The following is a 70,449-nucleotide window of genomic DNA, read 5'->3' as shown; positions in this document are numbered from 1 at the left end:
GCCGAACGTGAGCTCCATTAGCTTAGCTAACGCAAACGATTAGCAGACTAGCACTAACAACGATAACAAACATATTCCTAAACTCTCTCACTCACTTGAGCTAGACGCACTTTATACCAGATCACAGTTGGAACAGATAGAGGTGTATAAGTCCTTAATGTCCAGGAGAGTCTGCTGATGCACGTTGGACTTCAGACTGCTTCAGGAGAAAGAGGGCGAATCTGGGTGTAGTTCTGATTGGCCCAAAGTCTGAACAGTGAAAAAGCCCATCACAATTTCCCAAAGCCCAGGGTGACAAATCTTCAAATGTTTGTTTTTTTTGTTTTTTTTTTCACCAACAGTCTAAAGCTCAAAGATGCTCAGTTTACATATGATATAAAACAGAGAAAAGCAGCAAAGATTCATATTAGAGGCTGAAAGCCCAACATTTTTTTCATTTTGCTTGAAAAATTAAGATTAAGCAATTATCACAGCCTGGTGATACATTTTCTACCAATTGACTGAATAGTTTCAGCTCTGCCAGAAATATAACAAATTATAAGACCAGGAAAACCTGAAAATATTCACATTTCAGATGCTAGAAACAGAATTTTGGCATTTCTTTTCTTGAAATGTGACTCAAAACCATTAATCAATCATCAAAATACTTGTCGATTAATTTTCTTTTGATCAATTGATTGATTAATCAACTAATTATTGCAGCTTTATGGCCTTCTCATACATTTCTGCTTTAACAGTGCCAAGAAAAATGCATCATTGTATAAAATATGTGCCCCTACTTAGAAAGTTTGTATTGAGATAACAGTATCTTTCATAAGTGACTTTGTTGTATATTGAGAGCTGCAAGCCTCCATATTTCCCATAACATACTCTACTACCATTTTTTATGAAAGAAAACAAAAACAAAGTAGAGAAAATGACTTTTCACTGCCAGATATTAGTTCTGTGTTCTTTGCTGAAGCATTTCTCTTCCTCTCTTGCAGATTTTCTATGATCTGGTGCGACAGATCAACAGAAAAACGCCGATGGAAAAGAAGAAGACAAAAAAGAAGTCAAGTTGCACACTGCTCTAAAAAGTCCTCCCACAGTAGCTCCAGGCCAGGTGAGTGGGTGTTGAAACAAAATTTATTCCAGACACGTGCAGGGCTCCTGCTGCTCACTGAGCTCTGGATTGTCACTGAACATTTAGAGGTTTATTGCAAGAATTATTAAAGTAATTTCATTAATTCTGATAGCACGCAAGCATCACTGATGTCTTTGAAACAAAGATGACTCATAAAGCATCTCTGTAGGTTTAAGAATAAATCTTTTTTAGGGGGGGCGCTGACTAAATTAAACGCCTCTCTGGTCCTTTTTTGCCTTGTACTGCCATCAGTTATACCACCGTCTGTTTTCATACAGTACGTACTGAGAATATTGTTGTTGCTTTTAGGGAAACCTGGAACCAAGTTACTGAAACCTAAATGTGTAAAAATCCGTGTTAGGGTTTCACCTTTTTAATTTGATCAAAGATGATTTGGTCATTTAAGTTTTATTCATTTTAACATATTAACTGTATACAAAAATACAGATGATACAGATGCGATATAAGAGGATTCACAGTCAGTTAGGGAAGAAACGGAAAAACTTAAAAGTCAGCCACAGGAAACCACCTCGGCACCCCAATAATTCTTACATGTATGCATGCGTGCATACATACATATATATACATACAAACACATATATACTGTCCACTAGTACCCTGTACCCTCTCTAAGATGTTGCACCTGTAATGTAAGCCAGACAGATTTGCCATATTTGGATATTTTTGCTTGGGGCGTTATTTACCCTGGCAATCATATTTTCAAAGGCAGCAGTCTCTGTCATGAGTTTAAGCCACTCTGTAAACTCTGGCCTATGTGGGTTCCTCCAGTTGCGTAGAATAAGCCTAGCTGCCACAATAAAACCTGTTGCCGTCAGTCCAAACTCTGCTTTAGTAAGGCCCGGTGGCAGAGATTTGTCCCCTAGCAGACATAATTGTGGGGATTCTGATAGAGGTTGTTTGAGCCACCCTTCGAGGGTTTTCAGTACCACCTTCCAAAAAGGTAGTACCATGGGACAGTCCCATAGACCATGGAGAAATGTGCCTGCTTCTTTGTTACATTTCCAGCATTTATTGTCCTGGGTTAAGCCCATTTTAAACAGTTTCCAGGGTGTAAAATAATATCTATGTACAATTTTATTAATGAATATCTACTACTACCTTATAGCCCAGCCTACATTTGAGATCACCTCCTGCCATACATCTTCCCTAATCTCACTGCCAAGATCCTTTTTCCATGTTAGTCTCAAGCTTTCACACATTCTAGTTTGAATATTTGACATTTTCCTATAAAATATTGAGGTAGAGTATGAGGAGAATTTAGAAACTCTTTAACCTTATTCTCTTCTTCCTCTTAACATTTCAGTCCAAAGACAGGAGACACTGCTCCTCAGCTGTAAATACTTCCAGAAATCACCTTTTATCTGTTAGATTAAATTGTTCTTTAAGGTCCACAAATAAACAAGCGATCTCTGTAGAGATCATTGACAACATGTATCCCCTTTGCCAACCATGTATCCCATAAAAATACCTTTTCCCTATACAGATTGAGGGGTTGTTTCCATATGAAGGAGTAGCATAATTTGTATTGAGAAACCCCCCAAATCTTGTGTGCCCATTCCCACTGTGAATGTTGTAAAATTAGGTTTCCTTGTTCCATCTTTTTTGCTGTGTTCTTCTGTGATAACAGTTCCACAACCCCCTCCATCTTTACCCACTCAGGGTTAGACTCATAAATTGCCCAATGTCTTAGTAGCTTATTCATTTCAAATGCTATGTTATATAATTCGTATTTGAGGGAGCCAATCCACCACTATCTCTTGAGGCAAACAGTTTTTTCAGACCAATTCTGGGCTTTTTTCCATTCCATAAAAACTCCTTAATCAGACGGTTATATTGTTTTGAAGATGCGAAGATGCTGTCAGAGATGGTTACTGGTATCATCATAGAGATGTAATTGAATTGTGGAGCAACCGCCATCTTTATAATAATAATCTTAATAATAATATTTTCCCCATCAGTTGAGATTTATCCATTTCCATTTCTTCAAATTTGCTTTTTTTTTTTTAAATATTTTTATTAAAGGAACCATATTAATGGACAAAGATGGTTTAAAATGTTTTATGTAATTGTGTCAAGTTGTAGGCCTTTCATGAATGTTGTGGCTCCACCTGCTGTTGGAGCATTGTAACTGTACTTTAATATACTGCATGTTATGTACACTTTAAATCACCAGCCACTGTTTCCCAAAGCATACTATATTGTTTTTGTGTGTGTGTGTGTGTCTCTCTGTTCGTGGGTGTAAATCATTGGTTTACACTCCTCTCACTCTGATATTAAAATCAACCTCTGGAGACTTAAAGCTTGGTGGAGATATGTAATCCATCACAGTGAATATCATGCCGTGCTGACTTTTCAAATGAAACTCCACTGCCACGGTAATATAACTTTGACATCAATAAAAGCAGACATGATGTTCCCTGTGATGGATTACCAAGTTTCAAATCTCAGAAGGTAGAAAAAACAAATTTTAAAAAATCTGCTTTGTTTAAGGATAGGTTCACTATTTTTCAAACAGTAGTCGTGTGCCTGTATGAACACCGAAACAGGTTTTACTTGCTGTAATCATTCCTCCTGTTCATACTGGCCATTAAGAAAGCTCTTCATAATGCACTTGTGCATGCATATGCATACTAATGTAAGTGATGGGGGGATGAAATCCACTCATGGGGATCTTCCAAAGTTAGTCTTTTTAGTACAAACACCTCGTCTGTGTTACCAATCCCTCTTTGTGTTACCATCCCTCCACAAAGAGGGATTTTTGTACTAAAACGACTATTGTTTTTAATTGTGACCCTATCCTTTTAAGGGTATGATTTGTATTAAGAGGCTAAAATGTGCAAAAAATACTGGTATGTTTATTGACAGATCTGGCTCTGAGACAGATATGACTTGTCCACTCTTGGACATCTATCGTCTCTGTAAGTGCTTGATGACCTGAGAGGATGTTCAGTGCAGTTGTCCAAACTACTGTAGCCACTGATGGTTTATTCTGGCTATTCACTGTGAAGTAAATTAATGTCTTGGTAATAGCTGTCTTTATCTCACTGGGATAAACTCCCAAAACAGATTCAGTCTCTAGAGCAGAGGTCTCAAACTACCAGTTGAGTATATTTTGTTAATCCATTTTGGGTTTTTTTCTCCCTAGCCTTTTATTTTAGAGTAATCACTTAATTTTCTAGCAAGGCTGCAAACTTGGAGCATAAAAATTGGCTTTTTATTTTACATTTAACATTTGGCAAGCTGTAACAAAAACGCTCTGCACTCTGATTTACTGCGGCACACCAGCCACCAAAACTTCTCTTTATAACCATGAAAGAATGGGTTTACCTAGAGCACAGACATTTTCAAGAGAGGCAGACAACTGAGATTTAGTGCGACTACTTTCGGTCTCATCTGCAAGGAGAAAGTTGATGTTCTCTAAGGAAACAATGTCAGAGGCATTACTTTACTGAACGTGCAGAGCAGTGCGACAGGCACAAGGGAGAGGAGAGGGAACGATTGCTCAGTTTCAGAGTGTATATAGTTAAAATGTATTGATGGAAAACAAACACTGGAGTTTTGTTCAAGTGGCACCCGAGCAGAGAACAGCCTGGCCAGTTGCTCTCAGGTTGTTTGACTTTAAGACCTCTGCTCTTAACTGAGCCTCCTCTTTTCCCTGCAAACAGCTCATGTCCTACACAATGTTTAATATGTACTGACGTTATTTTTTTCTTACTTGCAGAAACTTGTAATGATTAACTGCTTCCCAGTGGATCATGCCAGCATTCCAAGTCCTCTCCAGAGCATTTTGAAAAAGGCTGACAGAGATACTTCACCACTTGTAAAATGGCAGGAGACGGCACATACTCAAGATACTCTTCTCTGCTTTTAAATGGCAAAGGAATCCACCTCTTTTTTTTTTTTTTTGTTGTTGTTGTTTATTGTCAGCCTGATGACAGCTCTGTTTATGTTTTTTGTTTTACTTCTCCAAGGTGTCTTTCTTCTGGAAATATCAGTGTAAAAGACGAGACCATGGGTTTAAATCCCTATATGGGAACTAAAATGTTTTATTAAAAGTAACATTAGTCTGGCATATTGTGACAATACGCTTGCAAAACAAACCATGTGAAATGTTGGCCTTCTCATACATTTCTGCACTAACAGTGTCAACAAAGATGCATCATTGTTCATAGGTTTCTCGCTCCTACTTACAAGGATGTGTATTGATGAGATAACATCTTTCCTAAGTGACTTTGTTTTATATTGAAAGCTGCAAGCCTTCCATATTTCCCATAATATATTCTACTTCCATTTTTGCATAATAAAGCTAAGGAAATTAGTATTTTATAGACTGATGGGGGGGGGAATGGTGCGTTCTGATTTTGTCTTGAGGCTGAAAATATATTGTACTAAACCAACTCTAATATTGCTGTCACAGATGATTTTCCAGCTTTTATGAATGATTAAATTTTAGTACATTTTCATTATTTTTGGTCTTTTTTCCTTATTGAAACAGTTTTTAAATGTCTTAAACATCTGCAATTTTTGATTGCTCAAAGTATGTGGGCTAAAGCTGCAGGGTATGAACAAACTCACTTTTAATGGTTTTGTCAATTGTGTGTTTTCTCTACAGCAGACAAAAGCCGAAGTTGGCAATGTATTTGTAAAGTTCTGGTTTAGGTGCTCTAGGGACACAGTAGTGAGAGGATCAATACCTCCAAGAGAGCCTCCACAAGCTAAAAGTGTTTCCTGTTGGCAGAAGTGACAGCCTAAGCCCAAGTCACCAGAGTTTTAGCAGAAGAGTTGGCTCAGCAGACCTGCAGCGGAGGTTGGAGCCAAGAGAGGAAGGAGCGAGGAAAGAGGAACCCCGACTGCAGAGGCCCTAGAAAGCAAAAGCAGAATAGAAACTGCGATCAGATGGTGAACTTGGTCAAGTGGAGGCAGAAGAGGCTCACCAAGCTGCTCCACCTCAGACTGATGGTGAGACACAAAGGTCTCTTTAAGGTGTCGTAACACTTAACTGCAAATATAACTTCATGATTACATGACTGGCAGCATAAGATATAAATAATAATGTTTTAATTGCATTATTTGCCTTTGAACTTGAACTAAGCAGTGGTGGAAAGTACGTACATTTACTCAAGTACTGTAATAAAGTAAAATGTTGAGGTACTGGTATTTAAGTAAGTAAAGTTAATTTATATAGGAACTCTATAGATCAAATGTCAAGTTTATTTATAAGCACGTTTAAAAACAACAGATGTTGACCAAAGTGCTGCACAAATTAAAAGAAACAGGCTGGGACAAAATATATGATGCAATAAAATATATTTTAAAAAATAAAATAATGGAGAATATAAACAACACAAATAGAATCCAAGATGTCAAAACTCAATCTGATTTTTTTCAAAAGAATAAAAAGTTTTCAAACCAGTTTTAAAAGTGTCCACTGTAGGTGAGGTCCAGATGTGGAGCGGTAGGCTGTTCCATAATTTAGGAGCAGCGACAGCAAAGGCCCGACCTCCCCTGTGCTTTAATCTGGACCTGCATCTGGTCAGCAGACCAGAGTGATCTCGAGGGAGATAAAAGATCGGCGAGGTAAGGAGGCGCCGACGCATTGACTTAAAAACAAAACAATAAGATCTTAAAATCAATTCTAAAACGAGACGGAGAGGCGCAGAGAGGCCAAAATGGGCGTGATGTGGTCACACGTGTGCCTGTTGAGAGCCGGGCAGCTGGAGGCGAGAAAGCAGAGACTGGCTGAGTCAAGGCTGCTGCAATAGTCAAAGCGAGATAAAGGCGTGAATCACCTCCTCAAGGTCATTGAAGGAAAGAAAGTATTTCCATTTTGTCCTTCTGTATACTTCTATTCTACTGATAGCTGTAGTTACTTTACAGATTACAATTTTACATAAAAAAAAATCTATGATAAGTTAATGCGACACAGTGTGTTGTTAAAGATGAAAGCAGCAGTTCCCAACAGTGTCTAGTTGTCATGTTTCAGATGTGTTTGAGTTGTTTGCAGTTCCACCAAAGAGACGTTTCCCCTCTGAACTTCTCAGATGGTTTCATTTAAATAATTGTTTAAGGCCCAAAGAGGTAAAATTATCCAATATCTCACTAAAGATTTGAAAAAAAGTCTCGAAAAATTCATGAAAATGTGTGTATCACAGTTTATTTTTCCTTCGTTTCTACCCGACTAACCATCTTACGACGAGGTTGGGAACCACGTGACTGAACCAGATAATTTTATAAAGTATTTAAAAGTAGCTCCAGCTACAACAGCAAAATGCTTCTTACACATTCACATTGATGCAGCAGTAATAATGTAATATATATTAATATATCAGTCACATCGGCCATTTTTCTGCAGGAGTACTTTTGCTTTTGATACTTTGAGGACTTTGCTGATAATACTTATGTACTTTTACTTAAGTGGGATTTTGAATGCAGGACTTTTCCTTGCAGTATTTTTAGAATGATGTGCTGGTACTTTTACTAAAGTAAAGGATCTGAGCACTTGTTCCACCACTGGCTACAAGCAAGATGGTTTCTGATTTACTAAAGGGACGCATGTCACAATCCTCCTGGTCCAGCTGTGTAAGTGGAGCTCGTGCTACCTGTGCAGGAATATGAACGATAATAACCTCCAAACAATTCAAGCCCCGTTTCATGCAGAGAAGTCTTCTGTCTAAAGGCATCGGACCGGACCTGCAGCTTTTATGTGGTCGCGATTAAAATCCTCCTCCTGTATATTATCACCGCTGATTGATGAGCATCGGTGACTCCCCATCTCTCTGGCCCTCCTCCCAGCCTCCTTTCCCCTCCCTCTCTCTCCCACACGCATGCATACAGACCGACAGGCTACGCGACCCCCCTCCCCCCCTTCCATCATTTTCCCATCTCTTACTCACTCTCTTCTCTACAACAAACATGGCCGCGAAATCTGATGGTGCACCCGTCTCTCTACGAAACGAAATCCCACCCGAGTGTCCTTCCAGGTCGGACCCGCGGCCTCCCCAGCGCCCTCCCGCCGAGCAGCGCTACTCCCTCCCGGACTGCTGCTGGACGCTGTGCGCCCTTTTGGTCTTCTTCTCGGACGGGGCCTCAGACCTGTGGCTGGCCGCGGACTACTACCTAAGGAGGGACTATTGGTGCTTTGCACTGACTCTGGTCTTTGTGATAGTCCCGTCCGTGGTCGTGCAAGTGTTGAGCCTCCGATGGTTCGCTTACGATTTCTCGGAAACCGTCGAGAGCTGCACGGCTGCGGCCGCCGTGGTGGCGGCGTCGGGAGCGGAGGAGAGCGACTTCAGCACCAAGGACAGCGGCGAGCGGGGCGCTGGCCGCACTGCCGCGGCCGGGGTGCTGCCAGGGCCGGGCACCGGGGGAGGAGCCCGGGGCTGCTGCAGAGTCTTCATGTGGCTCTTCCAGGTCATCATTCACATATTTCAGCTGGCACAAGTCTGGAGGTAAGTCTGAACACTCATGACGTGATATGAGAGGAGGGGAAAACTACACATTCTGCCTCTGCCTTTGTGTGTGTGTGTGTGTGTGTGTGTTCATCTGTGAGCACATGCATTCTCCAAACCCCAGCATCACCCCCTTTAGCTAAACGCTTATGAAACATAATCATTCAGGGAGGTCTGTGCCCAAAATGCCACAATGTCTTTTTGTATTGTTTGACGTTTCTCCCCAGCTTGCAAAGGGGGAGTCAGACTCCACCCATCCACCCCGCAACCCCCCGACGCGCTTTTAGGTCAATCATCTCCTGGGGAAATCATCAACTCATCCACCAATCGCCTTATATAGAAAAATAAAAATCCCTTTGTCTTTTGCAAGGAAAGGAACTGCTGAAGAAAATGAATATAGTCATGAATGTCATGAGAGTTGCTTCCTATTTGCAGTGATGTGTGTACCCGCCTCCTTATCACTGTTTAGTCTATTTTCAGCTCTTAGCCTGAGGCTCCTTCTCTTATATTTGTAAAATCCATATTCTCAAATCTCCCAGCAGTTTTCAGATTGCAAGTCTGTTTCTCTCAGCTGGGCCAAAACATGTTTAAGTACCAGGTATGCTCTGCGACTAAAAACAAACCGGTGTACACTTTGGCATTACTCTTACATCAATGGTAGTAGGTCTGTAGGTCAGCTACTCAGTCAGTGATGGTGAGGCAGTGCTCAAGCCTCCGGTGCTCTGATGAGTTTTGACAGGCTTGAACTGCTGCCAGTCAGAGGGAGGCATTCAGCTGAACTGTGGTGGGAGGAGGGTTAGACAAAAACGGGATGATATTCAAAGACAAGTTGTATTTTATAGACACACTGGGGATGTTACAGAAAGACAAATTATGTGTAATGATGAAATCAGATGCAAATCAATTGTTTGATTTATCTGTAGGCCACTGTCTGTGCCTATCTTGGTTGTCTCTCTCTTCCTGCCTCCTTAGACAGCCCTATGGGTAATATATATTGATTCCTCATTTCCTCCTGGAGACTTCTGTGTGTGTGTGTGAGTGTGTCCAGGAGCACATTAAAACATTGTGGCAGCGCAGAATTACTGGTAATGCCATTAAAGCTGTTGTGTGTGTGTGTGTGTGTGTGTGTGTGTCAGTGTGTGCTCCATTCATTGCTGCTGCTCTCAGACCAGCGTGTCTGCACATTAAGAGGATTACCGCTGTGTGTTTTACCCTCAGCTGTTAACTCAGGAATGATCTGTCACTGATACACAGTTAGTCAGGTGAACCGGGGATCAATTTGGGCCGGCTACCAGAATTAAATGTCAGCGCACAAGAGATGGGATATGGGGTTGTGTTACGGACACCGTGTACGTGGTGTGTGTGTGAGTGTGTGTGTGTGTGTGTGTGTGTGTGTGTGTGTGTGGTGTGTGTGTGTGTGTGGCGGAGTCTTTGACCCTCATTACTGCTCTATTTTCTGTGTGTTATATCCCAAGGCACACTTAGCAAGGCAGGAACCCGAACAAAAAAGGGTTACACAAACTCCCTTGTGGTTCACTGGGCTTGTTGACAATAGGGCTCTCCTGACCCGTCTCCCTGAGGCAATCACCGAGACATTTATAGCTTCAGTCCTCCGTGGCAACCAACCTTTTTCAAACACTTATGATAAAGGTAATGATTTACACGTTGCGTTGCATATTTGTATGGTACAAAAAGATATCACGTGACAACATATTTTTGCAGAAATATGTTTGCACAGTGCGTGAACCTGTGCGTCTACAAAATGATGTGTGTTATACAAGGTCATTATAGAACAAGTTGAGGGGGAGGGGGCCTACATGACAGCAAAGCTCAGGAGTTCAACAAGGGATTTACAGTGAGCGCCCCCCCCCCACACACACACACACACTCTAACCTTCAATCTGAAGACTGGATTGAGAGCATTTATTTGGATTTCTTTTCTCTCCGCAGCCCCTCATATTTAGCTTTTTCTGCAGCTCTCTGACTGATTTTATTTAAAGAGAGATTGCAGACAAGCTCTACATTCACCCCCTCCAATGCCTGTACTAAAATTAAAACCACAGAGCTGCTTAGTTCAGTTTCAGTCTAATCTAAATCCTAGAGGAGCAAGCTACCAGCTTTTTTGGCAAGAACTACTGACAGCTCCCAGAGTTTGGAATAATGAGTTATGACTTCTGAGAGTCTGTGTTTGATGTCCAAAGGTTTTTGAAGCACAGTATTAAGACCTCAAATTCTGTTCAATCTCACGTAATGCGCTCACGAATGTGTCTGACTTGTGTCTGCCTCTGATACACAGGTATGTCCATGCCCTGTATTTGGGCGTGCAGAGCCGCTGGCACAGAGACCCCGAGCGCCGTCACTACTACTGGCGCATGATGTTTGAGAGCGCTGATATCAGCATGCTGCGTCTGCTCGAGTCCTTCCTGAAGAGCGCCCCTCAGCTGGTGCTGCAACTCAGCATCATGATCCAGGCCAGTCAGGTGCTGCCCCTTCAGGGTGAGTGCCCCCAAAATGACCAATCACCACATCAGCCAATCACGCGTCTGCAGCCCACGCTGTGCATGATGAGTCACTTGTGCTCACTTCAATCCTGCCCCCACAGAGCAGGGAAATGTACTATATTCTTGCTGTGCTAAATGCTAAGACAGCTACCCCAGAGCCATTTCCAGCCTATTGCTCAATCTCTCTCTTCCCACCTCCCCTTTCCTCTGTCTCCCCAGGGCTTTCAGCTTCTGCCTCACTGATATCCCTCTCCTGGATGATCGCTTCCTATCAGAAAGTCCTGAGGGACTCCCGAGACGATAAGCTACCCATGACCTACAAGGCCGTCATAGTTCAGATTCTGTGGCACCTGTTCACCATCGGGGCCCGCACTCTGGCCTTCGCCCTGTTTGCTTCTGTGTTCCAGCTTTACTTTGGCATCTTTATCGTGGCCCACTGGTGCATCATGACGTTTTGGATAATTCAAGGCGAAACGGACTTCTGCATGTCCAAATGGGAGGAGATCATCTATAACATGATGGTGGGCATCATGTATGTTTTCTGCTGGTTCAGTGTGAGAGAGGGGCGCACTCGCTGCAGGATGCTCATCTACAGCCTGACTGTGTTCATTGAGAATGTGGCGCTCACCACTGCCTGGTACCTGTACCGCGGCCCTCGTACCTCAGACTTCTACGCCGTCATCATGGTGTGCGTGGTGGCCAGCAGCTACGCTCTGGGCACCTTCTTTATGTTTGTGTATTACTGTCTGCTGCACCCTGACGGCCCAGTCTCAGGGTGGGGTTATATTGTGGAGAAGGAGGTGCCTGTGGAGTCGCTGGCCTCCCCAGTTTCCAGCCTCCCCCCTGACCTGGTGAGCAGCCCCCCCAGGACCCTTCAGAGAACTAAAGGGTCCGACAGAGAGCAGGGGCCTGGGGTAGATGGAGACGTGTTTCAGGTACGACCACCTCGGGGAGCTCAGGCTCCAGTGCCCAACCTCACACCCAGGACAGAGGGGCCTGTCATCCGAATAGACCTGCCCAGGAAGAAGTACCCCGCCTGGGACGCTCACTTCATCGACCGTCGGCTGCGTAAAACCATCCTGGTGCTGGAAAGCGCTGCCCCAGTCACGCCAAGGATTCAGTACCGCTGTCTGAGCACACCCAAAGAAGTGATGGAGTATGAGACCACCGTGTGATGCGCTGAAGGTGCTGTGACTCAGCTCGCTGCCGTGTGGACACCCTGCCTTAAAAAAAATGGCAGGTGGATGACTCTCACTGAGCAGTCTGTTTCAGCTCCACGCCTACTTGATTGCTCTCTGTACTGTCAGGCAGTGGAGACAAACAGAAAGGGATGGAGTGTGGTGTCTATTTTTTACAAAGACAAAGTGCTGTGATGTTGTCTAATGATGGTGCATATTTCGGTTTCTGTATCATTTCTCAGGTCAGGGTGTGGTACAGGAAGAGGTCGACGTTAGCGGGAAAGCTCGCTGTCCAGTGAACTTGGAGCGAAGCACAGGTAGGCGGAGAAGTGGAGCTTATCAATCAGAGGCAGAAAGTCCTCCTCAGTGAAGGTGCTTCAGCACATCCTCTCAAGGCGGTCGACAACAGAGACGAGCCTTCAACATGCATGATTGGCAGCCAGAACTGAAACATCACTGAACAAGATGTAGAAGAGTGAGTAGGAGAGGAGGTGGTAACCTCACATTGTAATTTTAAACACAATCTACAATAAAAACAACACAGGTACTGATAAACATAATCATAATTTTCCATAGCTACTCACTCATGTTGAAGGAGTCTCTGAGAATGCTGCTTCACATCTGAAGGGCAGTTCAAAAGCAACATTTGAGTTGAATGTAAAAACAGTTGAAAATGTGATTATTTACGAAAAGGCTTTGAGCATTTTCATGCTGTTAGTGGGATTTACAACATTCCTGTGGTACTATATTTGTTTTTTGAGGTAAGCCAGAACATAAAAAAGAGATTTGTGTGTGTTTACAAGCAATCTGTTGGTTTTGGGACATGCCATCACTGTTATTCTAATAAGATCCACCTTCATTCAGATTGTGTATGTACTGAATAGCTACGTTATGATTTACATTTACATTTGCAGGATGTCTCCTACGGATAGGACTCTCAACAGTTGTATTTTCATACTGCATCCATCTTACACTGGAAAGGAAACAGGACAGACATTCATTTCCATGTAAATTAAACTGTAAAATGAAGAGGAAGTTATAGAGGGACAGCACTGTCTGTAATTGTACTGTATCAATACTTTGTTGTCTGAAAAATGTAAAAAAAAAAAAAAAAAATTAGCTACAGACTCCAGACCACTAACAGAATAGCTTTGATATTACTGATGGTACAGGCATGTGGTACTTTTGGTAACACTTTATTTTACAGGTCCGTTATTTCCTCATAATTTGCTCAAAACTTTCCTAGAAAGAAATATTTAATTTGGTACAAATTTTAGGGAAAATAGAGACAAAGTTCGACACTGTTGTGTTCAAAGCAGTTGTTGATTTCCAGAGGAATTTCCTTGAAATAACTGCTCTATTTATTCATCATCCACTAATTATTGGAAATGTTATTCTTCTTATGTGTGACTGAAAGAGTCGAGGTTACCCTATCTTAGCATTTAATTGGAATTAATTATTTGGCATTTGACCAATTAAACATTGTCTGTATTTTAACTATAATTAGTGCTAAATTACAAAGTTCTTTCCAGGAACCTTCTAAGGAAATTATAAAGACTTTATGGACCTGTAAAATAAAGCGTTACCATACTTTCTTTTATCAGGGTTGTTTTTCTGTAGAATAGTCACAAGAGGGAAATTTCGGAACCGTGTGTGTGTGTGTTTGCGTGTATTTGTGTGTGAGCTCACATACCAGCATGTACATGGGTGTATGTGATGGAGGAAAAGTCCTGACATGTGCATTTAAGTTAATTTGAAATTGTGTCACTGAGATATGACAGTTTTGTTGTAAACACTGTCCAGTCAGCTCAGTTTTCCCAGATGACATTGAAATACATAAATAGCCCACAGAGCATCTTTACCACCCTTGTTGCAGTAACAAAGCCAGAGAGGCTTCAGTTATGGTGCTAAGTGTTTAAATCCATCACGTAACAACCACACAGTGTACCATAAAATGGGCTTGTTGTGACAGGAGTTGGGCAGGGCTGTACCTCAAACACAAACACAAAGCTAGAGTTAAAAAGCCTTAAACTGGTCTTGCCAGACCGTTGCTGTTCAGAGCAAGATTAAAAAAATAAGATTAACAAGAAGGTGAAGACAATTTCATTATGTTGTTGTTGCTAAAATAAAGAGCAATGTGTTTACCTGACTTTTGCTGTTAGTGCCTTTTTACGCAGAAACAAGACACTTTAAAACAGAGCCACTGATAAATGCAGTAGACAGACAGATAGACGGACAGACAGATAGACGGACAGACAGATAGATGATAGATCGATTGATGGATACTTCTAAGGAGGCAGATTGTTCTGATTGGATTGAGACTAAATCCCATCTCTTTGTTGCAGTGGATCAGCGGATTAGTGGCAGTGAACTTGTCACCGCTACCTACTGTATATCCTCACAGGTCAGTGACCTCTCAACAGTTGAACCAATTCTCAAACACACTCTTTGCCATACTGTTAACGTTGTAATTCTCCTAAACTGTGAAGGAAGGAAGCTTCGGGATTTCCATGAGTCTATTCTATTGATCACCTCCGCTCAGGAGATGGAAAAGCTTTCACGCTTCACTTTCTGTCTCAGAGAAAATGGACACAAGCTTCATTATTTGAAAGTCAATTGAATGGGAAATCCAAAATCAAAATCCTGTGCAAACTGCCCCATTAACTCCTATTTCTGTAGCCCGTCTTTGATCTCACAATCACAGTTTCACATTCCACTGACTTGTTCACAAATGCTAAATAGATAGCTGGTGCCATTTTCTCAAAAGGAAAACACTCTGATGCGAAAACACTCTTGGATACCACAGACCTGCCTGGGTCTTTCTTAAATCCATCAGAAAGACACCCCAGATGGGCTGTTAGACCACTTACCTAATGGGAAAAATGTGGCGTGCATCTGGACCAAAATCTATTTATTAACAACTTATTATCGTTTACAACAGTAGACTGGATGGATTATTGTAAAAACTATTTACTGACTTTATTAGAATGTGAGAAACCCATGAGCATTTATCAATAGATTACCAAAATGTATAACTGCATTATTACTATTATTCTGTTTTTATTATATAGAAAGCATCAACACCAGCCAAAGGAGTTGTTCACAACCTGGCAACCCAAAACGTGTTTTCGCTAACTGATCTATAAAGCATCAGTAAATGATTCATTAACCATCAATAAAACCATTAGTTACTGCTCATATCAGAATCAGAATCAGAATCAGAAATACTTTATTGATCCCCGTAGGGAAACTCTTTGTTCCAGTAGCTCTTCTTTACGTCAGTGCACACAGGAGAAAACGATATTATACACTATAAACAGGTCAGAAATAAATTAAGTAACATGTTGGTATAAGTATAAGATAAACTAAGTGTCGAGTACCAAGTGGGTTTACTGGTAGATGGTGAAGTACAGTATAAATACAATGTCACTAATTATGTAATAAATAATAGTAAAAGCGGAGGTGCATGTACTGTCGAGAGTGATTGAGGTATATCCGTAACAGTAATAAGAAAAACTAACAAGGAAAACTAATATTGCACTTGAGTAGTAAACAGAATATTGCACAATTATTATTAAGATGTAATGCTCAATGTCCAGTTTAGTGACCTAGGGTCAAACAGACTAATCCTTAGAGGGAGGAGTTAAATAGTTTGATGGCCACAGGCAGGAATGACTTCCTGTGGCGCTCTGTGGTGCTCTTTGGTGGGATGAGTCTTCCGCTGAAGGTGCTCCTTTGTTTAGCCAGCACGTCATGGAGCGGGTGGGAGACACTGTCCAAGATGGCGTGTAGTTTGGCCAGCATCCTCCTCTCTGACACCACCGCCAGAGAGTCCAGCTCCACCCCACAATGTTACTGGCCTTACGGATCAGTTTGTTCAGTCTGTTTGCGTCCGCTACCTTTAACCTGCTGCCCCAGCATGCAACAGCATACAGGATAGCACTGGCCACCACAGACTCATAGAACATCTTCAGCATTGTCCGGCAGATGTTGAAGGACCTCAGCCTCCTCAGAAAATAGAGGCGGCTCTGGCCCTTCCTGTAAACAGCCTGAGTGTTCTTGGTCCAGTCCAGTTTATTATCCAAGTGTACTCCCAGGTACTTGTAGTCCTCCACAATGTCCACACTGACCCCCTGGATGGAAACCGGGGTCACTGGTGCCTTGGCCCTCCGTAGATCCACAATCAGCTCCTTTGACTTTGTCGCATTGAGCTGCAGATGGTTCTGCTCGCACCATGAAACAAAGTTACCCACCACAGCCCTGTACTCCGTCTCATCACCACCGCTGACACATCCCACCACAGCAGAGTCATCAGAAAACTTCTGAAGGTGGCAGGACTCTGTGTGGTAGCTGAATATATACCCTTTATAATGGATTTTCAGCTTTTAGACCTTGATTTGAATTTAGAAGAATTTAGAGAGAAAAAAATCTGCTTTTTTTGTACAATTAGGTTTAAGCTTAGCAAAAAGAGTTTTAATCAGTTCATATAGATATAAATTAATCAGCCATCAAATTGAATTGGTGAATTTGGTGAATACTTCCTTTGTCTCCTCTCCAGCGCACCTCCCACTATTATACTACACCCAATCAACTGCGAGCAACAAGAATATTTTTGCATAAGAGATGTCTTATCCAATCACCTACAAGTATTTACACGATTTAATTCGCATAATTATCCTACAGCCAATCAGCATGTAGAGGGGCGGGACTAACGCACTGGTACCAGTCACTAGTTGCCTTTGAGTCCAACGGCTACATTTCAAACTAGAATGGCGACCGCCGTATGCGGTCTGCAGTCTACCGGCAGTGATAGTAATAGTAAACCAGCCAAGACACACCAAGAGCACCGGAGGAAAGCGAAAGATTCAAAAAGGAGACAGGCGGCTCTGTTGTTCCTCACTAATATCTCACTCGACGGGCGGCCCCAGTATCAGCTTAGCGATGGAAATACCGACCAAAAAGCCGCCGAGGAGCACAGACTCAGAGACTGCGGCGCAACGGTCGTGCCCCTGCCGGCGGATAGCCAAGGACCGGTCGCCCAGGTGACAGAACCCGCTGCGTCCGGTAGTGGCTCGTCCTCCAGCTTTCCAGGGGTGATCAGCTCCACCCGACCTTCTTTGGTAATGTCACCCGGACTTGCCGGGGCAAATGCTGTGGGGGCTAACGAGGTATTTTTGGAGGGTGGCAGTGCGGCCGAGACGCTAACCCCGGACACCCCTCTGTCTCCTGTGCCCACCGGACACCAGCCCTGCTCCCGCGTCAGGTCAATGCCCGCCGCGCTGAGCCCGGTCCCGGCCGGCAATTCTCTGGATTCACGGCAGAGGTGAGCATATTGGTGGTCGGTGTCGCACAACGGGCCTTTAAACAGGCTACTGACTTCCGCATAAAATGAAACCAGCAGGTATCATGAGAAGAAGTCACTTTCATTCTCATGTAGCATTAGTAAAGTTAATGTTCCAGCATCTTCTGTGGTATAAACTTTTAACCCATGAAACATGTATGATATGTTAAGTAAAAATAGTATGGATATATAGATGGACAATTCAATTGTACCCGTGGTTTACAATATGGTTGTTTCACTGTTTTCTCCTTATGTTGAACTGTGTCTTGGTGTCCTGTATTATTAGTGTCTTAGATATAAAACGAGACTTAACTCTCACTGTTTGGTGAAAATACCTAATAAATCTTGTCCCTCTTGTAAAAGGAGAGTTGAATTTAACCCTCTACTTTGGTTTTACCTCCAAATCTGTGATGTAAAGAGATTCACATTGCTGAAAGAGTCCAGATTTACAGAGTGAGCCATATCATGTGAAGATCCTTTGTTTGGTTCATGTTATACCTGCATTAATTAAGTGGTCTTTTGTGTATTCCTTGATCTCTACTCAGGTTGAGGAATGTCTCTGGTTCTCCTGGACCCAAGGTGCCAAAGAAAGTCCACTTCATCAAGAGTATGAGGCAGTATGATACCAGGGGATGTAGGTGAGTCTCCAAAATACATTTACATATACAAATGCATTTACATACTATATACAGTAGAATAACTCATGAGGAATTCTGCTACAAGTTTCCTGTCAGAGAAATGTAAAAAACACAAAAGCTGTTTTATTTTGGACTCTGTAAAATAGGCCTTTAACTCATAAGCAGTGTTATATGCCTCCTGCTAGTATTGTAATAAGCTGCTTAACTCTGGCAGAGAGACTTAGTTTGGCCTGCAGAGGAACAACAGCAGTACAGCTGCTGAGTGCTGACTGCTACAGTGAATTTAATCATCTCTTGGGAGCTTTGCAAAAGCCAAAAGGGGTGCAGTGTGGAAATGTAACACCCACAGTTAGGTAGACTCCAAAGCTAGACAGGACTGAAATATCACTCTGTTGCCTGTCTGTGTCGTAATGTGTTTGTTTGGTTTTGTTTTCTTACTCTGTCTGTAGACAATGAAAAAATATGTCATATAGTTTTTTTCCCACTAGTCAAGCCATGTGTTTTTGACTCCCATTTACATTTCACTTAACCAACATTTCATGCCCACACACATGATTATGTGTCATGTGTTTTCTGCTGGTGTGTGCAAAACGATACCAATGACGTACCAATCCTAAATTGCCCCACAGGTCTGAATCTGTTTCTGTTTGTCACTCAGTTCATGCTACTTACTGAGCTGAAGCAAAGCTATCTAGGTTATAAAACTAAGCTAATTAACACAAGTAGATTTCTGTGTTGCGATATTGCAAGAGATTTGATATTTATATCTGAGACACAAACTGCTGGCTGTATGTTATTGATTGGTGCTTTGTGAGGAGCTGAAGCTTCCTGGTGTGTGTGCAGTTTTCTTAGTTGCCAAAAGCACTGCTGTGTTCAGTGGTTGTGTTAAGTAGGCTGTGAGTGGTTTGTCTACATTTTTGTCCGAACAATAGAGTTCTAGTGAATGTGTACTGCGTTTGTTGGTTGCTTGACCCTGGTTTTAGCCAGTCTAGCTCTCAGCCCCAGTTTGTGCCTCTCGTGTATTAACATTACCTTTTGAGTCACAGAGATAAGCATCTGATTTTTCTAAAGAATATATAACTCACAAACTTTAAAAAACCCATAAGGTTGTTTACAGCTGTTCTGCCGGTATTTTTAGACTCTTCTAACCATCTGGATGAAAAAATATTTTGTCTGCTGTAGAGCAGCGAAGATTAGTTTGTTAATCAGTTATCAAACTATTCTAATCTATTTATTGTTTAATTGCATTATAGTAAACTGAATATCTTTGGGTTTTGGACAATCTGTCAAACAACAATAGCAATTTGAAGACACCTCTTTGGGCTCTGAGAAATTATAATTTTCATGTTTCAATATTTTCGAATGTTTTACAGACCAAACAACTAATCGATGAATCAAGAAAATAATCGTTAGTTGCAGCCCTAATCTGCTGCATGATAAAAAAGATTTTAAGCCTATGACATGTCTCCTTGGTCAGTTCGTACAATGTAAACCAAATGTTGAAATTGTATTATCGGTTAAATTGGTATTGATGTTTTTTCCAATAGTTAATATATTTTCATACAAAATAATGCATTAATATTTTGCTCGCGTTTTACAAAAATAGCAAAAAAAAAGAGCAAGGACACATGTCATTTCCAGCTACCTGGATTAGGAGATACAGTCGCAACTTGAGAAAAATCTTTTTTATTGTGCAGCCGGCAGAATATTTTTTCATCCCGGCGGTTAGAAGAGTCTTTGAGGAGTCTGGAAATATATTCAGAACAGCAATAAATGTTGTTTAACGACCTTATGGGTTTTTCAGAGATTGCTGGTTATGTTTTTCTGAAAAGCAGATGTTTATCTCTAAGGTGGCAATCAACGATTATTTTCATTACCTATTAATCTGCTGGTTATTAATCGATCTTGTTTTGTCACGGTTTCCCAGAGTCCAAAGTCACGTCTTCAGTCTTGTTTTGTCTGACCAGCGGTCCACAACCTGAAGACACTCAGTTAATTATCATAGGAGACTGAGAAAACCAGAAAATATTTACATTTGGAACCAGAACGGAAGCTATAGCCTTTTAACCATTAATTGAATATCAACATAGTTGCTGATTAATTTTCTGTCGATCAACTGATTGATTAATCGACTAATCATTTCACCTCTACTTATCTCTGTGACTCAAATGTAACGGTAGTACATGAGAGCTCCCAGGTTTCCCTCCTTGTTGTTGAGAGCTGTTTGGCTTCGGTAGTGACGCAGATCAACACGAGAAGCGGCTCTGTGACTCATTTCACTGTCCCTGCAGCTCCAGCACTGATGAACATCGTGTGTACAGTAGCTGTTGAGTAGCAGTCACTGTAGTTGTTGTTTGTAGACTGACACACCGTCTGTTTTGTCTGCCTGTACTTGCTGTGTCCTGCAGGATCGTGCTGATTTGTGCCAAGCGGTCGCTATATGCTGCTTTCTCAGTGCTGCCCTATGGAGAGAGTGCTCACCTCAGGTACAAAGAAAGCACCATCCCAAGCAGAGAGCACCCACCAACCCCTCGCTTTTATGTTTTCATCACCCTCCTGTCTCATCCATCATCGTCATCATTCTCAGGAAAGGGCAGTGTGCACTGATCGTGTAGTGAAAATGACATAAATGTGACTCTTTCTGAACAGTGATCCTAAGCTGGAGACTCAGAGACAAAGGCTGTCTTCTGTGGTGGCCGCTGACCTGCTTCCTTCCCTGGAAGGTGTGGAGCTGGGCGCCTGTGGCAAGGTAAATGTGTATCTGATACATAGCACTGTGATGCGAAAACAGGAATACAAAGAAATACTCAGATAAATCTGCTTGATTTGTCTAATTTTTCCTCCTCAGACGGTGTCATACGCTCAGTTCCTTTATCCGACCAATGCATTGGTGAGACAGAAGAGCGGCGGCGCGCCAGAGGGCTGCACAGTTCAGACCCCTCAGTCGCGTTTCCGTGGCAACGGGCAGAGGAACTTCACCCCTGCTCGTCTGAACAACAGTGTGGCACAGGAACCATGTACGACTCCAATTTAAGCCAACAGACACACATCTGCTTCTTCACTGTTTAACTGACCTCACATATTTTTATGCGCTCTTGTTTTTTTTGTGTTTTTCAGGTATAGAGGAGGTGGCAGAGTATGATCCTAACCTGCTCAGTGACCCTCAGTGGCCCTGTGGGAGACACAAGAGGGTTCTGATATTTGCATCATACGTGGTGAGAGTTGGTTCTTTTCATTCAGTGCATTTACATGCAGTTAAATATCCGGGTTACAGTCGGCTTTCTCCAGTAAGCTTATTTCTTAATCATGTAAACGACAGGGGGGTTATAATAACTTGGTTTCTCCTGATTTCTGCAGGGTCGGGAGACGTTACACACTTGTAAGTAGGGCTGCACAATTAATCGCAATATTATCGAAATCGTAATATGGCCAAGTGCAATATCCAAATTGCAGAAGCTGCAATTTTTTTGATAAAGGTAAAATGTAAAACAGCATTATAATGAAGTAATGTAGTGCTGCAGAGATGCCCTGGCTTACAAATCTTGTTCTCCAGATGGAAGAAAACATTTGTTTGGTACAGACCCCAACAAATGTCAAATCATTTTTTGTGAAAATTGAAATTGTGACGCAAAAATGATCATTCCCACTAATCGTGAATCATATCGCAGTCGTCATATCTGTCAAAATAATCTCAATATTATTTTTTTACCATATTGTGCAGCCCTACTTGTAAGCTGAAAGTGGGATTGTTTCAACAGTAGATGTGCCTGCAGGGCGCTGTTCAATCCTTGGCGTGGCGTTTCAGTCAGCACCATCAGACCTGTAGCAAACACTGTCACTACTGCTATATATATATATATATATATATATATATATATATATATATATATATATATATATATATATATATATATATATATATATATATATATATATATATATATATATATATATATATATATATAATATACTGCTGGAAGTACTGAAAAAGTGTGACAATAAACAATTGTAGGCCACATTGTCCGTCATACTTTCAGTATGATTGTGAATCGGGTATTAAATTAAATTAAGGCGCCCTGGTGCCTCACCTGGTGGAGCGTGCACCCCATGTACTAGGCTGGGTCCTTACCGCAGCGGCCAGGGTTCAAACCCAACCTGCAGCCCTTTGCAGCTCCCCCTCCTGTCTCTCTTCAGCTGTTCCTATCAATTAAAGGCAAAAAGCCCAAAATATAATCTTTAAAAAAGTCTTAAATTTAACTTGGTGAACTCCGAAGTCCAAATAAGTCGGTTTCCACCACTGAACATTTGGCTGTTTAATTCACTTTCTCGCTATGACACACACACACCAAAAAAAGAAGTCAGGATGAAAAAAGCCTTGCTGGTTTCTTTAGTGCATGTAAACTCACTGATTGTCTCACCATGGACCTTCTTTATTTGTTTCAGAAATCAGGGACAGTTTAATTTTATTTTAATTGTTCTAATATAAAATGAAGCAGTTCTCACCTCTGAACTGACCTCCAGCCCCATTAGAGAGTAAAATACATCCATTATGTCCTGTTCACATGATTTTATTGCTGCTGAGTAGATCATGTCACAAGACTGTAACCTCTAGCATGTGTGTGTGTGTGTGTGTTAAACGAGCTTACCCAGACAGTTTATAAGCTAAATTGTAATGCTTTATTGTAGCTATAATTCCTGCTGACATGAGGCACCTCTGTACTGACATGCTGGTTTGTTTTTCACCTCTGCAGACGACTATTATTGAGTATGTGAAACCATCTGACCTGAAGAAGGACATGAATGAGACTTTCAGGGAGAGGTTTCCTCATATCAAGCTGACTCTGAGCAAGATAAGAAGGTACAGATATATTACATTGCCCCTAGGATTTTCAAATTCTCCTCTAAAAGCCTTTTGAAGGTTGAACCCTGTTGTGCCCTCTCACATTTCCATTGTGGTTTTTTAATCTGGTTCAAACAAGTCACACAGTGTACCCTTTCTTAGAAAACTGATGAATAACTGGCTTCTTCCCTCCTCTCCACTAGCCTGAAGAGGGAGATGCGGGCCGTGAGTGAGGAGTTTGGTCTACAGCCGGTCACCACAGCGATGGCTTATGTTTACTTTGAGAAGCTGGTGCTGCAGGGTCGCCTCAACAAGCAGAACAGGAAGCTGGTGGCAGCGGCGTGCGTGCTGCTGGCTGCAAAGATCAGCAGTGATCTGAGGAAGCCAGAAGTCCAACAGCTCATTGATGTGAGTAAAGTTTCCACAGAAACATGAAACCTGGACATGTAACCTGTCACCCTCCTCATGCTAATAAGAGAAGGGTACACAAAGTGGAAAAACACATGTCGTACATGTGAAGCCTATTTGAATCCAATGTGGGAATGGCGGACTCCGCCACTAACATTGAAAACTATTATATAGACACGTAATAACAGAATGTAAATATGTTCAGTGGCTATTGCTGAAAAAACACATGGTATCAAAAACAGATTTCATTACAATCTTAAGGATTATAACTTTTAACATGAGCTAGTTTACATTCATTTAGCTTCTGTCAAAATGTACATAAGAAAATCACACAACATGAGAAAAGAGAATCTAAGACAAAGACATAAATAGTGCAGAAGTTAAAATATAGGAATAAAATATATCTATAAAATATAATATAAAAGACTGTGTTAGACTGGTGTACAGTTGTGATGGTAGGAACAGAATGTAGAAAAGGTAATGCACATAAATTAAATACTGTGATGGTTTAATAGCTTGTAAACACTACTAAAATATATATACTGCGATGTTAGTTAGAGACGTGTAAATACATTTATAATTCTTCATTTTGATCACACCCTGCTTACAAAATTCACAACTGTCTATTTATCACAAATCATCATGATCACTATTGACAAAATAAACATTTCTATTAGAGTAAGAGTAGACAAGATTGTTTACATTGTCAGACTCTATCCACATGATAACATGTATTCCTCTAAACCCTTCCTCTGTTTTTCTCCCTGCGGATGAGCAGAAGCTGGAGGAGCGTTTCCGTATAAACAGACGAGAGCTGATTCCTCTGGAGTTCCCGGTGCTGGTTGCCTTGGAGATGGGACTTTACCTGCCCGAGAGCAAGGTCATGCCGCACTACCGCAGACTGGTGAAGCAGGGTTGGACTGGATACGGTGATATCTGACACTCCGGTGGTTTCATTAATAACATCAGCAAGTGTATGTGCGGTGAAGTAATTAGGACTTTGAATCAGAAGTGGCTGAGTGTGTGTGTGTGTGTGTGTCGACCAGTTTATAAGCTGTGCTGTTTGAAACAAATAATTCTGGTACTATTTATTTTCTGTCAGTCGTGACTTGAGTCACTCACTGTATCTGAAGAATAAGTAGTTTACATTTGTTGGCATGTGCGTCTCCCTGAATGTGTTTTTAAGCGTTTGTTACATGTGACGTTCTGATGTCGATCCAATCATGAGCTCTATGTTAGAGACGTTCAGTGAGCACGTTAATTGTGCTTTTATTTTGGTTTCTTGTGAGCCTTTTTTTTGTACATCCTAGTATTCTTCACCTCTATTTAAATGAAATTTACGCTGTGATGTTTGTGTTCGTGAAAACTTATCTCCTGCACCTTTCTCATTACTATACACAGCCAGTATAGTAATTATTAAAAATGACAAAGAATCATACTGTTGATTTTGTAAATGCCTTTTAAACCCCACTGTGACACCGACGCGTTTTTAGCCGTTAAACTAAAACATAATAATGTAATTGTGGGTAGAAAACAGGATTTTAGTTTTAGTCTATTATTAGAGAAGGAAGTGGCCTTTAATTTATGTATTTATCTTGTTCTTGAATAGAAAGAAAATTTGTTCAGACTCTTGCAGCAGCTCTGTTATCGGACTGTGCTGATATACTGTATAACCTTGGTTATACGGTGAGGAAACAGGATTGTGGAGGTATATTATTTATAGTTAATGTGTTTGTTTTATTTTATGTTTCATGTCGTTACCCAGGGATATGTTTTTGTAAAATGCACTGGAATTTATTCCTCAGTAGTCTGGCTAGTTGTCGTCATATACTTCATTTCTCAGGAATTTTACTTTCTCATATCTTTTGAATGGCTCATCAGATCTAACCCAAAGAGAAGTTGAACGTTGTTACTGTAGCTGTTATCACTGAAATTACCTGTGCGCCATTGTAAGTCAGTGGAAGGTAACTGATTGTAGTGCTTTGACAGAATGGGGAAATCCAACCATTGTGACTCTTTAAGTATGTGAACAGATGCTTCTACACGTGCCAGACGGTATTAGCCTGACTGCAGTACTTATTGTGTAGTAACTCTTCTGATTCACACGCCATTAGGCGTACACGTATGAGGGGAAAAGTGCCTGAAACTACAGTGAAATGGTAAACCAGCTTATAAGTGATATTTAGCGTTGACATTTCTTGCTGCTGTAGAGATCTTTAGATGTTGAGGACGTTCTTGTCTGGGAAAGATAAGACTTTTTACAATCGTGGACATGATGGTGATTCAGTTTATTGTCTGTGTCTGCAGTGGTGAAAAAAATTTATTAAAATAAAAAGATTTGTGTAACTGCAGGACATGTTGTACTTGTATGGTTGGTGTCAAATGGGTGAATATTAACTGTTTTCATGCTGTAAAATGAATGTTTTTGAAATATATTTTCAGACACTGAAAAGTCACTGGAGTTTGAGTTTGTTTTTTTTTCAAGTCAACAATCAATAATTTATAGTGTGTATGAAGCTGTTTTTATCTCCTCAGAGCGGTAGGGGTACTAAATTACGTCTGCAGCAAGTAAAGTGATCGTTCACAAAACAGTCTGGAAAATAAACACACAGACAATAATTTTACTGTTCCCTTGTGTTTTGGACAGCACAGACGTGCAGGTAGAATACATGTTCATTCAGTTAAATCAGTAGATATTAATTCAACACACTGTTGGAAGATGAACACAGCATTATCAGCGAAGGGAGGGTCTTAGTGACAGTTTCTACTATATTAACCATAATCCTTAATTTGTAATAGTTACAAAACAAAAGAAGCAGCTAAATAAATATATTAAATAATAATGTTAAGAGTTCTTAGTCCAAACTCATGTCTTCATCATCGTCTTTCTTGTCTTTGGAGTCTCCGTCCTGGTCTGGCTTTTCCGTTTCCATGGCTTTTGCAAAAGCCTCCACATCTGCAGTGGTAGAAATGGCCAGAAATTAGGGCTGCAAATATCAATTATTCTGAAAATTAGCTTTTTGATCGGCTAACTGTTAGTCTATAAAATATCAATCCAATATAAGTAAGGATTATCGCACTCAACCTCAACACTGTAACTGTTTGTAATGAAACAAACAGTTACAGTGTCTCAGCTTGATGTGGGCAAAACACTGACCTCCTTTGTTAGCCGCATCGACAGCGTCTGCAGGCAAGCCAAACTGGTTCATTAGAGGCCCTAACTGTCCGGACGCCAGAGCGCTACTGAACATGCTCATAGCCTGCGGAGAGACAATAAATACCAACAAAAGAGAGCATCATAATGACCAGAGTCCTGCTAAAAGGAGATTTGAGGTATCTCACTTCACATGCTATTTCTGTGCCCAAGGACAGAAAAATGTTGAATGTCAAACTCAGCCCCAAGCTGGAAATAAGAGCTGATAACAGTAGTTTGTGTATTTATCAGATGTCCAGCCTGAAACTGTTTACACAGGCAACAAATAAGATGGTAATCTGATGGAACTGTTAAATGATTGTTTGACCTTAATAAATATATATATGAAATATGTATATTTCTATAAAAGAAAATACCAGGCTGGTGTTAAATGGCAAATGACCAAACCTTTTCACTTTAATTTAAATACAAACTTTCCCAGAACTAATGAAGAAATCACCATTTTTCCCATTTTCAAATAATATTGAGTTACAAAGTGGAAACCATCTGTGGAAGACGTATTCAGATCTTTCACTTAAGTAAAAGTAGTAGTAGTAAAAGTCCTGCATTCAAAATCTTACTTAAATAAAAATACAAAAGTATTAACTTCAAAATGTACTAGTTATGCAGAACAGCCCATTTCAGAATCATATATATTAAATTACTGGATTATAATTAGAGATGCATTAATGTGTTCATCACTTTAATGTTGCAGCTGGTAATGGTGGAGCTAATTTTAAGTACATTATATACTGCTGGGTAGATTAACGTATAATAACATAATTTATTAGTCGATTAATATTTTGTATTAATAATCTGAATCTGCAAAGTAACCAGCACTTAAACCAAATCAAATAAATGTAGTGGAGAAAAAGTACAATATTTGCCTCCAAAATGTAGTATGAAGTAGCATAAAATGGAAATATTCAAGTAAAATACAAAAAATACCTTAAAATTGTACTTAAGTACAGTACTTGAGTAAATGTACTTAATTACATTCCACAACTGGAAACCACAGAGGGCGTCCCGCAGCGAACCCTACCTGCTGAAACTGAGGCGAGCTGAGCGTGTTGTGGAGCTCCTCTGTGCTCTGAAGCAGGGACTCTCCAGAGGGCAGATAGGGCATCAGCCTCTGCTGCACCTCGGGGTTGGCCAGGATGGGAGCCATGATCTCAGGTGTCAGGACGCTGGCGAGGTCCACTGCAGGTAACAAACACCACTGTTTAGTCTTAAACACATCCACATTTTCGTATCTACAGATGTAAAATCGCTGCTTTATCATTATAATCACAATGCATATTCCTGTATGTGAATCTGCAGGCAGGGTTAGGCAATAATCTGGTCCAATCTTAATCTAGGTGATAGGGATTATACCCTTTAGATGATGAACAGGAATATGAATGTTGACTTTGATGTTTTTCTCTGTTAACGGACCTGGGAGTAACTAAGCAGTTGGTGCATTCAATTGTAATAGGACAGGTCAGTGCTTTAAACAATTAACTAGTTTTAGGAATTCACAAACATGTATCATAATGATCAGCGCCAACGGCCTTCATGAAAGCACAAAGACGCAGATTATTATTTTCATTATCAATTAATATGACAAGTATTTTCTCAATCAATTTGTCTATAAATTGTGAGAAAATAGTGAAAAATGTAACAATTCCCAGAGCCCAACAAAGTGTCTTCAAATTTCTTGTTTTACTCGACCAACAGTCCAAAACCCAAATATATTACTATCATGTATGACAAAGAAAAGCAGCAAATCTTCACATCTGAGAAGCTGAAACCAGAGAATGTGACTTTGATTAATCGGTCATCAAAATTTCTGCCGATCAACGAATCGATTAATTGACAAATTATTACAGCTCTAACACACACACACACAAACACTCCGGTACTGTACTAGCAGCACCCCAACAACGTTAACAACCTAGCAACCGCCTGGAACTAGCAGCCACCTAGCAACAAGTTAGCAAAGCCATATTATCAACTGGAATGCCCTAGCAACCAACTGTTAACCACCTAGCAACTGCCGGGAACTCCATAGCAGCCACCTGTTAACAATATAACAGCTACCAGCAGCACCACAGTAGTCACCTAGCAAATACATAGACACACAACTTGTACCTCCACTCTTTTCAGCTAATTTCAGTGCTTATATTTCACCCTCGTGTCAGGTAATACATTTTAAGAAAGACCTTGACTCTTTTCTGTACACTTTAGCTCATTTTATTGGTTTGCTTCCATTTTAAACAAACAATTACTGGGGTTTTTGGCCACTTGGGGGCAGTGGAAACAAGCTGTAGACACAACACTGATATGTCATCACCTTTTAAGTTAATATGGCAAACTTGTTAGCAAACAGTTAACTATTTACACATCCAGCAGATAAGGAGCAACATTATCATTAATTTAGAGTTGTGCTTGTGTCCACCTGATGAAGTCCAATAATCACTCTCCTTTTAGCTCTGCTTTTGGTCTCCACCAACTCCGGAGAACAATATCTGGCTTTTTAGCTGCTAAATGTTCCACTTCCTTCACCAGCTAGTCACCAACTGTGTCTGTCTGTTGTTTGGTGCTGGGCGGGTAGTGTCCAGTGGGTTTATGTGAGCTATTTTGCTGAAAACAGCTTCCTGCTGCTGCCAAAGATGACACTGATGAGAGCGGTGAGAGTGAAACAAACATCAAAACAGTAAAGTTGAGGCCATAAAACAAAAACAATGAGGGGAACTGCAGGGTGCTACTTCTCTTTAGTTCATCACTACGAGCAACCCCTTTCACATACAAGTAGTCCTGATCAATCATTACTTAAAAATATTCATTATAGCCACTTTAACTTCTTTCATAGCACCTATAACACCTCAACTAAATTTGTGCATTCTTCATTTCTTTCATCCTTTAGCCCTTTTCTACTCTTCCTACTCCTTCAGCATTCTCTAGTTTTCTATGTGAATCTGTAGGCAAGGTGAGGGTGATAAATAGTGTCCATGAAGCAAGATGGAGAGTTGCACCTAATGTAGCATAGCAGAGTAAAATTAAATCAAAACAGTGACAGATTGCAGGATTTGCATGGGGTTCCTGCTTCTGCAACAAACTGAATTTATTAAGTTAAAATTGCACAGTATTGCAGAGACTGTTGTGTTCACAATGCTAATTATTTGCTGCATAATTAGTTGAAATTACCCTAATTAGGCCTAATTATGGTTTAACTGGTTATTTAAGTTTTTGTCTAATCTCATTTCTGAGGAGCGCAGTTTTCAGTCCGCCTGAAGCTACGTTCTCTACGGTTGGTTCCTCACCTCCTTGGCCGCTGGCAGGCACGTTCATGGTGGCCAGGATGCTCTGCAGGTCTCTTAGCTGGATGGGCTGAGTGGGGTTGGCTGCACCCGCTGCCAGAGAGGTCACAGTAGGGGTGGAGGGGGTGGTGGCTGTGGGGGAGGCTGCTGAGGTGGCGGAGGGAGTGATGGGAGTGGTGGGCACCTGGGAGGAGCCGAGCCGACTGGTAGCAGAGGTAGAGGTGGGGGTGACGGCCGTGGACGGACTGAGAGAAGAGAGTAAAAAAAAACAACAACTTACAGTTATTGAAACAAATTTCCAACATGAAGCTTTAACACACATCAAATCACCAACCTGTGATAATCAATGTCATTTTGTGATGTGAAGAGTATTGATTTTTTTTCTAGTTGTACCCATTTTCCTTTAACCTACAGAATCTACTTTAGTTATTTCCTTAATTTCGAGTACATGAGTGTGGAAACCAACAGTGACAGTGATAATACATAATATAAGTTATTCCAGTTGCCTCTTGTGACTACCTTGTATTCTGATTTATTGATTTAACTAGAGCTGAAATGATTAGTTAGATCATTAGTTATATCATTTTCTAATTAATCGTTAAAAGTAATTTTTTTGGAGGCAAAAATGTCAGACATACTTTGGTTCCAGTCGCTCAGTTATGATAATATTCTGCCTTTAATTGTCTTATATGATCGTAACCTGAATATCTTTCAGTTTTGGACAAAACAAGAAATCCAAAGACATCATCTGGGCTTTAATTCATCAATGAATCGAGATAATAATCAATAATGGAAATAAACATGTGTGAAGAAACTGGTATCTGCTGTTTCACCATAGATTTTTACCCAAACAAATTCTTAGCACAAGGTCTACTTACTGGAAATTTTCCGGAGCTTTCAGCTCTTGGAGAAAGCTCCAGAAAATATCCAACAAGTTGACTTTTTGCTAAGAGTTTTTTTTGTCAAACTACCATTTCCAAAGTCGATAATGAACCTTCGAGCTCAAGATTTTTCCCAATGGTGAGTCTATAAAGATGCCCTTGATCTTTGATTGTAAGTTACTGACTTACTAAAATCTGATGTTTACTGTTCGTGACTGACAGCTGATTCTGTTACGCTCTTCTACCTCCTGTCTGTCATAGCTGCCCCTCATATTTCTTAGCAACATCACATCTCCTTTGTTTGGAAATTTACCAGCAGAAACAAACGAAATTATGCCACCAAACAATCAAACAGGCCCAAATATACACGGTACAAAGCAACAGACAGAAAGTGTTTAAAAAGGTAGATGTTTCTTGAATATTTAACAGGAACAAGATACCTTGTGGAGGAGTTACTGGCTGCAGGAACGCTGCTGCTGCTGCTGCTGCTGGTGCTGCCCAGGAGGTTGGCCAAGCCTGGACCAGCCAGTGCCCCGAGACCACCTGGTATTCAGAAAAAAAAAGAGCCACATGTTTCTACTGAGAGCATAAAAACAGCATTTACCAAGTTTTTTTCCTGTTTTATCTGATTAGCATGTTGTCACACTGTCAGCTCTGCAGCTTGAGGACTTAGTTAAGAAGGTACGTACCGATCCCACCCAGTCCAGTTGGTCCGATGAGCTGCATGAGCTGGTTGTGGCTCATGTTACCCAGAAGGCTCTGCAGACCGCCCTCCCCTTTACATGAAAACAGAACAGCATCAGAATGAAATTCAGTTTTTAGATGTAGATGTCTGGCAGCATATTTCAGGTTCATGCACGCTGAGTATCTGTTACCTCCCAGAGCAGACAGGTCGTGTCCTCCACTGCCGCCACTACCGAGAGCACCGGGCATGGGCGGGTTGTTGAGATACTCATTCACTTTACGGCAGTTCTCCTCATCCTTGTCAGTCTTTGGCTCCTGAGATCAGAAAAACAAAACTGAGAGGTTTCATCTAGCGTTCTCATTTCAGAAACTCATTGGTGAAACTGATCACACATGAATCTATTTCTATTAAGTAGTTTTACTACATTGAGTGTTGATATAATTTTGTGTTAACAATAAGCAGTCTCGTCTTCTTTCTGCAGTGATCACTCCCATGTAGGGTTGCCACCTGTCCCGTATAATACAGGATCGTCCCGTATTGAAAAATAAAATGCACTGTCCCTTACTGAATCAACGCGATTTGTCCCGTATTTTCGTGCACACCCTACTCTAATGCATACACTACAACCAAAAGAGTTTCAAGAGACATAGCGGAGAAGTTATCAGAATTTGCGGAAGAGTTGTCACTCAACATCGTCGTTGCCCTGGTTACGGAGACTCGAGCTGCCCGAACAGTGCTTGGGCAGAGGACGCAGAGTGGAATAACTCAATTCATGATACCCCAGAGGTTGTGTGAACTGTTGTTATTTGATCGTACTGTGTTTAGAGTTAGCGTGATAGTTAGCTACGTCGTGCCATTCTCCCAGATTAATAAGTTAACAGTTCTCTGAGGATGTAAGCAGAAGACTCGCCCCCCTCCTTGTGTGTGTGTGTGTGTGTGTGTGTGTGTGTGTGTGTGAGTGTGTGAGAGAGAGAGAAATGTAACCAATAACCCAATTGGTGGACATTAATCTGCCCAAGTCTAGGCTACCCCATCTTGTGTAAGAGGTTTTGGACTGAAGGTTAAAATGAGATATATTTCATAATGCCTACAAATACTCTTATTGACTCTATTTCCTTTACATTCATGTTGAGAGTAGCAGGTGGCAAGGTGCCCCTTATTTTTCCACACTGAAGGTTTGCAACCCTACTCCCATGCTGATTTGAATTTAAAATAAATTGGAAAGATGCAATAAGAGTTGGTTAGAATTTTTAAGGCTGCCGTTATTCTATATGTTTCTTATTGTCAACAAACATCTTCCTCCCAATTAAAATCGATATTTTATTACGATAGAAAAAGTACAACATTACTGACACGGGAGTAAATAGGAGTTCATTTTTTGGGGACTATTTTCAGCTGCGTATTAATACACGTTTGGTGCTGTAGTGAGTATTTACAGCAGTGTGTGGGACTGAGTTAAAATAAACTTCAGTGCCCATGTTGACGGTAATGAAGGAACATGTCAGTGCAACAATGTGGCTCATCGATGTGTTTTTAATAGTTTTTGGACAACAATGGAGCTCTATGGCACAGAGGAATAAGATTTATCAGGTGATATTTATTAATATCAATTCATTGTTGATTTTGGTCTTTCCATAGGACTTGTTGACAATAAGAAAAATATACAATATCTCTGGCCTGTGTGTCTGCCACAATACAACTTGCTGAATGCTTTTTTTTGTTGCAAAATTGCTGAAAATTGCTTTATATCTTTCCTGGATATCTACAAGTGATTTCTGCTGTGCATGGAAAGAATTAATGAAATTATATATATGTATATGTAAGCGTGCCATTAGCTGCATTATAAAGGTTTATCTCTTGTAAATGTACATTTATCATTGTGTCTTTTATCACGTGAAAACCAAAGCTTCATGAACACAAAAGTGTGTGGAGCAGACCGTCCAGCTGCATACCTGCATCCAGAAGAAGAGTCTTTTGGAGCCAGCTTTGAACTTCAACACATAGACCCGTCCAGTGGTGCACTGGTTCACCCGTTTGAACTCACAGTCATCAGGGAAGATGATCAGGTCCTAAATCGGGACATGAAAAAGGGTTAATATTAAAAAGCCAAACACAGGTCAAGCCAGTATTCACATGCAGACAGTGTCACCTACATCATCCACGTTCCCGGTCGTCCGATCCTTCCAGCAGAAGTGGATGAGGGAGTCGTCGGTCTGCTGGATGTAGACCTGACCTTTGCGCTTGTCAGGGGTCACCGTGCTGCCCTTCATGGTCATCTTACCGGCCCGAAACTCCACCAGGTACTTGCTGGAGGAGCCGCGGGATCCGGACACCATGCTGGGGAACAAAGCTCCAGAGGCCATGATGAGAACCGCTGCAGGGACAGACAGGAGGAGGAAGGCCACAGTCAGTTATACACAGAAACACATGGGCTCTGATTGAAACACAGGTTGTTTGTATGATCATGAGGGAGAAATGAGAGCAGCTTTGGTCCCAGATATTAGACTGCAGGAAGTATGAGGTCATCATTTTCCTGCTGTGTCACTGCTAATGAACATGTCACCCAGCAGTAGGTTCATTTATGTATATTTTAAATGGTAGTTCTTGTCTGCACATAGATTCTGTACATGTTTCTAGCCTACTAGCCTATTTATTGTATAGCTATTATTTTGTTATTGCCTCCCAGGGATAATAAAGATTCTCCTAGACTGACATGAAAATAACAAACTGACCAGATAATATGACAAAGACGCACATTTAAAAAGGAAAATAGGACCGGAACAAAACTCATCCCAGTGCTCCCATAATAAAACAGCTACTGGAGCAGCCACAGTAGCCACAGATGACTCTGCATCCTGTAGCAAGCAGCGTGTTTTCAGCTCAACGTGGTCACGACTCAGCTACAGTTTTACATTTCAGACACGTGGACTAAACGCACACCTGGTTTCTATGTTAGGAATTCAAAACATATTTAAAAAAATAAAATGTTCATACTTACATGTACTCACTGAATTATCGTTCAGCCGGAGAACGGTCACACAAACAGAAGATGATCGCGATTGGCTGGCTGCCGCCGGTGCTTCACTGTGATTGGCCGAACCGTGTGTCAATAATGAGGGCTTTAAATCCACTGCGCATGTTCGCTTGAGATGGCACAACACAACCTGTTTATTCTGTGCTTTTTATACATCTATGAATCAGATCAAGGAGAGATTTGGTACTATATTCTAATAAGGCATCCTTTATAAAGGGTATATAAAGGTTAATACAATAAAATTAAAAATAAAAATAAAATAAAGTATGTTATAGATCAGTTATAATCCATTATTAAGAAGTTTTTCTAGACTGTGAAGAATCCCTTTGACTAATTGGACTGTATGAGCATTTAACTTCCGGAAAAGCTCTGCAGAGGTTATTAATGACATTTTAAGCATTTATTCACGGATTACCAACATTTACACCAGCATTATTACTAAATACATAACAACCCGCTTCATGTTTATAAAGTAATCTTTTATTACATTACCTACTCAATATTTATTCCTTTGCACTATTTGTATTTCATTACAATTTCCAGAAACATATATACACATTGTATGCTGTTGGTCATTGTTGCGTTTTATATATATATATTTATATACAGTATTTTTTTCACCTACTTGTATGTACATAATAGTCCTATGTTTATGTTTTCCTGTTTATGTTCAGCTTTGTTGTCCTTGTTTTTAACTGTATGTCTTTTTCTATCGTATTAAATTTAAAACATTTTGTGAATCTGTACTTGGCCAATAAAGCTGATTCTGAAACGGAATTAATGCCGGCATGCTATGCTTAGAAATGACAATGCTAACATGCTAATGTGTAGCGGGTAATGCTCACCAGCTTAGTTTAGCGTGTTAGCATGCTGACATTTGGTAATAAGCACTAAACACAAAGTACAGCTGAGGCTGATGGGAATATCATTAGTTTTGCAGGTTATTTGGACATAAACTGAAGTTTTCAGCAAAGTTTGACTTGATGATGGCTCTAGATGTCAGGGGATCACCTAAGTGATTACCTTTAAGTTTAACTCCCATATGCAGGATGTAAGTACAAAATCATCTGAAATAATGAGGGTCTTAAAACTAGCTGGGGGCCACAGGGGGCCTTTTTATTCAAGTTAGGACTACAAGATACAAGGTAATAAAGCAGGATCAATGTTTACGCGTGTATCATGTCCGTGGATATTGTGCTTTAGTGGTGTATATTCCCAAACAAAGTCAGAATTAATCAAATGTCCACAAACCAATTATGAAATTCACGGTGGTCTGGGGAAGTTGCCTGCTTTGCCAGTTCGTAATCCAGCCTTGATTTGGAAATACATTTTGACTCCTCAGTTTTAGGCTAAATTACAGTTGATTCCCAACCTTATTACCTTATGACCCTGTAAAATGAAATGTCCAATCAAATGTTGCATTATGTTATGACTAGTTGTGAGTAGTTTTCCCTTCTCAGATTGTTTCTTTTGAATATGAGGCCCGGCGAGGTAAAGGTATCCAGTTTTTCACAAGAAACAAGCAAAGTTTAGAAAAAAGTCTTTAAAAAGTCTTTATAAACATGTTTTGTTTTCCTTCCTATCCTATACATCATCTTGTGACCCCTTAGTTGGGAACCACTGGTATAAATAACACACACTGGTGTTATAAGATGCTGTTAAAGTGTGGAACTGATTTACTGAAAAAAAAATCTGATTGTTCAAACAATGACAGGGCTGGTAGTTTTAATAGTCCATAATTTATTTCTCAAATATGCCATGTATGCATATGGTTGTGTGTGGATAACAGTATGAGGAGGAAATAAAAACAAGAACATATGATGTAAACAATTTCAAATAGATGCTAGACAAAACAAGAGGGTAAAGAGTATGAGATCAAAAGAACCGTCAGACCGAACCTGCACCTTCGAGTGTCTGCAGGCCTCACAAAGTGCTTTGTATTCAGAGTAAAGGTGTGGACAGATGGGAGAAGACATGACGAAGGATATTTTAACGATACAATATGTGCATTGGACTGTGAGTGTTCAAATGTGCAGTTTATGCAAGGTTAGTGCTTGGAAACAAAATGCAATATCTCTCTACTGTCTAACAACCACACTGCTGTATGTATGTATGTATGTATGTATGTAAGAATTATATTATCAGCACACAACATTCATTAACTGCCTCTGTAGTGTCTGAAGCACACATTGGTTACTAGCTAAAGAGGACTGTTTGATTTATATTTTTCACATTTCAGGAGGGCAGACTGGGTGGATCAGTTTGCATAGGTGTATGATGGCTACTGTGTCCTGTCTTATGTGCTGCTGCTGTGTCTGAAAACCCAGCTTTGATTGATGGAAAAATGACTCAAGGCATCAAACTGGAAACTCTGAGAACAGACAGAGTTACTTGTCCATGTCAGAAGACAAATGGCTATGATCAGGAGTCAGTATGACACAGCTATCTCTTTAAACAAGAGGTTTTTATCAAGCTGTGAAGCGAAGGGGAAGACATGAGCTGCAATTTGCCTCAAAATTCCTACTACCCGGAGTCACAACTCAGACTAAAGAGTCTCAGTCTCAGTCCTAAACTAAAGATGCTCCTTATAACTCCAGAACTTGCCTGAGAAACATCACGTTTTAAAATTGGCTTCAGTATCAAAGTAATCCAGTGATATTTGTCTGTACATACATGGTACGCTGCAAACAGGAACTGCTAATAGTTAATTCGGCATACTTTTGGTGGTGCCAATTTGCCAAAATGTAAACAAATACAAGCTAAACACAACAGTTGTAGCCAACAACTAACTAGCTAACTAGTGGCAACATTATACTTCCTGTTTACAGCCTTCAAATTATGGGATCTGTAGTTCCAAAATTTAGTTAATACAAGGACTTGTTTTGACTGTACTAAGGCTCAGAATGTCCCATCAACATGGCTCTTATCGTGTCAGACTTTGAAAACCTCCTGCTTTAAACCAATATGCTCTATATCCCTTTGCTCTAACCGTTTATGTGAATGTGTGTTAGTGCAGAGAAGGTAAGGTTTTTATGGCTTTAACTTGTGTAAATAATTATCTTGGTGACCATGCATGCACCAATTATTATACACATGATCTATATTACAGTGGACAATATAATGTACCAAACAATATCTGTTTACTGTGCCAGTAAACATGGTTATAAACAGCTTTCATCTCTATTGTAAGTCTCTATTCACAGAAAATTATCACACTTGTGGCATTTTAGGGATGTTTACAGCTAACTAAAATAGACATCTAATATTCAAATAGGTTATATATAAAAGTAACAGATGTGTTTAAATAACCCCTGATATTTGAATGCAACTGGACTGAAGTGTGTGGTACGTCTACAAGTAAGATTATGGTTGAGTATCTGAACTAAAACTGAGAATATGTCCTCTAGAAATCAGAGCTTTGTGTCCTGCAGCAGCAGCATGGTCACACACTCACACACACTCACACACTCACATATAGGTGACTGGTTTAAAACCCTAGACGACGGGTGAGTAACATACACGTGGACTATTATTGTCAGAATCATGATTAGGGCATATGTAGATGTTTGATTTCAACAATTACAGTAAGTAAACTCTAAAATTCTCCTTAATATAACATTTCTTCCATGGACAAGGTTCACAGTCATAATCCGATCAACCGTCTGATAAAATTTTTTATATCAGCTTTTCATTGATTCACACAAAAGACATAGTACCAGTGAGCGTCTGGACGTCACAAAGACACAAATCTTAGATGCTGAGAAATAAAGTGAATCCTATCAGAGGGGAGATCTTCACACTGAGCACCTCCTGTGTCAATAAATGTTGGGACAGTCAGTGTAATTCCTGTCAAAGTATCCACCTGTGTACAGCCAATCCTCAGCTCCTGTATGAGGGTTTGTTCCCTGCTGAAACCACCTGAAGAGACATGAAAACATGCAGGACATGTTTTTTATTGTAGGGTTAAAGGAAATGTTACATAACATGAGCAGTGTACAATCATTGGAACATGTTAAAAGCATGACCTGAGGAGCTTTTTCTGCATTCAGCTGGGAAAGTGTGAGTAACAGCATTTGCATCATCAAGAGACACGGCTGCAAAGTAGACTATATTTGTTACAGTTAAACTGTGATGACGTGAGAAGTGTAGATTTTCTAATTAATTTATTCTATGTATTTAACACATATAGTATATGTAGCATTGCTGGCTTCGTCGACGTGACATGACATGACAGGATATTTACAGAATGAGAAACAATGCGTGCGGGATATCTGGCATTTGTTTCGCAAGAGGCAGCGTGTCACAGATGAGAACAGTGGTGACCTGGAGTGTAATGATATGAAGGAAGAAGTAGTTTTCCGGTCTCTGCATCAGGCTGCATCACTGATGGATTTTGAAAAACTTATTTTGCTGTTGAAGGCTTCAGTGGTTCTCAAATTGCGTGTGTGTGTGTGTGTTGTGTGTGTGAGCGAGCAGACCTAAAGTTGCATGAATATGATTCATGTGGTGACATAAAACAAAAGTGCTCTGATGCTAGCAAGGCTATTTTACTAACGTGAATCTTTTGTTTATTTCAATCACATGTATTGTTAATGATTGATAAAAATGAAATCCGCTTTTGCTGGGGGGGGGGGGACTTTTTTCTGCTACAGAAAACGTTTGAGAGCTGCATTAAATCCTCTAATAAAATCTCATCTGTTTCTTAATTTAACATTTTTTGGGAGAGTGAATTCTGCTGTCTATTGTAATGTACACAAGCCGTTCATCGAGCATTCAGACTGAAGTTGTTTTAAAGTTACCAGTGAGACAATGAAGCATGATCCAGGAAGCCTAGTTTGAGTAACAGATTCATGCGTTTAAAGGCTTATCAGCCGCCAAAACACGGCACAACGATTTATAATACTCAGAGACGGGATTTTACAACTCTGGCAACTATACTGACAGCATCCAACTAAACTAATAATGCGGAAATGCTTCTAGGTCCGACATAGTAAGATTGCCGTCATGACATGTATGTAAAACGTGAGGTGCATATCTGAGGAGGATTCATGTGCAAGCTCTTGAAAATACACCTTGAAAAGTTACTAATTTATAAAACAACCTCACAAACACACACCTGGTTGACCAGTCCTCATCATCCTTGGAGCGTTCCCTGCGTGAGGCCCTTTGTTTCTCCTCTAACCGCTCTTTCTCTGTACTTGCTGCGTCTATAAAAACAAAAAATATGAATGAAGAAGCCAGACTCATATGTGGCCCCTGCTAATGACGTTGTGTGTGTGTGTGTGTGTGGAAGGAACAGCTTTAGCTTCTCTGAGCTTGTATAAAACACTCATGTTTACATGAGGTTGGTGTTACCTATGTCTCCATTTTCCATGGCTCTGATGTCGGGCCTCAGCCGGCAGTCTGTTGGTGCCAGTAGTCTCTCCATGCCAGGCTCCAGCTCGTTTAGTGTCATGGCAAAGCTGGTGAAGTTATACATCTACACAGAAGGAAACACAGCAGAGGTTAAAGTTAAATAAGCTAATCCAATAATTTTTTATATATTTTGCTACTTTTGTGACATGATGTGGAAAAACAAAATCCTGCCTTTTATAAATCTCTATGTCCCAAAACACACATGTAAAAAAAAAACCTCATCCCGATCAGAGTCTGAGCAGCTCTTACTACAAGTAAAAGAAAATTGATACCCACTCTTCATTTAAAGGGTTGGTTCACTCAAATTATGAAAACACAATTTCTCTTTTACCTCTAGTAGTATCAAACCATGTGGATAGTTTTGGATTTATGTGTCCAGGTTTGAGATATCTGTCTCTGCCTCCACTCCAACAGAATGGAAGTGAATTTTGTTTGTTAAGTTTACAACATTAAAAAGATTTACATTTACACAACACATCGATTTACCTATATTGATTTGGGCTGGAGGCAGAAATCTCAGACAGATAACTTAAAATCTTGGCAGATAAAAACAGAACTATCTTCATGGCCAGATACCACTAGAGGGAAGTGAGGAAATATGTTTTATTATAAATTGGATAAATCAACTGTTTAAGTATAAACATATAGAATTAACTTGATATGAAAGGAACTAGAAGTCACTACATTACAAAATACAACAGGCATTTATCATCACAACTGCCTTACAACTCTTAGTTGTTACAGCCCCAGTTAAAAGGCACCTTGTGGAGTTTTTGATCAAAGGTAACGGTACAGCTACGCACAGTTATGTTTGTATTGTGCATGCGGCCGACACAATCAGTGGTGGATGTCACTTTATACCTCCACTCTACTACATTTCAGAGGGAAATATTTTACTTCACTACAATTACTTGACAGCTTTAGTTACTTTACAAATTAAGATTTTTGCATTAAAAAAACATATGAAGTATGATGTTTTGTTATAAATGAAACTACCGAACAGTGTATACAAGTACAGCTGAAAATATATATATTTGACAGAAAATTAATTGGCAGGTATTTTGATAATCGTTTAAATAATTTTTCATGCAAAAACATTTCATGGTTCCAGCTTCACAAATGTGGGGAAATCTGCTGCTTTTCCTTTTAATTATTTATTATTCATTTATTTTACCAATTAATTTATTAGTAATAATCTTTAAATTTTGTACTATTGGTTAGACAAGATATTGTCTAACCATTGTAAAAGGTGTCACTTTTGGGCCCTGGGTAATTGTGACAGAATTTCTCACAATTTGCAGAATTTTTACAAACAGAAACAATCAATCAGTTAAAAGAGAAAATGATCAGCTGATTAATCCATAATGAAAATAATCATTAGTTGCAGCCCTGTACGAAATAGTTAAAAATCTGCTCCACCTCAACAAACTACAACAGCAGAATCTTGTTTTTACATTAATGCATGAGTAATAATAATCTAATTATATAACAATCACAGGAGACATTTACTGATTTGAGTACTTGTACTTTTAATACTTTAAGTACATTTTCTAATTATACTTGCATACTTTTACTTGTAACAGAGTATTTTTTACAGTGTGGTATTAGTGCTTTTACTTAAGCAGTGTAGAAGTAGACTGCAAGCTAGCAAACATGGATGTCAACAATGCATGATTTAAAATATTAAATAATAAAAATTCAGCTTGGCAAATGTTTTATGAGGAAGGAATTGCACTCAACATGTTTGTCAGACAGTTGTCAAACACAATGAGTTTTGTGTGTGTGTGATGTTGACCTGTGCTGAGTGAGCAGGCCGCGGCGATATCCTCCACAGTAAGGCACTTCCTGGTATCACAGTCACAGTCTCTTGAACTTCTGGCATCTCATCTGCCTCCTCACCTTCACAACTATGTTCCTACACACACACACACACACACACACACACACACACAGCATTATCAGACATGGACTAACCAAATTAAAGCTTACAGTACGTACAGTACATGTGCAAACAGGTGATTCACAGAACTACAGTTGCCACAACTTCAACACGTCTCTCAAGCAACAATGCATGTCATTGCAAGACATTATGGATTAGTGCTGGCAATGATCTAATCATACACTACACTTTGAACATAACTTGAACTAGACAACAGCAGTAGCACACTACAGATATCAAATACACTTTTACCTTACCTTCTACTAATGCCACTGCATGTTATTGTGAAAGGAGAAGATACCATTTGAGAAACAGATTCAGAGCGATGAGTAAAAATCACAGATGACTTCACATTGTAAGACAGATAAAAACATGTCAAAGACAAACTCTAAGCAGCATTTCATTTCAGTGGAAGATCAGATGTCAGTTCGCTCATCAGATTTCAGTCAAAGCAGAATCTACTGTAAATGTGAGCATCACTCACCTGTTTCAGCTTTTTTGATTCTGCCCCCGTCTTCTTCTCTGACTTCTTGTGTGCTTCGTAAACCTTGGGGTCCACGCTGTACATGCACTCTGTCCACTTCCCATAGAGCACTCGCCGCTTCTTCTTACTGGTTCAACAGAAAATACATCAATTTCAGTTCAGAAAATCTCAACCACTGGTAATTATCAGTGTTGTTGAGGTCATGTTCTTACCTTTTGTCTTGGATATGACCTTCTACCTTGTGCAGCTCTTTCCCAAACAAACCACAAGGTCTGAAGTTCAACACACACTTATCTCCAGTGCTGATGAATTAAATGCAAAACAAATATGTCAGTCGATAATCACTGGTCCAACCAGTTTAAATATCGCAGTTAAGTATTTGTCACTATACCTGTGGTTGACTATCTCCATGGTTCCATATTGCTCAATCCAGAGTTTTCCCAAGATGATGTTATGCACGCAACACATTGGGTTTGTCCACGTGTACGCTTCTTTATGCCTGTAAGAAATTCCCAGAATTTTAAAAGGCACAGTTCGACATTTTTGGGAAATACCCATATTTGCTTTCTTGACGAGAGTTAGATGCGAAGATTAATACCACTCACATGTCTCCCTGTTAAATATGGAGCCAGCAGCCAGTTAGCTTAGCTTAGCAAACAGACTGGAAACAGGGAGAAACAGCTAGCATGGCTTTGTCTAGAGGTGCTCATATGCAGATCTTGTTACCTTTAAAGCTCAGTAATTAACACATTATCTCGTTGTTTAATCCGCACAAAAACTGTGTGTGTTCTCATCTAACGCTTGGCAAGAAAGCAAATAAGTTTTCTAAAAAGTCGAACTAATGCTTTAAAGATTGCTGAATTTTCACATTTTCATACAGAGTTATGTTAATCTACAGTTTTGGTGTGAACATTAAAGTGAGCAAGAAAAGCCAGACGTACTAACTACTCTACTCGGCAGGACCTCTCCTGTCAGTGAGCATGCAGATATCAACACAAATACTCACTTCAGTAGCTCCAGTGTCATGGTGCCTTTGGGTTCGGCCTCCACACTTTTGCCCCAGAACTTGAGTTTTGGGTAGATGGAGCCGTGAAACTCAAACTCTTGCTTCAGAGACTGGGCATGGAAGGCACTGACAGGGGGGTGGTGGCTCACCTGCTCTGAGATCAATCTGTATCCCTCGTCCTCTCTTTAAAACAAAGAAAAACAAAACTCACAAATTTTTAAAAAACATTTTGGTTCATTTATGTCTGTCTATCATCAAGACCAAACTGTACTATGCAATTTTAAGCTTCTATAGGCTTCTCAAATACCTTATAAGTTCATAGGTCTCCCCCAGTAAAGGATTAAATGGCTTTCCAGTCCTTTCCCATTGAGATGCTACAGCCGAAACAGCAAACGCAGCAACAACCTGCGGCAGAGAAGTGAATCAGAGTAGAGCCTAATCATTTAAGCAATTTTTAAATAAAAACACCAAACATTGCCTTATTCTAGCTTTTAAAATGTGATGATTTGCAGATTTTCTTTGTCTTATGTGATAGTAAAAATGAATATCTTTGGGTTTTGGACTGTTGGTCGGACAAAACAAGCTATCTGATGATGACACCATGCTTTATTGGAAATTTTATTGGTAATTTTCACAATTTTCTGACATTTTGAGGACCAAACGATTAATGGATTAATCGAAATGGCAAATGGACTGTACTTGTATAGTGCCTTTCTAGTCTTCCGACAACTCAAAGCGCTTCACACACTACATATCACATTCACCCCATTCACAGAAACTAAGTCAGTCACACACACTCACACACCGAAGGCACAGCCCTCGGGAGCAATTTGGGGTTCAGTGTCTTGCCCAAGGACACTTCGACATGCAGCTGGGGGAAGCCAGGATTGAACCAAAACAATTGTTAGTTGCAGCCTTAAATCAGAGAAAGAGCTTTTACATTTCTCTGTCTAGGTGTGTTTAGAACAATGCTCACACAGAATAAATTCCTGTCAAACAGAAATAAAAATAAGCTGACAAATCTAACAAAAACATAACTCCAGAGACATCGGTCATCTCTACCTGCATGCGGTCTACTGAGTCAGACAAACTGCAGGCTTTGTGGATGAGGTGAGTGTGCTCCATGTACTCCGAGATTCTCTGGAGAAAGCTCAGCGGCTCATTAAACACAACTGGCATCGCTATTTTGGACAGCTCCTGTAAGAGCACATGAAAAGATCAAAGTAGCAGGTAAATAAGTAGGAACACACAGAGGAGAACTTTATACCAGATCAGATTCAATGTATACACAAATAACTCATGCATCATATTATTTAACATTTATGCAACAACAATGCACTGCATTTTACTGTAGGAGTGACAAAAACACGTGTTTTATATGAATTGTATTATAGTGTTCATTTAAGCTATTTTGGTGTTCTTCTAGTTTGGTCAGGAAGCAGGTAGGACTCACCATGCCGATGCATTTCTTCAGTATACTCCAAACACTGTAATCGTTCCTGGAGATCATTTCAGCAGGCAGGGTTTTCCTGGTGCACATTTGGACCAAATAAGATGTGAAATCAGACAAATGTTTGGCAATGTATCGGTTAACAGATGGCTCCTAAGTACAAGAAGTGACAGGAGTGTTCTGTACTACATCAAAATCCAGATTTAAAGTTGACATTTGTTAGTCTTGATTAGCTACACCATCAGTAACTCCAAATGCTTTGCAGAGGAGGTGCTTACTAGATAACAAAGCCTAAAAATGTGGTTGAACTGGCCTTATCTGCTTCTACGTGAGAGTGTATGCATAATAAAACCCTCATCCTCCTTCACCCCATACAGACATGCATACCACACTTCTGCATGACTGCTCACCTGCGCTCCCCAACCCCATTCTCCTGTGTGGCGCTGCCATCAGTCACCTGCTTACTGTCAAACACCAGGGCATCTTTAAAACTGACCTCGCAGGAATCATCTGACTCCAGCCCTGATGGAGACAAGAGGAGGGTGAGGGAAGAAAGGAAAGACACGTTCAATAATTTGGGCACAAGAACAAAGTTTTCCATAAGCACCGGCTGTCGGATTAAAGGCACAAATACACAACAGGATGATACAGAGGAGTTTCAATGTGCATATTAGCTCTTTTGATGGTTGCTGACCTCATTATAACTTTAAACTTGTATAATGTCAGTGGCGGAAAGTAACTAATTACTGATCGACTTGATACAGTGTGTAGGATTTAGTGGCATCTAGCAGTTTGCAACCATTTGAATATCGTTTGCATCACCTTCCCCTTCCAAGCATGTAGGAGAAACTACGGTGGCCTTGAAACACGCGAACGGCCCAATCTAGAGCCAGTGTTTGGTTTGTCTGTACTGGGCTACTGTGGAAACACGGCGGTGCAACATGGTGACCTCCATGGAAGGGGAGCGGCTCCCTCTGTAGATAAAAACGGCTTATTGTGAAGGTAATGAAAACACAACCATTCTTATTTTCAGGTGATTATACACTAATGAAAACATACTTAGAAATATTATATTCCATTTCTGCCAATAGCTCCTCCTAAACGTTACATACTGGACCTTTAAGTCCAGCTGGCTACTTTATTATATTAATTTTGATTCACATAAAATAGTTTTTTGATTCTGATTCGCTATGCATGTACATTTTACAACCACTAGCCTGAGCTTCAAAACAATGCGAGCATGATGACAGAGAAACTTGCCTGTCTGTTCGTATCAGTGCTGCCCCCACATGCTCTATGTGAATGTTTGTGTGTGCTTGCTCAGCTAAGACGTCCTGTCTAGTAGAGAGCGGAGAGTCGTTTTCAGCGTTTGACAAATATTAGCAAAATAATTGATGACAACACACTAAGAACTGCATTGATTGCACAGACAGGGAACATCCTCATTTGACGGGCTACTTCGGAAAACAACGGTGGCAGCAACTTGACGACTGTGCAGTAAGCATTAAAAAGTCCACTGAAAGCGCTGCATTCTCCATATAAGCCACACAGATGTTTATGGGCTTAATAAATGAACAAACAAATGAATTGTCTTTATTTACATTGCGCTTTTTTACAGCAGAGTCATATGTAAAACGCAATGCAAACACACTCTAAACCAAACAATGTTGTCTAAGTAACTGGCCTATGTCATGTGAGGAAAATGTAGGCTATGCCTCAGCCTCACACTGTCATTTTACAGTTTAAAATGTCCTGGAACGCTTTTGTATTTTTTGCCATTGACCAATAATGCAAACTAATGTCAGATGCCCCCAAATCATGTCTAAAAACAAAATATGATGTAATGGAACTTCCTGCAGTAATATATAGGATCAATAATATATGTTTTTCCACATCATACATTTTATCCATGGTTTACAATTTTGGTTACCCTGCCGTTGAGTGATTTTCTCCTGCTTTGTGTCTAACAAAGTGACAAAGTTCATTCTTAAATCACAGATCTGCTTACTGCCCATAGGTGTGGAGTATGTCAATAGAGAAGAAAAGGGAGAGGAAAGCAGCCACCCAAAAGGAAACTAGTGTAGTGGAAATCAACAGACTGACAGGCTAGGCAAACTCATTAATATATGCAATAATTAAGATCAGTGTATATGATGTTATAATGGCATTAGAATGTGCCAGAGGCCACCAAATTTGGGCTTTTACGGCCAATTTTTTACTCCGGGTGGGGTTATGGCTACTCCATATTCTTGTGGAAAGTCCTACAAGAAACAAGTATATTTAACTATATGAGACCTCTGTCAGCTTGTCTCACCTGTCTCAGCGTCGTAAAACTCTTCCTCGCTGTTCATACTGAGCAGAAAAAGTAACTATGAGTTACTCAGAAGTCATGTTTCCACCATCGGCCTGTCCCTGCAGCCCAGCCTCTCTCCAAGCACCACAGACAGCCAAACACACTACCTGCAACAGCACAGACTCGTTACACCAAGCAGGGCAGCTGGCGGTGGTCGTTAAAGCCAAACATTACCTAGTGCATGCTATGAATTTTAAAAAAACAACTACTTTCTTTCTACTGTAGCTCGCTGTCTGAAGCTCTGAGGGCTTTCGCTAGCTAGCTGGCTAGCTAACTAATCGTTAGCATCGCTGCTACATAGAGTTAAAACGTTAGCTGGAGGGTGGGCAGCAGAGATTAGCTACCACTATCAACACAGACACTGACATGAAAATTTAAACAAAATTCAATTAAATATACCTGTGAATTAAGGTCAAATTAATGCGCTCGTAACATAAACAATCGAAGAGTACACTGCCTCTGAAACGGGGCGGAAGTAGGCGGCAAGGGCACCGTGATTGACAGGTCCGACAGCCAGTGCTGCCAACTCTCGCGAGACAAATAAGCAACCGCAGCTTCAAAAACAAACCCAATATTAATATGTAGCCTGTCACGGCCGCTGTGTAAACAGGCTCAATAAATGAGCCTGCAACATATTAAAATGAAACCACAAGCCGTTTTAAAAGTACGGAGCCCTCTAAAGGTCACGGCGAGAACGTTTTTGAGGACTACTTCTGAGCCATATGTCTATTTGTAATGGAAGGTAGTGTGGAGATTCTTAAGTTAATGCATGTATCGTTGTTTATGGACCCCTCACCTTATATGATGCCCATAAGGAACATCAATTATTGCTCCACACTTATAGCAACAGGCCTTCTGCATTTGGTCTGCATTCCTGATGTATTGTTTAATTTTACTTTAACACTTATTTTATCTTATACTTATACCCACCTGGTACTTAATTTATTTTCTGACCTGTTTTTATAGTTTTATAGTGTATTGTATTATATTTTTTGCTAGTACTTTCTCCTGTGTGCACTGACGTAAAGGCGAGCTGCTGTAACAAAGAGTTTCCCTTCGGGGATCAATAAAGTATTTCTGATTCTGATCTCTGCTGTCTGCTCTTTCTGTGACAGAACCACAGACTCTGTTGGCAGCATGTCAGTCACCTTCTTGTTTGTTGCTTTTTTTGACTCATACATATAGGCAATAGGCGACAGCACATTAGCTTTATGAGGTAGATTCAACTGCACTTCTGTAACTCCACCTCTGGAGACATCTCCTTTTCCTCAGTGAAACCTCTCTGGGGTAAAGTACAGAACAGAGTGCAGCAGCATGCAGATTACTTTCTTCTGGAGAGACCTCTTGATCTAAGAATTTGTTTAATTTTACTTTCACTAATAGCATAACCATGCACGCCTATTGAGCAGTATTACTATATGATCATACTTAACGCCAAATTCAAAGTAAAATTCAATGAGCTGATATACTGTTGTGTTGCGCTGGGAGCAGCTGAGCAGAAACAGACATATGGCTCTGAAGGAATGGAAGAAGAGAAGTGTTGCGAGGGAACGCAAAAGTAGGATAATGCATTCATTCTAAAATGAAAGATGTGTTAAAATTTAATTAGAAACAACCAACCTATAAACTACTGTGTTAACGTATTGTTTAATTGTATATAATTTAATTGTTTGTACAAAGGGTCCCTATTTCTGAGAGCAATGTCAAAATTCATAAGAATGGTGCACTCTAAAAATAAAACTATAAACCTGTGAAATCTGGCTTGTAACTAGGCAGTAACCACAATAAAACCAGATCGAGTGCCATATAGTTCCAATTTATTAAAAAAAGGCAGACATCTCTATGACTGATAGCTCCAAAACTCACCAACTCACACAAAAACAATCTAGATGGATAAATAGTACTACGGGTAAGAGGAGAAATATGTATTTTTGATTTTGGGGTGAATTGCCCCTTTAATAAAGGGTTTTTACAATAATCTATGAAGTCTGTGGTTGTTAATGTTAATAAATTGTTGGTAAATACATGTTGGTCCAGATGCTCTGCAGCCTGTAGATGATTAATTTACCATTTATTAACCATTAATTGATGTGAAGCACTGTCATGAATACACATTGTGTATAATTACACAGTTTTGACGTTGCACTTCAAGGAAAAGAGAAGAATGTATGACAGCTGATATTTTACCCCCATGTTCCAGATGTACCTTTCTTTATCCCACAGTGTTTCTCACTTCATGCCTGTTCTTAACTATTTTTCTATGATGGATGTCTTGATTGACAACACGCTGAGCAATCACAAGCTCCTGTGTTTCTCTACTCACCTACCTTGTGTCCAATGAGCGGGCAGGATTAACAGCGGTGATGACGAAGACCAATGAGCCTAAAAAATCTATAAATGACCTGAATCATACTCTGACCTGGGATGATGGTTGTGGCCACTGGTGGAAAGTAACTAAGTACATTTACTCAAGTGCTGTATTTAAGAATAATTTTGAGGTACTTGTACTTTACTCGAGTATTTCCATTTTCTGCTACTTTATGCTTCTACTCTACTACAATTCAGAAGGACATATTATACTTTTTACTCCACTGCATTTATCTGACAACCTACTTACCAGTTACTTTTCAGATTCAGATTAATAATACAAAATATAATCAACAAATAAATTATGATATTATTATGGCTAAAGATAAGACTTTATTGATCCATTGGTGAAATTCACAAGCTACTCAGCAGTATATATAGGCTAGTGGAATCAGAATAAGCTTTATTGGACAGGTATGTGTACACATACAAGGAATCTGACTCCGGTTTTTGGTTGCGCTCATTGTACTTACACAGAAATAGACATACATACAGCTAAAAACAAGGACAACAAGCTCAACGAGGTAAACAAACATTAAGCTACTATGTGCAATATAGATACTTTTTTTAAAGTACAAAAAACAACAGTAATATTTGTAAACAGTAAGACAATTAGTGTAATGTTGCAGAGTGCAAATGGTGCTGAAATAAATATGATAATGTAACAGGTTGCTTTATATACATGAGCTAGGTGGATATGACAGTATGTACAGCGTGCAGAGATAGCAGTGATAATATTTACATAAACAGTGAGATAAATTTACAGGTACAGTGGATGTTTGTGTCACAGGGTTTCTGCACAGGGATTGTTCCTGACACTATGTGACTGGTGAACTGTTCATCAGAGTTCATCAGTGATGGCCTGTGGGTAGAAACTGTCCTTGTGTCTGGTTGTTTTGGCGTACAGTGCTCTGTAGCGCCTGCCAGAGGGGAGAAGTTGGAACAGGTTGTGACCAGAGTGTGATGGATCTGCAGTGAAGTTTCCTGCCTGTTTCCTGACTCTGGACATGTATAAGTCCTGAATGGGGGGCAGGTCTGCACCAATGATTCTTTTCTGCTCTCCTGACCGTCCGTTGTGGTCTGTTCCTGTCCTGTCCGATCCAAACCAGACAGTGATGGATGTGCAGAGAACAGACTGGATGATTGCAGAGTAGAACTGGATCAGCAGCTCCTGAGGCAGGTTGACCTTCTTCTGCTGGGCCTTTTTGATGATTGTGTCGATGTTGGACGCCCACTTTAAGTCCTGGGAGCGTGTGGATCCCAGAAACCTAAAGGTTTCCACAGCAGACACCGTGTTGTTAGATATGGTGAGGGGGTGCTTCTCCCGACGTCCACTGTCCAGCTGTTCAACCTCCCATCTGTATGCAGACTCATCACCGTCCTGGATGAGTCCGATGACCGTTGGGTCTCCTGAGGTGCAGTAGAGGGAGAAGAGCAGTGGGGAGAGCACACATCCCTGGGGGGCACCAGTGCTGATAGTCCGGGTGCTGGATGTGATGTTCTCCAGCCTCACCTGCTGCCTGCGGTCTGTTAGGAAGTTTGTGATCCACTGACAGGTGGGGGCTGGGACAGTGAGCTGGGTGAGTTTGGTGTGAACGGTGAGCTGAAGTCCACAAACACGATCTTTGCATATGTCCCTTGAAAGTCAAGGTGTTGCAGGATGTAGTGCAGTCCCATGTTGACTGCATCATATTGCAGGGGGTCCAGCAGGGGTCCTCTGATGTCCTTCAGGTGGGTTAACACCAGTCTTTCAAAGGACTTCATGACTACAGATGTCAGGGTGACAGGCCTGTAGTCATTTAATCCCGTGATGGAGGGTTTTTTGGGTACTGGGATGATTGCAGAGCATTTGAAGCAGGACGGGACTTCACACAGCTCCAGTGATCAGTTGAAGATCTGGGTGAAAATGGGGGCCAGCTGGTCAGCACAGCCTTTCAGGCAGGAGGGTGACACGCTGTCTAGTCCTGGTACCTTCCTGGTCTTCTGTCTCTGAATGAGCCGACACACATCCTCTTCGCAGATCCTTAGTGCAGACGGGGGGTCAGTGGGGAGGGGTGAGGGGGTGGCAGAGGGTGTAGGTGGTTATTTGATGTCGGAGCTGGTGAGGGGTGTGAATGTGGGCATGTCAAACCTACAGTAAAACACATTCGGGTCATCAGCCAGTTGGTGATTCTCCACAGTGTGGGGGGTTGGTTTCCTGTAGCTGAGTTTTGCTGTAAACCAGGGTTTCTACTACATTATTGTAATATGGGCCATTTTGCATAATGAGTACTTTTATTTTTTGTACTTTTAATTTTGCCGTTTAAGTCATCCACAAGGTGGCAGCTTTATACCTGTGATCAGATAACCCTGAAATTAACTCAAAAATTAGAGATTTATTTTTAAAAAAGTATATATATATATATATATATATATATATAAAACCTAATAAGAATCCCATCTGAAGTGACAAATGTGAATACTGGACATGTTGTCTCCAGGATCTTGGATCGAGCAGAGAGCAAAACGTTTTTTACTGTTTTAATATCAGCCAAGTAAATATTTAATAAAGCTGCTGATTGTGTAAATAAATGGTTGGATACTCAGAGGGATAAATGCCAAGTTGCCTGTTTAATTGTTTGTCAGATTTCCAAAGGAGAAAGTGGAAACTTAACGACGTCAAGTCACCCAGAGTCACAGTAAGACCGGAAAGAGTGGTGATTTTGAAAATAAAAGCTTAAATTGTCGACTTCTCGCCTCGATGGATAGTGGTAGAAAGGTTGATATGAATTCAGAAAAAAAATTGTTTAATTCTGTTAATTCTTCTCAATTATTGCTATTTTAGCATAATTTATTATTAAGGGATATGTTTTACAATCATTTGATTAAATTTGTTTTTATGAAAATAGACAGTTTGGAAAAGATGGAAAATGCGGAAAACAAATATTTTACTTTGCTGAAAAGAAAAAGAGAAATCGCAGAGCATTTTCATCAAGGGTCAACTAAAGGGTTTTATTTTGGAAATGATGACCGGAAGTCATGAACAAGCTGAGTTAGTCAGACTCAGCTGATCACTGTTCACAACTCCTTGGCATTTTGGCAAAGTTTCAGTCTTCAGGATGGAGAGAAACCAGTCGCATCTCTTCAGTGAGCTGCGGACTTAAAGGACTTTTTAACATATTTGTGGAAACACCGTGAGCATTTAGAGCTGAAAAAGCTGCATGCCTGTTTTTTCCCACCTGAAAACGTAAGAGAAAGAATTGCGGACAAGAGTCGGGATGAACAGAGACGGAGACAAAAGCGCAAAGACTGCGCTCCGGAACCAGAAACAACCCAAGACGCACCAGCAGGTTTCCGCCCAGAAGAAGAAGAAAGATCTTTTAAAAGATGCCCAAAGTGGTTATTTCTCCAAAGACTCACAGTCAGGTCAGCGCGACTCTGGGAAGGAGCTAAAATCGGCGGGACTGCAGGGAAAACGACCGGGGAAAGTGTCTTCAAGTGCCACGGTGGAGTGCCAGAGAAGCCTCGGCGCACAAAGGAAACTGTCCGACGCCAGCAACGCTTCAGAGGACCTGAGCAAAGACTCCGGTTGCCTGTCTGGGAAACTCTCCTCATCAGACAGCAGCTCAGAAATATCCGATTGCCCCTCAGAGGGCAACAAGCACGACTCTTCGAGCTGCGACAATGAATTAAGCTGGATAGACGGGAGCGCGTATGTGAGCCCGGACAGCGAGTGGGAAAACGACGGCAAACCGTGCGCAACGGCAGCGAGAAATACGTGCGCTCTCCAGTGTGATGCTGCTGGAGGGGGTCTCAGTTTGTTTAACTCCTCTGGGGCGTTTATGGATCTCATGATGGCAGAGACAACCGAAGACCTTGTCAGGGAGGTAGAGGATTTGAGATCAGAGAACGAGTATTTGAAAGTAAGTTTAATTTAATTTTGTTTAATTAAATTTGTTTAATTTAGTTTGCAATTTTAATTCTATTTGCATGACATCCGGGTGGCTTGCATCTAAATTTCCACATATTTGTATGCTGGTTTGTGTGTTGCTTCTTTATGAGATCTATAAGAGGCCCTCAGACTCTTAGCACTAGAGCCGATTTTCTGTAAATGCTCGTGTCAGTCTTCATTAGAGACTGCAAGACAAGTGAGGGGAAGCTCTCATGCAGGAATCAAAGGTCAAGAATCACTATTGACATAGGCTTACATTATCAGTGGCAGCATCAGTAGCATTTCCATGTTGTATTGGATTAAATCTGCAAAACTGAAACAAAGCACAATATGAAACAAACAAACATCGGTTTTTGCTGTAACTGCAGCTTTGGACGAGTTTCAATAATGCCCACAGGAGAAGATGACACTTCCCTTTTTATTAGTGCAATTCAAAAGTAGGAAATTACTCAAAGCACATTAATCTGTTTGTCGCCATTTATTTGAGTAATTTAGTGTACTGTAAGTGATAGAGACTGCCTTCCATTTTATGTGTAAGACTTGCCTAATAATAGGTCCTGGTATTCAATATGTCACTTGAGTATTATGTTGTTGTTTTTGCAGTAAGAAGAGTGAATTAGCAGTTAAAAATGTGGAAACTAAACCAATCCGAGGACCCAGTGGGAGGGTATATTTATTTATTTATTTTTTTGCATTTAAAGGGGTATTCCAGCGATTTAGCGTTGCACTTTCATAAAGTTGTGGGACTTACAAGACAGAGATTTTAAAAACAAAAGATAAAAATCGAAGCAAGAGAGGCTGAGAAATCCTGACTTTTAGTCCACAAACACTGGATCCTACATTTCCCATAATGCAACTGGATAGCATCTTTCATTACCTTACCTCCTAAATCCCCAATCCATTCACATTCCACACCTCCATTTTGTATCACAGACTTTTTGTTAAAAAAATTTAAGTCTCAAATCCAAACTGAGATTACGCTGTTGTTATTATTATTATATAACTGTTTTCACAGGCCGAGTAGTATCACACAAGACGAGTAAACTGAACTTCATGTTTAAAATTGGTGGAGTGCCCCTTTAAGTTTTTGTTGATTTAAAAAAAAATGTTGCTACAAGGCAGCAAGTACGTCTTTAAACCATTAGAGTAGATATTAATAGTAGTAATATCAATAAAGTATTTCTGATTCTGATATTACAAAACATATTGTAGAATATTTAGAATAAATTAATAAGTAAATAAAAATTGATACAACTTGATCACAGACAGTTTGGTCGAAGATTCAAGTGTGTTAAGCTAGTAGCGGCTAATGCAGCCTGGAGCCTCCAGCAGAGATGAGGAGCGGGCTAAATCCCTATAATGTAAATGTAAGTGGAAAAGTTTCTGGACTTTAAATTTTACCTTGGCAGCTCAGAGGGAAGTGAGCTTGAGGTGTAATAATAAATAATATTGTATTTACTTTCCTTATACTCACAAAATAATATTTATTATATATCTATTAATTACACACAAGGATGCTTGAATTTAAATCAAGAGCAGATTTTTAAAAAATATTCCTGTTCCTTAATAGTTGCGTTTCTGTGTTGTTTTTCTCAGGATGAGGTGGAGGAGCTTCGCTGTGAGATACTGGAAATGCGCGACATGTTCCAGGAGGAGGAGGTGTACCAGCTGCAGGAGCTGCGGCTGCAGCTGGAGCAGGCCAACAAGAGCTGTCGCATCCTGCAGTACCGCCTCCGCAAGGCCGAACGCCGCAGCATCCGAGTGGCTCAGACGGGACAGGTGGACGGGGAGCTGGTCAGGAGCTTGGAGCACGATATCAAGGTCAGAACTCGTCTGTCCTTTCATTACAGTTACTCCTCCTCATTCCTCCCTCTGTGTGTGTGAGGTCATGCAGTCTTGTTAAAACTCACTCACCACCAACTAACAGTAAAAGCTCCTTCTCCCAAATTGGCTTTTGACTGAATCACTGCAATTCCAGTTGCTAACATCAAAGTGAACATTTGCTCTTAGTCCCACAAAGCTATTTCTCATTTCAGCACACTGAACGCTGACTGTGTTGTTCATACACTGAAGGACTGTAATCGGTTGACAGCTGCCTGAGTCACGACTGTTCGCTGTGCTGTAAAATACTCCCTGCTGTTTGTCAGCACCACAAAAATGTCATTAGTTCGAAATGTCTTGATCATGCATCCTGTTTATATTTTCGTCATACCATTGTGTGATTATGTGGTGAGTTGTTCTCCATGAGTAGGAAACATAAAAGCACAGTAATCTTTATCAGAATCGTGGCAGGTCAATCACTTTCTGTGGTGGCAGCCAGACTCAGTTTCTTTGAGCTTCGGTGTGCGTGGTGGTGTAGGATTACCAACAGCCTCACCTTCACCCCCTCACCCCACATCCACTCATATGGTGAATTCCTGTCACAAACATTTCCTTGTAAAGTTTTTCAGCTTTAGCCAAACCAACTGCTGCAGAGAACATGCTGCAGTCACAAAATAATGTTCGTCAGTATAACCAAGGCCAAAAGATTTTCTTTACTTTGCCTGACTGGAGCCATGGATGGATTCCTGAACAGGCCTACTGGGCACAGGCCCGAGCCTCTGTTTTAAGTGACTGTTAACATTTCATTTTTTAAAAAAAGATTATATTTTTGGCATTTCTGCTTTATTATGTGATAGTGATAGCTGGAGAGAGACAGAAAAGGCAGGGGAGGGGAAAGAGAGGGGATGACATACAGCAAAGGGCCCGTTGCGGTAAAGACTGACGGGCTGTATGTCATCCCCTCTCTTTCCCGTTGCGGTAAAGACTCAGCCTTGATACATGGTATCATATATATATATATATATATATATATATATATATATATGTGTGTGTGTGTGTGTGTGTGTGCATATATATATATTACCAAGTGATGGCAACATCAGGAAAAAGGAACATGAGAAACTAGAGAAGTACCAAGGGCTCAGAAAAAGAGCTGGAGAAGGCCTGGAAGGTGAAGGCGACAGTGGTGCCCGTGGTCATCGGAGCACTCGGGGCAGTGACCCCCAAACTGGAGGAGTGGCTACAGCAGATCCCTGGAAGAACACCAGACATCTCGGTCCAGAAGAGTGCAGTACTAGGAACAGCAAAGATACTCACGCAGAACCCTCAAGCTCCCAGGCCTCTGGTAGAGGACCCGAGCTCGAAGGATGAGACCACCAGCGGAGGGTGAAGGACAAAGTTTTTATATATATATATATATATATATATATATATATATATATATATATATATATATATATATATATATATATATATATATATATATATATATATATATGTGTATACACACATGAGCGTGAGCTACCTGGTGAGCTACCGGGGGGCACCCTGTTAACATTTCTTGTTTCTTGTTAAACAACCACAGAGATGCAAAATGAGAGGTAAAACAACCACAAAGAGACAAAAAATTACCACAGAGACACAAAATGGCAAAACTCAACAGAGAGACACAGAATTACCACAAAGACACGCAAAATGAGATGCCAAACGAGACGCAAAACGGCTACAAAGAGATGCAAAACAACTACAGAGACACAAAATAAGATGTAAAACGACCACAAAGAGACGCTAAACAACCATAAAGAGATACAAACGACCACAAAGAGTTGTGTGTCCCTTTCAATCTTTGTTTCTTGCTCTTATGTAGGAGGGATGGGGGGCCTTTGGGGGTCTGTGCCCAGGGGCCCATCGTCTCATGATCTGTCCATGATTGAAGCTACAATATCCTGCTGTTGGCTTTATTTACAGGTTGCAAAGAGTGTGTCCCTCCGGCTGTACAACGAGCTGGAGGCTGCGCAGAAGAAGAATTCCCAGTTGGAGTGGGAAACTGAGGTGCTGCGTGAGAAGACGCAGGAACTGGAAGTGGCTAGGCAGGTCTTACAGACTGAGGTGGAGAAAGCCAGAGAGGTGCGACATTAAAGCAGAACACTTTACATCTAAGCCCCATTTTTTGTTACTTCACTTGGATGTTTGACCGTCGCTGTGCGAATGATGTATGTGCAGAGTTTGACACTATAAGACTTTTTTCACATTCATCTGAAGAAAGTTTCTCTGTGCTCACATTAAATCTGAGTTTAACATGAGCATGATTTTGTGACATCACACCTAGTTTGGAGCCGATCATGGTCCAACATGCAACTTACAAAAGATGCGGAAACTTGAAACCTCCAGTGCACATACACTGAGAAAGTTTCTTTCAGTGAAGTAGAAGACATCTTGTGTCCAGCAGTTAAACATTTGAAATGAACAATATTTTCATTTCATTTTCATAGATTATGGATTTTTCAATGAGGGTGTAGGAGAAGAGCTTTTAAAAATTTTTAACTAGTAATTTTTTTGTGGAAAAACATAGACACAAATTATTACTCAAAGGAGATTATAAATATAGGTCTTAAAACAAGCCTGGAAGGGATCTTTAATAAATCTGTATATTGGGTCTAGACATGCAGCCTAAATCTTGACAAAAAACATAAGCTGCCTCCATTTCTGCTCCTACACAGCTGCACCCATCCTAGCCAGTTGTCCCCCTTATCCCTCTGTCACCCTGATGTCAGGTGACACATGACCCGGGTGCAGATCAATGATATGAGAGGAGGGCACGGCCAGCAGCTGCCTGGTGCCTGGACAGGGTGAAGCAGCCTGGTATGCTGAAGCCTGAACTCCAGGCACAGCTGAAATCCTCAGCTGAGCGGTCAGAGAAAAGGGAGAGAGGGTGCGAGAGATTACAAAAATAGACTCTCTCTCTCTATCTCTCTCTCGCTTTCTCTCTTTCTGCTTCTATTAAGCTAGGCTAAATCTGGATCAGCGTGTATTATGGCATTCAAAAAGGCGGGTGTTTGTGCGCCGGCATACTGACCTACAACCATCCCGGCACATACTTTTATCAAACGCTGGCTACCACATCCTGACAGTGACTGAATTTCCAGTCCACCTTTTTTTCTTGCGGCCCCTCCTGCCTCGATGGCTCCTGTGATAACGATCGTGCACTCCAGTGACACGTGTTCGGTTTAATCCCAGATTCGGTGCTTTTGCGTGAGCTCAATCTAGTCCACTCATTGGAGACAGCTGCTAGTCCCTTTGATCCCAACAGGGAAATCCACTTAGATTACCTAATCTAGCAGCAAAAATCACAGTCTAGATGGATGTGAAGGAGGATGAACATTTCAGAGATTCACACTGCAACTCGACTGTCTGTGACCCTGTTTGTGGGACTTGAATGGTAACTTAATACTGTCAGGTCACAATATAGCTGCACATGCTCGAACAATAACGAAACCATGAGTGAAAAATACAAAAACTGCACTTTTATTTTGAAATGCAACACAAATATGGCAATTTTCTTGTTCATTATGCATATTACTTACTTTTATCACATTTCAGGTCACAGTATACAGTATCTATACAGCCTGTAGGCCCACTGACCTTGAATTGAAGAGACTGTAACCCACTCCTTATGTTTGCCACTTCTAGCCTGTAGAAGATGACTATTATTAACACGGTGACATCCTGTCTAGTGTCTAGGAGTGAGACAATGCCGCCAGACAGAAGCTTACATTCCTCTCATGCTCATGTGGAGTAGGGAAGGACTCTGATGTGAGAAAAAGTTTGGATAAAATCACACCACAGAAGGTAGCACAAGGGCATGAAATTTTAAATTATTTTTATTTAAAGGAGTAGTTCGACATTCTGGGGAATACACTCATTTGCTTTTTTGCCGAGAGTTAGATGAGAAGATCAATACTGCTCTCATATTGGTCTGTTCAATATGAAGCTAAAGCCTGCAGCTGGTTAGCTTATCTTAACTTTGTATAAAGACTGGAAAGTGGGGGAAACAGCTAGCATGGCTTTGTCTAAAGATAACAAAATCGGCCTACCAGCACCTTTAATGCTCACTAATTAAAACGTTATCTTATTTGTTTAAACCATTCAAAAAACAACAGTTTGTGGTCAACAAAACTTCAGGAAGTCATTGCGCCCAACTAAGAAATAGTCTGGCACAAACGAGAGATAACGTCTTAATTAGTAAGCTTTACAGATGCTGGCAGGCGGATTTTGTCACCTTCAACAGAGCCAAGCTAACCATCTCCTGGCTGTAGCTTCATACTGAACAGACAAAAATGTGAGCGGTATCTATCTTCTCATTAAACTCTCTGCGAGAAATGTCTAACTATTCCTTTATATGTACTGAAGTATCCCACTGAGCTTTGGACAAGATTTCAGCTTATATATATATACATCTAAAATTGTCATGTACAGTATATCACAAAGGCAGACAAAGATGCCTCAGAAGGTGTAGCTAGACTTGTATGTTGCTTAAGTTTAAGAAATTGAGACATCTAAAATAATTTATATGGCTTTTTAAAATGGCTCATCAATGACAAGTTGCTCAGTTGGCTCTGTTTTTGGCCAAAATATTGTTTGTATTTCACCCTTGATAAACCTACTTGCCATGTTTTTATCCCTCAGAGCTCTCTGAAGAAGAAAAGCATCCGATCAACAGCCAGTAAGGCTGAGAAGAGGCTCTCGCAACAGATTGAGGTTTGATATGCTTGTATATCAGATTTACGTTACAGTAAACTTATTTATCATCCTCTTCAGAACAATATTCATTGCTGTTTGTTTGCCAAAAGGATGACAGCGCTGATCTCAGGTGCCAACTCCACTTTGCCAAAGAGGAATTAGCTCTCATGTGCAAGAAGCTCACTAAGTTGGTATCAGAGAGTGAGGCCATGCGCGAGGAGCTGGCCAAATACCACTCAGCCTATGGCGACATAGACGCCACTCAATCGCCTGAGGGCAAACAAAACTCCGCCCACGGCAGGCAGGCAGAGGTCAAAGTTCACTTGAAACTAGTCGAAGAGGAGGCCACACTCCTGAGCCGGCGCATCGTTGAACTGGAGGTGGAGAACCGTGGACTGCGAGCAGAAATGAGCGACCTGAGAGAGAAAATGGGAAGAGGAGGAGGGGAAGAGGAAGAAGAAGAGAATCGGGATGTGTTGGAGGAAAATCTGTTGGCTTCCACACCGTTGAAAGACAGAGAGGGAAGGGAGCAAAGTTTGAAAATAGGATGCACAATGTATGAGCAGGATCAGGACAAGGAAGCACAAAAAGGTAAAAGTGATGTTGAGACATCTTTGCTTTGCATCCAATCACAGACTGAAGCGATGAATACTGCTTGTCATATTACTCGAGAAGGTCCTGTGGGTGGTGAGTGGGACCCTTCAGACAGTCCTGAGAGCGACAACAACAAAAACCTTGACAGAGGTCTGACGGTGAAAGACTATGAAACTCTTCTAGCTCTCAGAGATCATTCCTGCATTTTGAGTTCAGCCATCAAGCTCCTGACGACACCACCAAAAAATGGCCACTGCTCATCTCCCTCGTGTGCTTTTACCTCTCCGACAGATGTGGACTTGAATGGCAAGGCACAGAAGATATTCCTACCTGGGCCTTTGAATGAGGCTTTGGAGCTTCTACAGGCCATGCTGTCGGCTTTCACTGGGAGGGTGGAGATGCTTCTTACAGGAGAAGATTTAGGCAAAGGACAAGTTTGGGATTCCTACACTTTCTCCTTTCTCTCTGGAGACTGTGCAGATCACGATGCGGACGCTCTAGGTAAGCAGGAGTGTGTAGAAGACCTCCGCACCACAGAGGTTAAGGAGAGAGAAAAACAAATGAGACAGGCAACTTCCTTTCAATGGGACCTCATCCACAGCTGCAGGGACCCAAAAATGCAACTTTCCTTGCAGATTCTGTGGATCCTCCATCATTGGTGTCAAGTTAAAGAACCTGGGCTGGAGGGAAAAGAGGTAAAATTAAAGAAAATTGTGTATGTTTTTAAGGCTAAGGTACATAGCTTGAATATCTAAATATATCTGGATTTTTTTTAAATTCAGGGTAAAGACAAAACCATGTCTGTCCTGAGGGGGTTGTTGCAAGACCTTGGTGCAGAGCTTGGGGATGAGCGGATTGAATTCAACAGAGAGGCCAAGGCCACGCAGGGCAAGGCAGCTGAGGTAAGGATGGTGTTTACCCTTCAGGCATGTGTCCCCCCGCTGTGAGGCTGTGTGATACAGCGGGAAGTCCTGCTGATGATCTATCTCCCTGGCCACACGTCCTCCTGACACTCAACAGGCATCGTGAAAAGACTCATGGATTTTCAGTATTTAGGCTAATCTCTTAGAGGCTACAGCCAAACAGGACAGGCATGTTCAAATCTGCTGCATGAAAACACTCAACTGATTCTCTGCATTGTCCAGACCTGTTGCATGAATGTAAATTTTTTTAAACGTACAGCTCCTTTACTGTTGTTTCCACCTGCTTGGTCAAATGCAAATACAAAGACAAGTTTTAATGCATGTCAGATAAGAAATGTAATCTAACATTTGAGTTGTTGCCACTGAACTGTTGGTGTGTCCTTTGCACAGCATGACTCAAGATCTGCTTTGAAGGACCAGATTTATTTCTTAAATGGTTGTTTTTCCTCCTTACTCCACTGACTAGACTGTAATCCCTCCTTTCCTCTGAGGCACATTTAGTATGGCATTAAAAAACGGCCAAATGTCTACAGCCATGCTAGCAGCTCTGTGAGGCTGTACTAACACACAGCGATGCTTTAAGCTAAATGCTAATATCAGCAAGCTAGCATGCTCACAATGACAGTGCTAACATGCTGATGCAGCCTTCAAGTCATATAAGAGTTATCGGAATTATGAGTTTCCGACTAAATATCATTGACGTCAACATCCAAGTCGTAATTACGTCTGAGAAACTACATCCGAGTTGGCACTTAATAACACTAATAATAAGATTAACACAAGAAAACCAAACAAATACGGACGCATCATGTAAGCTGAAGACTGTCGTTCAACATAATGAAACCCAAATTTAATGGTTATGGTGTTATAATGTCAGTCCCATATGACATGAACGTGGCATAAAGTTTAGTATGTTCACTATCTTAGTTTAGCGCGTTAGCATGCTAACATTTGCTAATTAGCACTAAGCACAAAGTACAGCTGAGGCTGATGAAACTGGCATTAGTTTTGCAGGTATTTGATCATAAACCAAAGTGTTGGACAAATTTAAATTTTGACCTAACGGTATCCTGAGAGGTACACAAATGTATGTATCAAATTTAATGGTAATATATCCAATAGTTGTTGAGATATTTCACTTAAAACCATAAGTGTGAACCTCATGGTGGTGCTAGATAAAAAGTCAGGAGAATTACCAAGTACATTAGGATTAATCATCTAGGGAACATGAATCTCTGCACAAAATTTCATGATCCAAGTCCATCCAATAGTTGTTGAGATATTTCAGTCTGAACCAAAGTTGTGGATCTACAGGCCGACAAGTTTAGTAACTATTATTTTTTCTCTCTTTGCTCAGTGTCCCGTCAGCGGTATCTTTCATGATGAACAACTCTCTGAAGCTGACAGGTCAGTGATTTCTGCAAGCGTTCATATTTTGTCCATCTTGTCACTGAGGTCATACTTCATGTATCACCTGCTGTTTTCCCAGAATGTGCAGCTCAAAAGGGAAAAGACTTAGGCGACAGTTTTCGCCACATGGCCTTAAGAGGAAGAACTGGTGCTATCTGAGCCAGGAGGCTGCCCAGCTGGACCGAGTGGACCCCGTTAAGACGTGGGACCATCTAATCATGCCGCTTAGCTTCCCTGATCTTGACTTTGAGCAGATGTCCCTGGAGAGAAGCCACACTGCCCCGGAGAAGTCAGCCTTCCGCATCTACTACAGCCCCCCGTCAGCCCGCAGAGTCCAGCTGGCTCAGCTGAAGCAAAGCCCCGTCGCAGACAGAGAATCTGTCAACACTGCCTCTCCCTGGTGCACGCCGCCGACCTCCTTCTCTCCTCTCTGTCTGGGCTCATCTGCTAACCTGAGCGACGACATGAAGGAAATGACCGCCAGCTGGAGGCAGACAGAGAAGAGAGGGAGATTACTGGGGCGATGGGTGGACGTGGCCTGCTCAGGTACTCAGACCCACATGAAGCCACAGATGGTGAGTGTTGGTCTGCAGACAGATGGGACACACGGGTTAGTTGCCGTGAGAAGCAGTCCATCCCGAGTCCTGAGCCCCTCCCTGGTCTCCGCCCGCTCTCACCGCATCTCGACCTCACTAGACGGGCTACCAGGCCGAGTCGAGAGGCCCAGACCCTCCACCTCCTCGCCTAAACTGTACCGGAGACACTCTGCATCTGGTGCATCCTCCCTCCCCTCATCCATCAATATGAGCTCCACCTCCTCATCTGCATCCACCTCTAGAGGTCGAGCACTGTGGAACCTGAATCACCAAAGCCACACCGGCCTCACATGGACCTGCCAAACCAATCACAGAGCAGGTGCAGGACAGAACCACAGCTCTCTGAGCAGCGGCAAGCCTCCCAGCAAATCTGCAGGTGCCAACCGTTACGGCATGGTCACCGAGTTCCTGCGCAAGGTGAGCGGCCGGGCAGAGAAACCAGTACCGGGGTCAGGGCAGAAGACGAAGAGCGGTCTGAAGAACCTGGAACGTGTTCCAACAAGGCCTCCTGCCGCTCCGTTGCACAGGAACGACAGCGTGACGAGGATTGTCAACCAGAGGTTCATGAAGCAGAGAGAGGAGGCCAGTCGGGCCCAGAGAGAGGAGAAGGGGGGCAGTCTGAACCACAGTGTCAGACACAGCCAGAGTACCGTCACAGCAGAGGTGAGCGTTACAAACAACATGTCTGTCCACACATCATGTGCACATTTCTGACTCTAAAGTCGGATTTTTATGAATTTAATGACAGAATAACAGAAACACAATCACTTCCAAATTGATGAAGCTCATAATAACCCTTTTTCACAGCAGACATTTTGACATGTCACAGCAGGAAAAGCACAGGTGTAAATAATACAATTAATGATGGCTGAATTCCATTCAGCTGCTTCAGTTTTTGGGTCCTGGTTTTGTGTTTATTGACTCACTGTCACAGCTAACTGGGCCACTTGACATAGAACCGAGCCATCGTTAATGTTATTATTAACACCAGAGGTGTTAATAATAACATAGGTCAGAGGTATTTCAGTTCATTTATGAGGCTGTAGCTTGTTCTGCTGTAAGAAAAGCATCTTTCAGTCAGTGTTGTGAAGGTCTCATCTTCAGCTGTGACACTACGTAATTTTTCTTTTTTTGGGACTGATGCACCACCAGTTCCAGCGGTGACTGCTCTAAATCACAATTACAAAGGCCGCCATTAGGTTGGTTACCAGTCATATTCTCATACAAGTCAGCTTTGAAAGAGTACTCCATCGATTTAGCATCACACTCCTCTAACGTTGTCGGACTCACGATGGACAGTTTGAAAAAAAGGATAAAAATCAATCCAAAGATATTGTCTTTTTTATTCCTTGTCAATATTTGGTGCCTACGTTGCCCACAATGCAACTTGACTGCCGACAGTTCAGTCGGAGATTCAGGTGTGTTATGCTAGTAGCGGCTAACGTAGCCTTGAGCTGTTAGCCTCAAGCAGAGACAAGGAGCGGCCTACAGAGATCTGGTAACCTCACTTCTTTCGAACTCCACACCAGCAGATTTTCAAACTTGTAGTCTTCAGCCCCAACCGAGGCTAACTCATGTGACATCACTTGAGGCAATTTATCAGATTTCACACAGCTACCTCTTATAAAACATTTCTCACATATGCAGTAGTACTCTCCAAGATCTGTAAACAGACTAAAAGTTCTGACAATCGCCATTTCTGTATTTGATTTTTCAAGAGAACTAATACGGTTACACTGAGGCGAGATGGTCTCACCATCAAGTTGAATCATTTAAAACTGAACATTAGCACAAGAGCTGCAATGACTAGTCAGTTAATGAGTTTATTGATTAGTCAATCAACAGAAAATTAACTGACAACAATTTTGAGTTATTTAGCAAACATAAATACTAAACGTTTGCTGGTTACGGCTTCTCAAATGTGAAGATTTGCTGCTTTTTTCTGTTTTGTATTGTCGGAAGTTGAATATTTGGGGGTTTTGGACTGTTGGTCGCAATGGTCGGACAAAACAAGCAGCTTGAAGACGTAACGTTGGGGTGTGGAAAATTGTGAGGGGCATTTTCAATTTCTGACATTGTCCAGACTTAATAATTACTCGATTACGGCAAAAAATAATTGTTAAACATTGATTGGAAATCAAAAATAACTTAGTTACAGACCTAATAAGTTCCAACAAACTGGTATTGTACTGTAAAGCATTTATATTATTTTCTCGACTCTTTGTAAGTGTTTCTGTCTCATTTCAGTCCCCTCTCCTCTCTTTCTCTGACCAGGATGGAAACTACGACTGCAGCTCCAGCAGCACCTTGACCTTCTGCTTCGCTCGCTCATCTCGCTCCACCCAGAGACAAACGTCGAACCAGAGCAAACTCCACCGACACAGGTACTCGCCTCCGGTGAGCGCGGCTGCAGCCTCACAGAACTGTGAGTGAACGGGACCAGAAACAGCAGCTACACTGATAAGCTGACGGCTGAGAGCGGTCACAGCCATGGGGGGAAGAATTTAAAATGCTGTGGTTGAACTGGGAGAACTGGTAGACTGTTTGGATGTTTAGCAGAGCTGTGAGTACCTTTATAGCTCAGTGTTTTCTTTTGGTGCAATTCACAACACTCATCTCCTGTTACAGATGGGCTTCATCTTGATTTCAGTTACTGCAAACTTAATTCACATTTACAATCTTAAACTTTATGTAAAACTGATTCTGCACTTATATTGTGAACTGCAATTCAATTTTATATTATCTTTGTAGTATTTTGTAGAGAATAAAGTTTTATTGAATAAACTTCTAAGATCTGACCAACTTATTGTGATCTTAATTATCTACATTATCTGTCGTGGCTTTACAGTCACACCCTGAAGTCCGGAGATTTTAAGTAAGAAGCAGAAACGTTTTCACTCTGCAGTAATCGTCTGGCTGTTACGTCACATGCTCAAAAAAGAAAAAGTAACTGCTAAGTAGTTAATAAGATAAGATTTCCTTGCCTGTTAGGCGCATGATCCCCTCCCTCCCTCCCTCCCTGATTGTGTGACTCTTGACTTTCACTGTCACTGCATTTCAAAGCACTTTGTTTTGTAACTTTTTAATAGTCACAAATCAAGATTTAATATCCAGGTATATAAAATTTTGATTCACAGTTTGAGATGGAAGCTCAGATTTTCTTGGAGCAGATCAGCTGAAATACTTTGTCTCCTCTTGGTGGCAGCTGGCCGGTCAAGGACAGAGCGACTAGAGGAGTCACACAATCACACGGTGTCACGTTTCTGCTCACCACACGTGTTTATCCTCTACTGTTACACGTAACACACACACACACACACACACACACACACACACACACACACACACAACAGTGTGGGTCACCTCACAGTGGATGGTCTTCAATTCAACATAAAACCAGTTTCACCAGATTAGTGAAAATGTGGTAAAAACGCACAGAAAAGATGCCAGCTACAAGAAAACTAAATGACAAAAGTAATATTCATGAATGATCCTTGTTTATTCCATGTGCTGTAGTTCACAGTGTGTTTACAAATAAAAGATAAACAAATGGGCAAGATCATACTTGCATATGAGCATGTCATTGTCATTACAAATCTTTTTTGGGAGAATACATTCCCTGCTATATAAATATAATCTAAAAAAAGGTTTGAGCCAAGGCTGAATTACACCCCAAAAGTCCAAAAAAAAACCTACTAAATTACAGTATCAGCTAAGGTGGGTCAATGATTGTAAGGATTTTGTTTTTTAAATAACTCAATAATAAGAAATAGGATGACATTTTGAGAAATATGGTTTCTTGCTGAGAGTTGTAGAGAGGAAGGTCGATACCGCTCTCATGTCTGTAAGATAAATGCGAAGCTTTAGCTTAGTGTAAAGACTGGAAACAGCTAGCGTGGCTCTGTCCAAAGGTAATAAATCTGCCTACCAGCATCTTTGAAGCTCACTGATTAACACAATTAATCTTGTTTTTTTTTTATTCCTGTAAAAACAACAATTCACATTTTTCACTTTTTTGGCTTATGTAATACATCCATGGTAATAAATGTGTTAAGTTGTGAGCTTCAGAGGTGCTGGTAGGCTTCTGACAGAGCCAGGCTAGCTGTTTACCCCTGTTTCCAGTCTTTATGCTAAGCTAAGCTACTTGTACTTTACTTAAGTATTTACATTATGTTATTACTTTATGTTTCTACTACATTTCAGAGGGAAATATTGTACTTTTTACTCCACTATACACTTATTTTAAAGCTATAGTTCCTTTTCAGATTAAGATTTAAAAATAATATGATCCGTTTATAAAATTATTATAGATTAAACTACCCAACAGTAAATGAAGTAGTTAAAATTAGCTCCACATCAACCAACTAAGTTACAACATTAAAGTACCGCTTGCACATTAATTCATTTAACAATAATGACTGGAATGGAGGACTTTTACTTGTAATGGAGGTTTTTTTATAGTGTTGTATTGCTACTTTTACTTAAGTAAGTGATTTGAATACTTCTTCCACCACTGCAATTCGAATAAATGCACATTTGTTTGGTAATATGTGAATATAAGTAAGGTCCTTAAGGCGGTCCTGACATTTTTACCTGATCTTGGGCCGTGTGTCATAATCTAGTTTTAGTGCCTTAAATATTTCACTTGACATTAGGATTACATATTCTTTATTTCATTTGAAGTCCCCCCACACACACACACACATTTTTTTTTTTTTTTTACTTCCACCACTGCCCACAGTATGACATGAAGCTTGCGACATGCTGCAGTACTGGGTCTCCCCTGCGGGGGCGCTACAGCCGCAGCCCGGCTCTTTCAGTCGGCTGTGTTCCTTCTTTAGCGGCTTTTGTTGATGCCAAATAGAACCAATGGCGGAAGTGCTCCTCTGCGCTCTGATGCCTGTCTTTCAGGTGGGATGACAGTCAGGTAAATCAAACTTAAATCAGAGTTAAGATGGAGTCTGTTTTCTTGAGGTTTGACTCTTATGACTTCGAGGCCGATCGCCGGTTTCAGGACGGTTTGAAGACTTTACACGACGGCAGCAGCTGCAGGGACGAAACCAAACTGGTGGACATGAAACTCTTCTTTTATAACAGGTAAGTTTCAGTGGTGGAAAGTAACTAAGTACAGTTACTGTAGTACTGTACTTGAGTACAGTTACTGTAGTACTGTTTTATACTTCTACTCCACATCTCTTCTATAATATTGTATTTTTTTTTTACTCCACTGCATTTATTTGAGCTTTAGTTACTTTACAAATTAAGTTTTTTTTGCATATAAAACATACGAGGAGCTTATAAAATATGTTTTGTTACGCAACAGTTTATGCAAGTACAGCTGAAACGATTAGTTGATTAATCGATTAGTCAAATGACAGAAAATTAATTGGCAACTATTTTGATAATCGCTGAAATCATTTTTCATGTAATTATTTTAATAATTGTCATTTATTTTTTAATAATTTTGAATTTGTCACTTTAGGCTCTGGGTCATCGTGACGGCATTTCTCACTAATTTCAGAATTTTTTACAAACCAAACAGTCAATCTATTAATGGAGAAAATATTCAGCAGATTAATCCAGAATGAAAATAATCCTTAGTTGCGGCCCTGTACAAAAATAGCTCCAACACAACCAACTACAACAGTAAAATCCTGCTTTTACATTAATGCATGAGTAATAATAATCTAATGTAAGATATAATAATAATAATAATGATGATGATGATGATAATACATTGGTCACAGGGTTTTTATACTACATTTTCCTGATTATACTTACATACTTTTACTCGAGTGACATTTTCAGTGTGGGACTTTTACTTGTAACAGAGTATTTTTACAGTGTGGTGTTAGTGCTGTTACTTAAGTAAAGGATTTGAATACTTCTTCCACCACATAGTGCAGCTTGTTTCTAATTTACTAATAATACATTTTAAGTAATCAGTTGATTGTGTGACCGTTTTGTGACCTGTAATGAACTGTAACTTCAGTGGGAGAAATATCAGCACACCCCACAGTTGTTGATATTCCATTATTTTGTTTGCTGTGTACATTTTTTGTTAAATTAGATATGTGTTGGTCCAGATATTGTGTATAGAAATTAAACATAAGACTGGATCATGATACCGATGATACTTATTTCACCACTGAACATATAGAAGCAAATTTCAAGGACGTAATTAATACCTGAATCAACAAGTAGGGGGTTTGAATGATTATTTATGATTTCACTTAAGTACTTAAGTAAAAGTACAAAAGTATTAGCATCTAAATATACTTAAAGTACCAAAACTGAAAGTACTCATTTTGCAGAGTAGCCCATTTCAGAATAATATTTACTGGATTATAATTATTGATGCATGAATGTGTACGTCAATACAATAGCTGGTAAATGTTGAGCTAATATATATATATATATATATATATATATATATAGCTGGGGAGCTTGTGAATTTCCCCCGGGCATCAATAAAGGCTTATTGATATAATAATATCATCATTTATTTGTTTATTATATTTTGTATTATTAATCTGAATCTGGAAAGTAACTAGTAACTTAAGTTATCAAATAAATGTAGTGGAGTAAAAAGTACTGTATTTGCCTCTGGAGTAGAAGTATAAAGTAACATAAAAAGGAAATAATACCTCAAAAAGTACAGCACTTGAGTAAATGTACTTAGTTATTTTCCACCACTGCATTACAGGTTACATTTTTATATCATGACCTTATTTATATTCTTTTAATTTAATTTATAATACCACAGGAAATTAATCCTTGTTTGTCTTTTCCCTTCAAACCCCAACTTTATTAAAACTGTCATCATCCCT

At 40.6% G+C, this 70,449-nt stretch overlaps 6 protein-coding genes and 1 long non-coding RNA gene across 10 annotated transcripts in view; 4 read left to right on the top strand and 3 right to left on the bottom strand.

Annotated features, from left to right (window-relative positions):
• LOC122882912 (ras-related protein Rap-1A) overlaps positions 1–5,610 on the top strand; it is a 12,345-nt gene extending 6,735 nt beyond the window's left edge. For both annotated transcript variants that reach the window (XM_044210841.1, XM_044210842.1), the window contains exons 8-9: positions 984–1,102; positions 4,866–5,610. In XM_044210841.1, the coding sequence (XP_044066776.1) occupies positions 984–1,073 (90 nt within the window). In that variant the 3' untranslated portion in view covers positions 1,074–1,102; positions 4,866–5,610. The remainder of the gene's footprint in view (positions 1–983; positions 1,103–4,865) is intronic.
• On the bottom strand, positions 5,036–7,450 carry LOC122882913. The gene is made up of 2 exons (XR_006379494.1): positions 6,555–7,450; positions 5,036–6,005 (listed from the first exon to the last, which is right to left on the bottom strand). It is a non-coding gene; the product is annotated as an uncharacterized LOC122882913 (long non-coding RNA).
• A 109-nt stretch (positions 7,451–7,559) lies between these two features.
• On the top strand, positions 7,560–14,420 carry xkr5l (XK related 5-like). The gene is made up of 3 exons (XM_044210839.1): positions 7,560–8,592; positions 10,889–11,088; positions 11,313–14,420. The coding sequence occupies exons 1-3, from the start codon at positions 7,895–7,897 to the stop codon at positions 12,266–12,268; spliced, it is 1,854 nt and encodes a 617-aa protein (XP_044066774.1). The 5' UTR covers positions 7,560–7,894; the 3' UTR covers positions 12,269–14,420.
• A 2,413-nt stretch (positions 14,421–16,833) lies between these two features.
• Positions 16,834–25,954, top strand: LOC122882867 (CDK5 and ABL1 enzyme substrate 2-like). Of its 2 annotated transcripts, XM_044210762.1 has the most exons (9): positions 16,836–17,594; positions 18,158–18,250; positions 20,659–20,736; positions 20,900–20,999; positions 21,099–21,267; positions 21,368–21,465; positions 23,002–23,108; positions 23,294–23,498; positions 24,277–25,954. In XM_044210762.1, exons 1-9 carry the CDS (start codon positions 17,041–17,043, stop codon positions 24,436–24,438), a joined length of 1,566 nt encoding a protein of 521 aa, XP_044066697.1. In that variant the 5' UTR covers positions 16,836–17,040; the 3' UTR covers positions 24,439–25,954. The 2 variants fall into 2 exon arrangements, with proteins under 2 accessions (XP_044066698.1, XP_044066697.1); XM_044210763.1 differs by lacking the exon at positions 20,659–20,736 and having other exon boundaries at positions 16,834–17,594.
• A 145-nt stretch (positions 25,955–26,099) lies between these two features.
• LOC122882870 (proteasomal ubiquitin receptor ADRM1-like) lies at positions 26,100–34,685 on the bottom strand. The gene is made up of 10 exons (XM_044210766.1): positions 34,555–34,685; positions 33,710–33,930; positions 33,509–33,625; positions 31,747–31,870; positions 31,561–31,647; positions 31,312–31,414; positions 29,994–30,235; positions 27,734–27,891; positions 26,656–26,758; positions 26,100–26,454 (listed from the first exon to the last, which is right to left on the bottom strand). Exons 2-10 carry the CDS (start codon positions 33,917–33,919, stop codon positions 26,354–26,356), a joined length of 1,245 nt encoding a protein of 414 aa, XP_044066701.1. The 5' UTR covers positions 33,920–33,930; positions 34,555–34,685; the 3' UTR covers positions 26,100–26,353.
• Positions 34,686–36,310: 1,625 nt separating this feature from the next.
• LOC122882868 (oxysterol-binding protein-related protein 2-like) lies at positions 36,311–47,777 on the bottom strand. Of its 2 annotated transcripts, XM_044210764.1 has the most exons (14): positions 47,637–47,777; positions 47,199–47,344; positions 45,295–45,406; positions 44,888–44,963; positions 44,497–44,631; positions 43,742–43,839; positions 43,435–43,617; positions 42,820–42,927; positions 42,641–42,730; positions 42,429–42,555; positions 41,801–41,920; positions 39,946–40,069; positions 39,707–39,797; positions 36,311–38,508 (listed from the first exon to the last, which is right to left on the bottom strand). In XM_044210764.1, exons 2-14 carry the CDS (start codon positions 47,233–47,235, stop codon positions 38,406–38,408), a joined length of 1,404 nt encoding a protein of 467 aa, XP_044066699.1. In that variant the 5' UTR covers positions 47,236–47,344; positions 47,637–47,777; the 3' UTR covers positions 36,311–38,405. The 2 variants fall into 2 exon arrangements, with proteins under 2 accessions (XP_044066699.1, XP_044066700.1); XM_044210765.1 differs by lacking the exon at positions 47,199–47,344 and having other exon boundaries at positions 47,637–47,728.
• A 4,794-nt stretch (positions 47,778–52,571) lies between these two features.
• On the top strand, positions 52,572–66,417 carry LOC122883291. The gene is made up of 9 exons (XM_044211739.1): positions 52,572–53,506; positions 55,132–55,356; positions 57,325–57,483; positions 60,043–60,114; positions 60,207–61,385; positions 61,473–61,592; positions 62,971–63,020; positions 63,103–64,282; positions 65,894–66,417. Exons 1-9 carry the CDS (start codon positions 52,862–52,864, stop codon positions 66,050–66,052), a joined length of 3,789 nt encoding a protein of 1,262 aa, XP_044067674.1. The 5' UTR covers positions 52,572–52,861; the 3' UTR covers positions 66,053–66,417.
• Positions 66,418–70,449: the final 4,032 nt, after the last annotated feature.

This window comes from Siniperca chuatsi, linkage group LG10 (assembly GCF_020085105.1).
Source record: "Siniperca chuatsi isolate FFG_IHB_CAS linkage group LG10, ASM2008510v1, whole genome shotgun sequence".
NCBI lineage: Eukaryota > Metazoa > Chordata > Actinopteri > Centrarchiformes > Sinipercidae > Siniperca > Siniperca chuatsi.
This window is presented reverse-complemented; position numbering and strand designations above follow the sequence as displayed.

Coding starts and splice junctions, on each gene's coding strand:
- LOC122883291 (XM_044211739.1), top strand. CDS start 52,862: ATGAACAGAGACGGAGACAAAAGCGCAAAGACTGCGCTCCGGAACCAG. Junction 53,507..55,131: donor CAGAGAACGAGTATTTGAAA/GTAAGTTTAATT, acceptor TGTTTTTCTCAG/GATGAGGTGGAGGAGCTTCG. Junction 60,115..60,206: donor GGCTCTCGCAACAGATTGAG/GTTTGATATGCT, acceptor GTTTGCCAAAAG/GATGACAGCGCTGATCTCAG.
- LOC122882868 (XM_044210764.1), bottom strand. CDS start 47,235: ATGAACAGCGAGGAAGAGTTTTACGACGCTGAGACAG. Junction 44,964..45,294: donor AATGGGGTTGGGGAGCGCAG/GTGAGCAGTCAT, acceptor AATGTGCACCAG/GAAAACCCTGCCTGCTGAAA. Junction 40,070..41,800: donor GGCCTGCTCACTCAGCACAG/GTCAACATCACA, acceptor CCTTCTGTGTAG/ATGTATAACTTCACCAGCTT.
- LOC122882870 (XM_044210766.1), bottom strand. CDS start 33,919: ATGGCCTCTGGAGCTTTGTTCCCCAGCATGGTGTCCGGATCCCGCGGC. Junction 33,626..33,709: donor CGACCGGGAACGTGGATGAT/GTAGGTGACACT, acceptor GTCCCGATTTAG/GACCTGATCATCTTCCCTGA. Junction 26,759..27,733: donor GCTCGCCTCAGTTTCAGCAG/GTAGGGTTCGCT, acceptor GTCTCTCCGCAG/GCTATGAGCATGTTCAGTAG.
- LOC122882867 (XM_044210762.1), top strand. CDS start 17,041: ATGGCGACCGCCGTATGCGGTCTGCAGTCTACCGGCAGTGATAGTAAT. Junction 23,109..23,293: donor ACTCTGAGCAAGATAAGAAG/GTACAGATATAT, acceptor CCTCTCCACTAG/CCTGAAGAGGGAGATGCGGG. Junction 23,499..24,276: donor AAGTCCAACAGCTCATTGAT/GTGAGTAAAGTT, acceptor GCGGATGAGCAG/AAGCTGGAGGAGCGTTTCCG.
- xkr5l (XM_044210839.1), top strand. CDS start 7,895: ATGAGCATCGGTGACTCCCCATCTCTCTGGCCCTCCTCCCAGCCTCCT. Junction 8,593..10,888: donor CAGCTGGCACAAGTCTGGAG/GTAAGTCTGAAC, acceptor TCTGATACACAG/GTATGTCCATGCCCTGTATT. Junction 11,089..11,312: donor TCAGGTGCTGCCCCTTCAGG/GTGAGTGCCCCC, acceptor CTGTCTCCCCAG/GGCTTTCAGCTTCTGCCTCA.